Source organism: Natator depressus, chromosome 23 (assembly GCF_965152275.1).
Source record: "Natator depressus isolate rNatDep1 chromosome 23, rNatDep2.hap1, whole genome shotgun sequence".
In the NCBI taxonomy this organism is placed as follows: Eukaryota; Metazoa; Chordata; order Testudines; family Cheloniidae; genus Natator; species Natator depressus.
This window is the reverse complement of record NC_134256.1, coordinates 21,855,154-21,919,921: the sequence shown is the minus strand read 5'-3', so window position 1 is coordinate 21,919,921 and position 64,768 is coordinate 21,855,154. Positions and strand designations below refer to the sequence as shown.

Genomic DNA, 64,768 nt, shown 5'->3' with positions numbered 1-64,768 from the left:
CAGGAAAAAAAATAATAACCAGGCTACGAAAAGCAACAGGGCTCTGGGGTGGCTCTGAGACATGGCTGGGGAAGGGTGGGGGGCACAGCTGTGCTTTGGCTTGGTACTGTGCTGGGGGGCCCGGCAGATGGGTTCCCCCATCTCCACAGCAACCCCACTGGGTGGGGTCCCTTTGCCCCAGACAGCCACCTCCTTCCCACACTGCCCTATGCCCCACCCTGCCCTACTCTGCAAATCGCCCCGCATTGCCTCAAGCTCCCCATATCCTGATCCACAGCCCCCCAAAGCCCCCTACCCCGCCTTCCAGTTCTTCACCCTGTCCTTGTTCCATGCCCCCTCTCTGGTGCCCCCCCAGGTGCCGGCGGGAGCTGGGGCTCCACAGCATGGATAGAATGGATGCCCCTGCAGCCCCTCGCCTGGCACCAAGCCCACCACTAGCCCCCACTCCCCTCCCCCAGCTGTGGAGAGAACCCAGGAGTCCTGACTCCCAGACCCCCCTCCCCGCTGTAACCACTAGCCCCCACTCCCCTCCCCCAGCCGGGGAGAGAACCCAGGAGTGCCAGATCCCAGCCCCTGGCTCTAACCCACTAGACCCCACTCCCCTCCCCCAGCCGGGGAGAGAACCCAGGAGCCCCGGATCCCAGCCCCTGGCTCTAACCCACCAGACCCCACTCCCCTCCCCCAGCTGGGGAGAGAACCCAGGAGTCCTGGCTCCCAGGCCTGTCCCCAGTCACTCAGGCTGGCTTGGGGCGAGCAGGGGAGAGAATATTTCGGGCTCAACCCCACCCCCTGAGCAACTCTTAAAGGGGCAGCTTCTTCTCTACCCCCCCTCCCGCCCCAGTCCTCCACAAACAAGAACTACACGCCTTTCCAAGAGGGGACATGCCCAAGTTTCTTAAAGGGCCAGAGACTGAGAAATTGGGGTGGGAGATTAAGCTAAAAATAGGTGCAGTGAGTTGCTAAATACCGCCCCCCCCACAGTGCAACAGGGGAAAAATACGGGGCAGGCACAACAAAAATACCAGGTAATGTCCCCTTTAAAAGAAGCCACGCCCCCTTGGCTTGATTGGCCCACACAAAGTGGGATGGATCAGTCTGTGTCATAAGCCACGCCTCCCATGTTGCGATTGGTCAGTTAGTGATCGCAGTAACATCTCCGTGGTGCGATTGGTTGGTTACTGTGTGACATCACAAGTCCATGGCATGAGTGGTTGGTTGGTGTCTGAGGCCACACCCCCTGTGGTGTGATTCGTTGGTCAGAGTCTTAGGTCACGCCCCATTTGGGGCAATTGGTCAGTCAGGATCTGATATCACTACTCCATGGTCTGATTGGTTGGTCAGGGTCCAAGGCCACACTCCTAGTGGGCCAATTGGTCAGTTGTCATCTGAGGTCCCGCCTTCTGTCATGTGATCGGCTGCTGGAGGACAGGCTTGGTTGGCGTGTGAGGCCCTGAATCCAGTGCTGGGATTGGTCGGTTGGTGTTAAAGGCGGCAACCTCCCCTGGCGTGATTGACTGGTTGAGGCTGGGATTGGTTGGTCGGTGCCAGAGGCCACGCTTCCCGTGGGAGCACTCCTCCACTGGCATCTGAGGCCACGTCCTCTGGGTGGATCTGGTCGCTCGGCACCCCGGGGCCACGCCCCCAGGGTGGGATCTGGTCGTTCGGCACCCGGGGCCACGCCCCCGGGGTGGGATCTGGTCGCTCGGCACCCGGGGCCACACCCCCTGGGGTGGGATCTGATCGCTCGTCACCCGGGGCCACACCCCCTGGGGTGGGATCTGATCGCTCGTCACCTGGGGCCACGCCCCCCGGGGTGGGATCTGGTCGCCCGGGGCCAGGCCCCCCGGGGCAGGATCCGGTGGGTCGGGGGGGGGTCACAGCACAGTGCTCTTGGTGCAGGTGCCCCCCAGCGAGGAGCGGAAGGCCTGGAGCTGGGAGACCCCGTGGAGGTGGACGCCGGCGCCCGCCACCACCAGCACGTGGAAGATCTGGTGGGAGTGGAACTGCGGGGAGGGGGAGAGAAAGGGGGAGGGGTGAGCCTGGCTCCGCCCACCTCCCCTGGCAGGAGCAAGCCAGGCCCCGCCCCCTCCCTGGGCACCCACCTCCCCCAGGATGGGGGTAAGGATCAGCCCTGCCCCACCCAGGGCACGGGTTAGGGACACACAGAGCCTGGAGCAAGGCTGTGGAGAGAACCCAGGCATCCAGGCTCCCAGCCCCACTCTGCTCTGACCACTAGACCCCCCTCCCCTCCCAGCCCCGGGAGAGAACCCAGGCGTCCGGGCTCCCAGCAGGCCGTGCGGGGAGGACTCACCCAGATGTCGCACTTGCCGGGGAAGAAGCGCTCGGGCACGCGGGCGGCGTACACCACCGCGCCCAGGATGTAGAGCAGCGCCATGAGGAAGAGCCAGCCCATCTGCCCGGCCGTCACCGCCCGCACCGGCCCCTCGGCCAGCATGAAGTGCAGGGTGGGCACCAGCCCGCTGAGCCCCAGACCCAGAAACACGCCTGCCGCCGGGCAGAGAGAGGGGTCAGGGCATGTGCCCGCCTCCAGGTGCCCCCTGTGCCCGGCCCACAGCCCCCACTGCCTGCCTCCCCGGCGGCCCCCTCTGCCCACTGCCAGCCGCCCCCTGTGCCCTGTGACCACTGCCAGCCGCCCCCGTGCCCTGCGCCCACTGCCAGCCTCCCCCTGTGCCCTGCGTCCACTGCCAGCCCATGCCCAGTCCCCTGCCCTCCCAGCCCCCCTCTGTGTCCAGCCGCCCCCTGCCCCCACTGCCAGCCCCTGGCCACCTCCTGTGCCCAGCCCCTTATCCCACTGCCAGCACCCTATGCCCTGCCCCCTGCCCCATGGCCAGCCCCTCCAATCCAGGCACTCACCTGCCCGCACGGCGCGGTACTGGGGCGTGGCGAAATGGTCCCACTGGGACACCGTGATGGCCGTGACCCCCAGCGCGCAGACGATGATGAGGTAGATGAGCTGGGGCTGGGGCGAGCAGTAGAAGGAGTAATACAGCCAGGGCACGAAGCTGCCCACGATCAGCAGCGTGATGCCCGAGTAATCCAGCCTGCGGGGACAGCAGACATGACTCCCCTCCCAGAGCTGGGGAGAGAACCCAGGAGTCCTGGCTCCCAGCCCCGGCCCTGCTCTAACCCACCAGACCCTGCTCCCCTCCCAGAGCCAGAGAGAGAACCAAGGAGTCCTGGCTGCTCCCCGTTCTAACCACTAGGCCCCACTCCCCTCCCAGAGCCAGGGAAAGAACCCAGGAGACCTGGCTGCCGCCCCTCCCCGGCTCTAACCACTAGGCCCCACTCCCCTCCCAGAGCCAGGGAAAGAACCCAGGAGTCCTGGCTGCCCCCCACCTCCCCGCTCTAACCACTAGGCCTCACTCCCCTCCCAGAGCTGGGGAGTGATCTAAAAATTCCTGGCTCCCAGCCCTGACCAGGCCACCCCAGATTCCACTTCCTTTCCTGAATGGTGGCTAGAAGAACCCGGGTGTCTGGCCTGGCAGTGCCCCGCCCCCGGGGCTGGGTGCTCACTTGGAGAAGGTGCGGGACACTCTCTCCGAGTGGCAGTACACCGTGTGGAAGAGGCAGGAGAAGCAGAGGCAGAGGGTGGCCCCCAGGAAAAACGTCCCGAAGACGACCCGCTCCTGGACGGGGGCCCTGTAATTCATGTTGGGGCTGAACATGTAGCCAATGCCCAAGACGAGGAAGAAGAGGGCGCCTGGAATGGGAGGAGAGGAGAGTCCAAATGCAACCACCTCTGGGGCAGGGCAGCTGGGGAACAGCCGCACATAATGCCACATGGGGACGGCTCGCCTGGCGCTGAGATGTTGTCACGGAGTCCCCGGGCGATGCTCTGGAACTGCTCCCCATGAAGCCAGTCAGGACTTTGGGGAAGTCTCCTCTCTGTGAGCAGACTGTCTGCAGGGCACACAGCCCACACGGCTTCCACCTCCCTGGGTCTCACCTCAGAGCATTTAGTATCCTCTGCCCCTCCGTGCCCCTTCCCCCAGCGAGTCCGCCCAGGCGGGGTCCTGGGGGGGCCAGAGGGTCCTGCCCCCCAACTCCGCAGTCAGACGGGACTCTCAGCCAGCCAGTAACACAGAAGTTTATTAGATGACAGGAACATGGTCTAACACAGAGCTTGTAGGTGCAGAGAACAGGACCCCTCAGCTGGGTCCATTTTGGGGGGCAGTGAGCCAGACAACCACGTCTGCCCTTCACTCCATGTCTCCAGCCAGCCCCAAAACTGAAACTCCCTCCAGCCCCCACTCCTCTGGGCTTTGTCCCTTTCCCGGGCCAGGAGGTCACCTGATTCCTTTGTTCTCCAACCCTTTAGCTTTCACCTTGCAGGGGGGAAGGGCCCAGGCCATCAGTTGCCAGGAAACAGGGTGTCGGCCATTCTCTGTGTCCAGACCCCTGCACACACCCTCTAGAGCCCTCTAGGGCTCTGCAACGATCATACACCCTTATCTCACCACCTAGATACTTAAGAACTGCATAGGGGAAACTGAGGCACCCCCACACTATTCAGAGGAAACATTAAGAACAGTCCCACTTCGCCACAGATGTGCCCATCGAAAACACAGCTAGAGCATCCCTGCTGAGCCCTCGCCACCCTCCCCGCCGCCTCCGGACGCCTGGGTCCCACTGACCGATGAGGTGTGTCCAGATGTTGCCGGTCTCCGTGTGCAGGCGGAAGATGCTGCGGAAGCAGGCGCGGAAGGAAGGCATGGGTGGACGGTGCCCGTGGAGAAGGAAGTCGTTGTCCTTCAGCCAGTCGGGCAGCACATCATGGGGGAAGACCCTCCAGCGCCCCTCCCACACCTGCAAAGAGAGCCGGGATAGAACCCAGGAGTCCTGGCTCCCAGCCCCCACCCCCACTTTAACCACTAGACCCTTCCTGCCCCTCCCAGAGCTGGGGACAGAACCCAGGAGTCCTGGCACCCAGCCCTCCCCCCGCCTTGCTCTAACCACTAGACCAATGGTGGGCAAACTATGGCCCGGGGGCTGCATCTGGCCCTCCCAACGTTTTAATTTGGCCCTCGAGCTCCCACCGGGAAGTGGGGGTCTGGGGCTTGCCCCGCTCCGGCGCTCCAGCTGGGAAGCAGAGTTGGGGTCTTGCCCCATTCCGCACTCTCCTGGAAGCAACAGCACATCCCCGCCTCCAGCTCCTATGCGTAGGTGCAGCCAGGGGGCTCCGCACGCTGTCCCCACCCCAAGCGCCACCCCACAGCTCCCATTGGCCTGGAATCACAGCCAATGGGAGCTGCAGGGGCGGAGCCTGCGGACAGGGCAGTGCGCAGAGCCGCCTGGCCATGCATCCACGTAGGAGCCGGAGTTGGGGACATACCACTGTTTCCGGGACCTGATTGAGGTGAACCTGCCCCCCTGGCCCCCTCCCGTGCCCCAGCCCCCTGCCCCAGCCCTGATCCCCCTCTGGCCCTCCGAACCCCTCATCCCCAGCCTCACCCCAGAGCCCACACCCCCAACCGGAGCCCACCCGCCCCCCAACCCTCAATTTCATGAGCATTCATGGCCTGCCATACAATTTCCATACCCAGATGTGGCCCTCAGGCCAAAACGTTTGCCCTCCCCTGCACTAGACCCGCCCCTGCCCCTCCCAGAGTTGGGGAGAGAACCCAGGAGTCCTGGCTCCCAGCCCCGGGCAGCTGCTTGCCTTTCTCCAGACCTCATCCTCCTCAGTGCTAGTGCCGGCGTCTCTGGTTGCTTTCCTGTCCCTGCTCCCCATGGTCCAGTGGGGCCGGCTGGGCCCAAGCGCCGAGCCCGGTGGGGCTGGGGATCGTGCTGCCACCAAAGCCCCAACCCCTTTGCCCCCCTCCGGTCCTGCCGATCAATCCCCTCCCCTGGCTCTGGGGTGGGCCCTGGCATGGCCGGGCAGAGACCCGAGGAGGGTCCTGCCACCAGGGGTAGCTGGGATGCTGTCATGGGCAGGCTCAGGGAGGCCAGGCAGCATGGCTGGGCTGCTGAGGTCACAATGCCCCCTGCCAGCCCACTGTGCCACGTCCTGAGCCCCTGCGGGCAACTGGCCCATGGGCAGGCACAGGGTCCGGCCAGGACACCCCGAGCCTCCAGGCGATCCCTACTGGCCCAGGGGAATGGGACAGGTGGGGACGGAGGGGCTGCAGAGCCGGAGAGAGACTGGAGATGCTGAGAGGTGCGGGGGTAAGAGGAGGGACGGCATCCGCATGGATGGATGGATTTGCAGGCATGCTCAGGGATGGAGAGACGGACGGAGGGATGGACAGAAACGCCGAGTGATGGATGGACAGATGGATAGACAGACGGACGGGAATGCCCAGTGATGGATGGACGGACAAATGGACAGACGGACGGGAACTCCCAGGGGTGGATGGACAGATGTATGGACAGGAACGCCCAGTGGTGGATGGACGGATGGATGGATAGATGGACGGGAGTGTCCAATGATGGATCGATGGATGGACAGATGGACGGGAATGTCCAGTGAGGGATGGACGGATGGATGGATAGACAGATGGACAGGAACGCCCAGTGATGGATGGACGGATGGATGGACAGATGGACAGGAACGCCTAGAGATGGATGGACAGACGTATGGACGGGAACGCCCAGTGGTGGATGGACGGATGGATGGACAGATGGACGGGAACGCCCAGTGGTCAATGGACAGATGGATGGACAGATGGATGGGAACGCCCAGTGATGAATGGATGGACGGATGGACAGGAACACCCAGTAGTGGACAGATGGACGGGAATGCCCAATGACAAAGGGGGAGATGGACAGACAGACGGACATGCTCACAGACGAAGAGCTCAGGCAGTAGGAGGGGCCCTCCCAGAACAGCTCCTCCCCTCCTCTCCCCATCCTCTGCTGCACAATGTCATCCCCACATGGACGGGGAGCAGGGGAGCAGGCCCCACATCGCTACATCTAGGGGCCCCGTGCTGGGCTTTCCCCAAACCACCCCCAAACTCGTGACCCACACCCCTGGCACTGGAACAGAGAGAGCACAAACATGGTACAACTGACTGGGCATAGCTGTGTAGGAGTCCTGGCTCCCAGCCCCCCTGCTCTAACCACTAGACCTCACACCCTTCCCAGAGCTGGGGAGAGAACCCTGGAGTCCTGGCTCCCAGCTCCTCCCCCCAACCACTGCTCCGTGCCACTTACCTTAAAGACAAACTCCTCCACCCTCCCCATGGCTTGCTGGGCCTGGAGCGGCAGTGTGAGGACTCGCATGGGGTCCGCGTCGCCTGGCTCCTCAGCTCCCCACTGCACAGCGGCCCCCCAGCCCGCCGGCTCGGCCCCTACCTCCGCCCCCTGCTGGAGAGAAGGGCCGAGATGCAACCGAGGCAGCGGCTCCCATCCAGCCCGAGGGTGGGGGGCTGGGTGGATCTAGGGGTCACCAACTAGCCCCATGCTCACCTGGCTAGTGTCCTCCCCCAGCAGGGGTCCCATCTCTGCCAGCGCCTCTGGCCCCCCACGTATGGGGCCACCTCCTGTGCGGACGCCACAGGGGAAAGGGGGAGCCAGGGGAGGGTCCCGGCCTTTGCTGCTGCCTCCCCCCCAGGCCCACAGCCCAGTTCAGATGCTCCTGCCTGCCTGCCTCATGGTCCCGTCGGTCTGGGCGGGAGGGGGAAGCAGAGCATGAGCCCCTGGGTCTACCCAGAGCCCCCCATTGAGCCCGCCCCCAGTGCCCTCACCCCCCATGGCCTCCTGCCCCCAGTGCCCCACCCAGAGCCCCCCATGTCCCAGCCCCCCACCAGCCCCCAATCCTCCCACACTGCATCCCAGTCCCACCAGCCCCCCACCCACCTTTCAAGCCCCGATCGCAGCCCCACAACCCCCCACCCACTATCCTCCCGGTAGCCCCCACATATCCCAGCCCCACACTACCCTCAGAGCCCCCCCCCCAGTCTCTCAAAGCTGTTCCAGCGCACCTGCTTCCCAGGTTACTCCCCACATCCCTGTGCTCCACTGCCCCACACCACACCCTATGGCCCTGGGTCCCCAACTCCCACAGTCTACATCCAACCCCCATCAGCCCCAGCCTCTCCTTCCCTTCCAGAACCACCTCCACGCCCCGGTCAGACCCCGTCCTCACCCCCAGCCCCCCCCATCTCAGGACCCCAGTCTGCCCCTGCCTCCAGCCCCCCACTTTCCCCATCCCCCTGCCTCCAGCTCCCATCATCCCACCTACTCAGCCCCCCTCCCTCATCCTCCCACCTACCCCATCGCCCCATCTCAGACCCCCTGCCTCCCCTTGGCACAGCCCCAATAGCTCTTAGGCCCCCACCCCCCCACCAGGGCCCCATCTCAGGCCCCCAGCTTCCCCACCCCCTGCCTCCAGCCCCCCACCAGGCCCCCAGCCTCCCATCCCCCTGCCTCCAATCCCCATCCTCCCACCAGGCCCCCACCCCCTGTCTCAGAACCCCAGCCCCCACCAGGCCCCAACCTCCCATCCCCCTGCCTCCAGCCCCCCGCCAGGCCCCAACTTCCCATCCCCCTGCCTTCAGCCCCCCACCAGGCCCCCAGCCTCCCATCCCCCTGCCTCCCACCAGGCCCCCATCCCCTGTCTCAGAACCCCAGCCCCCACCAGGCCCCAACCTCCCATCCCCTTGCCCCCAGGCCCCCAGCCCTCTGCCCTATATCTGCCCCCCCATCTCTCTGCCCCCCCCCCTCACCCAGCAGCCCTGGAAGCAGCAGCAGCCAGAACCCAATCCCCGCCCCTGTGCCCAACGTCCTCCTCTGATTGGCCCTGGTGCCCGTCCGTCAGGGATAACTTCCCACGGCCGCGTCCCCGCCCACTTCCTTTTCTTTTTGCCATTGCCATGGCAACGCTGAAAGGGCCCGGAGCACAGAAACCGGGGGTTGGGGGGGGTGAAGGGAGAGTGAAGATGGGTCAGTCCCTTTGCACGGGGGTCATGTCCCTTTTCACAGAGGCCAGAGCCCTTTGCACGGGGGTCACGTCCCTTCGCACAGGGGTCATGTCCCTTTTCACAGAGGCCAGGGTCCTTTGCTCGGGGGTCACGTCCCTTCGCACGGGGGTCACGTCCCTTTGCACGGGGGACAGGGCCCTTTGCTCGGGGGTCACGTCCCTTTGCACAGGGGCCAGGGCCCTTTGCTCGGGGGTCACGTCCCTTCGCACGGGGGTCACGTCCCTTTGCACGGGGGACAGGGCCCTTTGCTCGGGGGTCACATCCCTTTGCATGGGGACCAGGGCCTTTTGCACAGAGCTGGGGCCTTTCACATGGGGGCCAGGGCCCTTCGCACGGGGGTGATGTCCCTTTGCACAGAGGCCCCGCTCCCTTAGCACGGGGGCTGGGTTGTGCCCTCTACGCGTGTCACCCTTTTCCATGGGGCCTCCTTGCAATGTGGCTGCTCCAGCCTCAGAGGGAGGATTGAGCCCTGGCTGGAGGCACAGGCTGGAAATCCGGTGTGATGCTGACAGGGGGTGTGTGAATACATCACTTGTGCCTGTGTGCAGGGCTTTCCTCAGCAGCTCCCATATGGTCTAGCGGTCAGGATTCCTGGTTTTCACCCAGGCGGCCCGGGTTCGACTCCCGGTATGGGAACAGCCATTGATTTTTTGTTTTTTTTCCCTCCCCCCCTTGCAGGCAGGAGCTCAGAGGCCGGCTCCACTTCTGCTCTGGATTCACGGGGGGTGGGGGGAGTGATCCTCGGGCCGGCGGGGTGGGGCACGGAGGCCTTGCGGGGGCGAGGGACGGGCGGAGAGGAGCCTTGAGTTGTGGGGCTGCCTCGTGGTGGGGTGGGGGGGTCTCTCCCGAGCTCCCCCGGTAGGTGGTGCTATAGTGCCCCACGGCCGCTCCTCAGGCCAGTTCCAACAGAGGGAGCAGCAGCTCATTCCCACATGGTCTAGCGGTTAGGATTCCTGGTTTTCACCCAGGCGGCCCGGGTTCGACTCCCGGTGTGGGAAGGAGGAAGTTCTTTTGCTCAGAGCGGAGAAAAAAGAACTTCAGACTCCCGCCCTTCCCCTTCCAGAACCCAGGAGTCCTGGCGCCCCCTGCTCTAACCTACGAGACCCCACTCCGCTCCTCAAGTCCAGGGAGAGGACCCAGGAGTCCTGATTCCCCCCCCCCCCGCTCTAACCGCTAGACCCCACTCCCCTCCCACCAAGTTGTCAAGTGCTCATTTGAAAACAAACAAACAAACACATGCATTGATTCAGGAAGCCAAATCAGCTGCAAATCCCGACCCTAGGGCTAGGGGCTGTTGCAGCCTCAGTGATGAAACTGTTGCATACCCCTGCCCTCCCCCTGCCATCCCTGAGCCAGGCAGCGCCCCACCTTGGGGCAGGTGGGAGCTGGCACCCCCTAGAGGGGAAAGGCTCCTTGTTCTGAGCCAGCTGATGCCAAGACACTTTTTGTATCTTCCTTCTAGATTTTTCCTACTGCAAAATGTTTCGATTTATCCCTGTTGGCCAGATATTTAGCAGGAGGGTCAGTAAAGGAACCTTAATGACCCAGCCGGAGCAGCGGATATAAAACCACAGGAGGCCACTGGCATGTCGGACACATTTTAGACCCCCACAGCAGCCTCGGAAAGGGAACCAGGACAACAGTCTTGTCTTCACGGCCTCTTGCAAATTACTGAACAGCTCAGCGTGGGGGCGTTTCCCCGCCCCAGAGCTGGCTGCATCTCACTACCAGGTGACCTGTCCCCATGCGATGTTATGCTCAGCTGTTCCCTAGCTGCCGTGCCCCAGAGCTGGCTGCATCTCAGCACCAGGCGAGCCCTCCTTTTTATCCACAAGCGCAGGGACAACCTGTGTGCTCACGTCTGACCTTGAGCTCCTGGGGAGTGACGGATGGGCTGGTTTGGAAGCCAAGATGCTTCGTCAGGTGCAATTAGATGCAGAGCGTGATGCTATCCCTGCCAGCCTCTGACGGTGCTGACCTACTTAACCTCCTGAAGGCTGACGCAGAGACAGCAAGTCCTGTCCAGATTCCCGACAGGCCCTGAGCCAAGCATGCCTGGAATAACCCCGTCCCCCCACGGCCAACTTTCCACAGCTTGCCAGCCCCGTGTGCTGCCGCAGTGCGGCTGTTCCCCTGCTGCTCCACCCCAGAGCTGGCTGCATCTCAGTGCCACAGGGGGATAGTGCTCCTGGTTCCAAGATACCACCTCCTCTGGAAGGGGCATGGGGTTAGAGCAGGGGGCTGGGAGTCATGACTCATGAGTTCTCCCCCAGCTCTGGGAGGGGAGTGGGTTGGAATGAGGGGGGCTGGGAATCAGGACTCCTGGGTTCTCTCCCGGCTCTGGGAGGAGAGCAGGATCTAGTGGGTTGGAATGGGGCTGGGGATCAGGACATCTGGGTTCTCCCCCTGGCTTGGGGAGTGGGGTCTAGTCGGTTGGAACGGGGGGGGGGGGCTGGGAGCCAGGACTCCTGGGTTCTCTCCTCAAATGCAGCCAGCGCAGCATCGTTACTGAGCGCTGCAGGACAGACAGGCCTGTGCTCGAGTTAACAGCACCTGTTGGGAAGACTCCTCCCCTGACAACATGGGGCAAACGGGAGCTACCAACCCCCGGCCTCCACTCAAACACGCAGCCTGCTCCCGTTCGTTACAGTGTACACCCCAACTCCAGCTACCACAGGCTGACTTGATTCCGAGGCGGGGAACAAATATTTAATAAGGGGCCTGTCAGTTCAGCAGCGGGAGGTCGAAGCTAGGGAAAGTCAGCCTGGGAATAAGGCATCAGCGTTTAACGGGGAGAGCCGTGAACCATCGAGACAATCGACCAAGAGTCGTGATTGATTCTCTGTCACTGGCTGCTGGGCTGTTTTTCTAAACACTCGGCCCTAGGACTGATTGGGGGGCAGTTCTCCAGCCTGTGGGATACAGGGGGGCAGACAGGATGCTCATTATGGTCCCTTCTGGCCTGAGGATCTGTGAATCTCGTAAGAGCTTTGCAAGATTGGAGAGCTTTTTAGTACCAAATTTCTGTCCCCCACGCAGGTACTGGGTTCAAGTCACCCCTTCGCCTTCTCTTTGTTCAGCCAACTAGACTGAGCTGCTGGCGTCTCTCACTCTCAGGCAGGGTTTCTAACCCGTTAATCATCCTTGTAGCTCTTCTCTGACCCCTCCCCGACTGATCAACATCCTTCCTGAATTGCGGGCACCAGAACAGGATGCAGGACCCCAGCAGCCTCCACACCAGGGCCAAAGCCAGAGGGAATATCACCCCTGCTCTGACTCGAGGTTCCCCTCTTTACACATTGGCTTTTCTTTTTTTTTTTTTGCTTCAAAGCAACTTTTCTTTCTGAAACGTCAGTTAATTGACCAGCAAAAACATTTAAAAAAAAAAAAGAAAAAAAGCTCGGAATTGAAAGGAAACATTTCGATGCACCCACCCTGGACTGGCTTTGAGATCTTCGGCTCCCGAAAGTTTGTAGGATTCTCAGCTCTTACTCCTGAGCCAGGATGGGGACCTTGTTAGGTTGTGCTTAGAAAACATTTCACTCTGAGAAGCCCTGCGATGGACACGGTTATACCGGTATGAAGCTATCCTGTGCTGGGAACGCTCCTTTGCAGAGTAATCAACTGTTGGGAATTGGAGCCATGTCTAAAAACAGGGCTCGGGGGCTTTTTTTTCGCAACGTGACCTGAGAGATTTTTCTCCAATTGTTCCCTTTGCCAAGTCTGTAGCTCCCCCATTCGGGGTGGGGAGTGTCCCAAAAGAAGTGCATTGATTGGGTCAGGATTTGCTAGCCCCTCCTCAAAATTTGCTAGCCCCTTCAGAAAATGTACTTCTGGCTTTTGGAAATTGCTAATCCAAGGCCGGACAGGACCATTAGATCAGCCCTGGCTAGTCCCAGCTGGCAAATCTCATCCAGTCTGGAGCCCAGTGACTTAGACCAAAGCATTTGAGGCCTCAGGAGACATCAGAGAATGGGAGAGACGGTGGTACCACCTGTGACTGATGTCCCTGCAATTTATGGGAGAAATTGATTAGTTTAGATCTGCCCTGGCCAGATGAAACCAGCAGAAGATCCGAGCCCCGTGCTGCAGGGTAGGTGTCTGCCCTGGGGGGAAATTCCTTCCTGCCCCCAAACCTGGCGACCCTATGAGTCAGACCCACCAGCCACGCATCTAGACAAAGGGTTCTCTGGAGCGGTTCAGAGAGCACTGTCCCATCTCTAACTGTGGAGAATCTCTGATGCTTCAGAGGAAGGCAACTACACAACCCAGAAGTCATCTGGGCAAGCGGGCATCGGGAGGGAGGAATATCCTTCCTGACCCATGCAGCCCTGAGATTGGATTGGAGTCAATTATCTGAATGCTGAGCAGCGCGGGGGATGGACGCGTTGAGGACAACAGAGGCCAATCCCGTTCCCTCTGTGAAGGTTGGGGATGGACAGGGGTGGCCCAGATTGCCAGACTTTGCTGCCCCATGCCTCAGTTTTCCCATCTGCAAACTGGGGCTAATCCCTCCCCTGGAGGTGTGGGTGGAGTCTTTCCGGTGCCTTTCCGTCAGGAGAAGAGCTGAAAAGAGATGGGGGGGAAGGAAGGAAGGAGTGGGAATGTTAGGGCAAAAGCCCTATGCATCAGTGCAATTGCTGGGCTCTGAAGATCGGACTTGAAGTCAGGCCTGGTGCCACTGGCCACGCAGCCGTGCACAATTCACCTGGCTGCACGGGATCGGCAATCACCCCACAGAGGTCTTTGGGGCCCAGACTAAAGCCGTAGAACATCCGGCATCACGGGCCCTCGCTGGCCGAGCACGCAGTGGTTGTTGAATGTAAGGGAATCTGGAAATCAGAGGCAGACGCTTGGAATTGGGAGGAAAAGGGCGGTGTGGCTGGACACAGGGAAATCGACAGCGGGCAATGGGGAATGGAAATGAACACAATTTTGTGGAAGGGCTGCCCCTGGGAGATGTAGCTTATAGATGCACAGGACACACACATTCCCAGGCAGACAGACCCGCGCTAACCCAGACGTCTCTCTCTCTGTCCGGCTGAATACCTTCTTGGAACCCTGCTCAGCTTTTTCCTGTAGCAGGGAGTTCCCCAGGCCAGGTTAAAAACAGGTTTGCTCCAGTTGTCTTTGAAAGTGTGGCCTATTCGTGGAAGGGATGGGTGAGAGGAATCAAGAAAGGATCAGGAGTAACGGACGGTGACTGACGGCATTAGCCCTGTAGCCACTGTCACACCAAGCAGCCAAAAATCCTGGCCTGACACATGCACGAGTGACTCAGGATTTGGGGTGAACAACATGAAATGTCTATAAAGGGGAATGGTTTTCAGAGAGAGATGGAAATCAGGGCACTGGAAGTCATAAGACACTTTGACATATGTAGTAGCCACTTTGGGAAAACGGACTAGTCTCTTAAAAAATGAACTAGCCACTTGAAAAAAATTGACTAGCCCCTTCGGCAAATGCACTAGTCACCTTTGGAAAACTGACCAGCCATTTTCAAAACCTGACAAGCGCCACTGTTTGAAAATGTACTGGTCATTGAAAAAGTTAACTAGCCACTTTTGAAAATGTATTAGCCATTTAAAATTGAAAATGTACTCAACTCTTGAAAAATATGGTAGGCACTTTTGAAAGTGCATTAGTCACTTTTGAGAATTGACAAGTCATTTAAAAAAAAGAGTACTAGCCACTTTTGAAAACTCTCTTGTCATTTAAAATATCTACTAAGTCATTTTTGAAAATGTACTAGCCACCTTTGAAAACCTGACCAGCCATTTTCAAAACCTGACTAGCACCACATTTCAAAATTTACTATTCCTTTAAAAAAAATACTATCCACTCTTGAAAATGTGCTAGACATGTTAAAATAGCCACTAATCATTTTTGAATATATAATATTCTATTAAAAAATATGCTAGCCGCTTTTGAAAATGCACTAATAATTTCTACGACATTTGCTAGCAACTTCTGGGAAAAAATACTAGCTACTTCTGAAATATTTGCTAGTCAATTTTGTAGATGTACTAACCACTTTTGAAACTTTAGGCTGTGGTGGCTATAGACTCTCCAGGGCAGGAGACTGGGCTTGTTTGGCTTCAAGATTTACAAAAGCATCTAGCGATTTTTGAGGGCCTGGATCATTGTCGTTGCCCACTGTGTAATGCCTTAAAGAGGGCCTGGTTTTCAGAAAGCCCCTAAAATCAGGACCATAGAAGGTGCTTGACGTCACTAGCCACTTTTGAAAAAAATTACTAGCCACTTTTGGAAACTTACTTGCCATTTTTGAAAACTGGTGCCCTCTCACAGCCTGGTATCCCCTCCTCCCCCACCACCCTGGATCAGAGCCATAAGCTCATCTAGCCTGGTATCCCATCTCCAAGCTCTGCAGCGAGGGGATCACAGCCCTCCCCAAAGCCCTGGGTGTTTCCCCGCCCTGGTTATCTATTGTGATGCGGGATGTGTATAAAGGTGGAACCAGGGGCGCCAACCTGATGCCAGCTACAGCAACGGGACAGCAATGAACAGATGCCCGCTCTGGCCAGCCTGCAGTGCACGGCCATATGGCCCGGGGGCCGTGGCATCGCTGGCTCTGGGACTCAGCTAGGAAGGGAAAGATCTCTAGAGACTGATGAGAAGGGCCAGGAGAGCAGGTTCTGGGAGACAGCCCAGGACTCCTGGGTTCATTCCCTGCTCTGTTACGGACTCTATAGGGTGAGTCATTGCATTGCAATAGCACCTATAGGCCACGTCTGAGATCAGTGCCCCATCGTGCAAGGCGTTGCCCAGACCGACTGAGATCAGGGACCCACATCGTGCCAGGCGCTTCCCAGATCCCGACCGAGATCAGGGCCTCATCGTGCCAGGCACTGCCCAGATCTCAACCGAGATTGGGACCCCGTTGTGCCAGACGCTTCCCAGACCCTGACCGAGATCAGGGTACCCCATCGTGCCAGACGCTTCCCAGACCCTGACCGAGATCAGGGTCCCCTGTCGTTCCAGACGCTTCCCAGACCCTGACCGAGATCAGGGTCCCCCGTCGTGCCAGACGCTTCCCAGACCCTGACCTAGATCAGGGTCCCCCGTCGTGCCAGACGCTTCCCAGACCCTGACCGAGATCAGGGTCCCCCGTCGTGCCAGACGCTTCCCAGACCCTGACCGAGATCAGGGTCCCCCGTCGTGCCAGACGCTTCCCAGACCCTGACCTAGATCAGGGTCCCCCGTCGTGCCAGACGCTTCCCAGACCCTGACCGAGATCAGGGTCCCCCGTCGTGCCAGACGCTTCCCAGACCCTGACCGAGATCAGGGCCCCCCGTCGTGCCAGACGCTTCCCAGACCCTGACCGAGATCAGGGCCCCCCGTCGTGCCAGACGCTTCCCAGACCCTGGCCGAGATCAGGGCCCCCCGTCGTGCCAGACGCTTCCCAGACCTTGACCGAGATCAGGGTCCCCCGTCGTGCCAGACGCTTCCCAGACCCTGACCGAGATCAGGGTCCCCCGTCGTGCCAGACGCTTCCCAGACCCTGACCGAGATCAGGGTCCCCCGTCGTGCCAGACGCTTCCCAGACCCTGACCGAGATCAGGGTCCCCCGTCGTGCCAGACGCTTCCCAGACCTTGACCGAGATCAGGGTCCCCCGTCGTGTCAGACGCTTCCCAGACCCTGACCGAGATCAGGGTCCCCCGTCGTGCCAGACGCTTCCCAGACCCTGACCGAGATCAGGGTCCCCCGTCGTGCCAGACGCTTCCCAGACCCTGACCGAGATCAGGGTCCCCCATCGTGTCAGATGCTTCCCAGACCCTGATCGAGATCGGGGCCCTGTCGCGCCAGGTGCTGCCCAGACCCCGACCAATATCAGGGTCCCATCGTGCTGGGCGCTGCCCAGACCCCTACCGAGATTGGGGCCCCGTCGCGCCGGGCGCTGTACAGACAGATGGATGTGTGTGGAGACAGCTGGAAGGAGGAAGGGGTGTGTTTGGGGATGGGGGGTTGGATGGATGGAGGATGTTTGGGGATAGACGAGTGAGTCAGTGTGGGGGTGGATGGATGGAAGGAGGAAGGGGTGTATGATAGAGGGATGGAAGGAGGGAAGGTGGGTGTCTGGGGATGGAGAGGTGTAGGATGGAGGGATGGCTGGAGAGGTGTGTGGGGATGGATGGGTGGGTGGGGGGGTGGATGGGTGGATGGATGGGGATGGAGAGGTGGACAGATGTTTGGTGATGGGTGTATGATGGATGAATCGAGAGATGGGTGGATGGATGGAGGGGTGTGCAGGGATAATGGGGGGCTGGTGCGACGGGGATGGAGGGGTGTTTGGGGATAATGGTTGGGGAGCCCTGTACAATGGGGGTATGGGGAGGGTGTCTGGGGATAATGGGGGTATGGGTGGGGGAGGGGCGTGCTGTATGATAGGGTGGGGGAAGGGTGATGGGTGTTTGGGGGTGATGTGGGTATGGGTGGGGGAGGGGTGTCCTGTATGATGGTGATGGGGGAAGGGGTGTTTGGGGATAATGGGGGATGGGTGGGGGTGGGGTGGAGGGGTGGTTAGGGACAATGGGGGGATAGTCCATCTCTCTAACCCCCCCTTTTCCCCGTTTTTATGGAACCCCGCCATTGCGTTTAATGGTAGGGTCCAACGGTCGCGGGCTACACCATTATTAACCCCCAAGGGGTTCGCCTCCCCCTCTTCTCACCCCGCTTCTCGGTGTCAAATGGGCACCTGAAAATTGACATAAATCCCGTCTGAGCCACTCTTACTCTGTTTATTTTGGTAGAAGCCTATTTTGTAATCTGCTCCCCTCGTTTTTATTTATGGTAGCGGCCAACGGTCGCGCAGTACTGTCTGCGGATTAAACCATTATCAACCTCTATGTGTGACAATGTATTACGCCCCCTCTCACCCAAACCCATTTGTTCACGTGCTAATATTTAAATAGGGTTCTGAAAAAGTTATACATTTGTTTCTTTTATCGTTTATAAATGTTGGAGTCCAGATATATAAATATCCCCCTCCCGCTTTGCTCTGTGGTAGGGCCCAACCGTTCCGGCCTCTCTCAATGGGTCAAACCATTATCTTCCCTGTGTAGGAGGGGAGAATGGAGACTCGCCGCTCCTCCTTAGCCCTTTTAATTCCCCATCTCTCAGACCTGTAATTACATCTTGTGGTTAATTGAGTTACACATCCTGGTTTAAATTCCCTTTGTTTCTATGGCCCAGTCCCATTATACATGTGGACACCCTTATTTTGAATGGTATCGCCCATCCTCTCAGCTACGAGAGAAGAGGTCGGGCGAGCTCTCTCTGGATTGTGGGGAGGAATAGAGCTGGCCAGTACATGGCTTATCCCGCTTTCCATATTCCTCTTTGTGCTTCAGTAGGCTAGAGATGAACGTAGAGAATGAAACTGTGGCTCTGTTTGGCTGCCAGGTAGAAAAAGCCTGTCATTGCCTCCCCCCGTTGCTGGTTATAATGGTACAGCCCCCATAGGAGGAGAAGGCGGTTGGGGACCTTTCCATTGAGGAAACAGAAGACAGTTGAGAAAGTACCATTCTAAAAACGGGGGGGGGTTAGTATCGATTGGCTACTGGGCTCCCTTCACCAGACTGCTTATTTAATTAATGCGTCATAATATCCCTTCATATATTATTGATCTGTCCCCGTGGGTCCCGTAAAGCAGGGGGATTAGAGCTCCGCTTTCAGGGCGCTCCTCCCTCTCAATAATGGTAGCGTCCTATCGGGCCGTTCCAGTTGAGACTGTACCAAATAAAAAGGGGGGGGGTGATTGCCTTCTTCCACCTTTTTTGCCCTCTTAGTTTAACACCAGCCCCTAGGGGTATGGGGGTTGCGAATCCCTAATTCCCCCACCGTCGGGGATGGGCTCGGCTTGTCCCTGACTGCTTCCTGCTTGTGGCCCTCCCCTGGTGCGCGGCGTGGTACGTCCCGCAGGGAGGGGGGAAGGCCGGGCCGGGGGCCGGCACGAGCCAGTCGCAGGGTGGGAGGTGGCCTGGGCGGGGGGAGGCGCCGCTCGCTGGGAGGAGACTTGTGCGCACCCCCCCCCCCGGATCCCCTTTCTCGCCGGGCTCTGGGGGACCATGGGCGGCTGAGGGGAGCCGAGCCCCGGGCGGCCGAGCCGGCGGCCATGGCTGAGGATTACTGGGACCCGCAGCAGCAGCGCTGAGCCCCCTGCAGCGGCAGCCAGGGTAAGAGACACCCCGTGGGGCGGGGCCTGGCGATCCACTGGGACCGGGACTCACTGGGACCCGGGGATCCACCCGCCGCAGCCCGATGGGGTCGGCACCCGCTGGATCCCACGGATCTTCTGTCCCATCGGGCTGGGATCCACTGGGTGCCCGGGGATCCACCCACTTGGTCCCATGGGATCAGCACCCGCTGGATCCCACGGATCTTCTGTCCCATCGGGCTGGGATCCACTGGGTGCCTGGGATCCACCCACTCGGTCCCATGGGATCAGCACCTGCTGGATCCCACGGATCTTCTATCCCATCGGGCTGGGATCCACTGGGTGCCTGGGATCCACCCACTCGGTCCCATGGGATCAGCACCTGCTGGATCCCACGGATCTTCTATCCCATCGGGCTGGGGGTCCACTGGGACCCGGGGATCCACCCGCCGCAGCCCGATGGGGTCGGCACCCGCTGGATCCCACGGATCTTCTGTCCCATCGGGCTGGGATCCACTGGGTGCCCGGGGATCCACCCACTTGGTCCCATGGGATCAGCACCCGCTGGATCCCACGGATCTTCTGTCCCATCGGGCTGGGATCCACTGGGTGCCTGGGATCCACCCACTCGGTCCCATGGGATCAGCACCTGCTGGATCCCACGGATCTTCTATCCCATCGGGCTGGGGGTCCACTGGGACCCGGGGATCCACCCGCCGCAGCCCGATGGGGTCGGCACCCGCTGGATCCCACGGATCTTCTGTCCCATCGGGCTGGGATCCACTGGGTGCCCGGGGATCCACCCACTTGGTCCCATGGGATCAGCACCCGCTGGATCCCATGGATCTTCTGTCCCATCGGGCTGGGATCCACTGGGTGCCTGGGATCCACCCACTCGGTCCCATGGGATCAGCACCCGCTGGATCCCACGGATCTTCTGTCCCATCGGGCTGGGATCCACTGGGTGCCTGGGATCCACCCACTCGGTCCCATGGGATCAGCACCTGCTGGATCCCACGGATCTTCTATCCCATCGGGCTGGGGGTCCACTGGGACCCGGGGATCCACCCGCCGCAGCCCGATGGGGTCGGCACCCGCTGGATCCCACGGATCTTCTGTCCCATCGGGCTGGGATCCACTGGGTGCCTGGGATCCACCCACTTGGTCCCATGGGATCGGCACCCGCTGGATCCCATGGATCTTCTGTCCCATCGGGCTGGGACCCACTGGGTGCCCGGGGATCCACCCACTTGGTCCCATGGGATCGGCACCCGCTGGATCCCACGGATCTTCTGTCCCATCGGGCTGGGACCCACTGGGTGCCTGGGATCCACCCACTTGGTCCAATGGGATCAGCACCCGCTGGATCCCACGGATCTTCTGTCCCATCGGGCTGGGATCCACTGGGTGCCTGGGGATCCACCCACTTGGTCCTATGGGATCAGCACCCGCTGGATCCCACGGATCTTCTATCCCATCGGGCTGGGGGTCCACTGGGACCCGGGGATCCACCCGCCGCAGCCCGATGGGGTCGGCACCCGCTGGATCCCACAGATCTTCTGTCCCATCGGGCTGGGATCCACTGGGTGCCTGGGATCCACCCACTTGGTCCCATGGGATCGGCACCCGCTGGATCCCACGGATCTTCTGTCCCATCAGGCTGGGGTCCACTGGGTGCCTGGGGATCCACCCACTTGGTCCCATGGGGTCAACTCACACTGAATTTCTCTCCCCCCTCTGGGACTGGGGGGATCAACTGTGACCTATGGGATCTACCCACCTGAGCTACATCAGATCTGCATGCACTGGATCCCTCTCTGCACCTTCCCCATTCATTAGGGGTCTGTAATGATTTCTGACCTTTTGGGATCCACTCACATGGGATTCTCTACCAGACTTGGTAGCCCCTGTGATCTCTGACCCTAGGATCTACCCACTTTTGCTGTCCTATGTGATCCACTTCATGAAGTGCACCTAAAGGCAATTAATCTTCTGCTTTCCCATTGGCTGGGGGATCTGTTGCAACATCTGGGATCTACCTGTTGTTATTCTCATGGGATACACTCATACTGTATCACTCAGATCCCAGCCCTTAATGGACTGGGAGGATCCATGGTGACTTTTGCCATTCCGGAATCTATGTTCTGGTGTTGGGATCTACCCACACTGGATTCCTCTGTTCTTCTATGCCTTGGCCTAGGGATCCTTCTGTGACCCCCAGGGATCTACCCTGACCTCCCTGCAAGGATCTACCCCTCATGCTAACTCTTGCAGGGATCCTCACACTCTTAAATCCCCTGTCACCTTGTGGAGATCTATGCACTTCTTTTGGGCTGGGAATCCACTCGGACCCCCAGGGATCCCATCACACCCAGATCCCATGTGACATTCCCTGGGAATCGGCCCTCATTAGATCACTCTATTAGGCTGGCAATCTATTTTGCCCTGATCGCCTGGGACTGTTGCTACACCTACTGTATCCCTCTCCCCATTGTTCAGTGTTTGGGCATCTACTCTCACTTCTGGGATCTGCGCGTCCTGTTTTGTTGGTGTCGGGGGGGATCTAGTCTGGATTAGCACTCTGGGTATCTTTTGCTCTGCTCCCCTCTCACTGGTTCTGTCCCAGAAGGGATCTACCGAGGCTCTTTGCCTCGGAGATCTAGCTCTGGTCTCTGCAGAAGGAGAATAATCTGGGGTGAGCCCCCACCATGTTCTCTAGCTGGTCTGGGGAGCTCCCCCAGTTGTGATCCACTATGACCTCTCACTACAGATCTAGCCACATCAATGGATCCCTCTGCACTCGCTTCTGGCTCATTGGGGGAATTCACACCAGTCATCTACCCAGGGGATACAGTGGGAAGGGGATCAGGTGTCTGGAATGGATCCAGGACATGGGGGGAGTGGCGTGTTGTGTCTTCCCCCAGCGTGGCGGGGGCGGAGTGAGAGACGGGTTGCTGGAATCCATTTTGGGAGATCCCTGGGATCTCTCCACTCACCAGATCCTTGTGCAGTCAGGCTAAATCTGGGGAAAGGGGGGGGAATTGCTCCCACTCCCGCATGTGTTGGGACAGGCGGAGGGGTCGCTCCCCCTATGTGGGGGGGGGCAGGGAGGGATGTGCAGGGTTGGTCGCTGCAGTGAGGGGGTGTGTGGGTGGGTGGACATTCCCACCCCCATGTCTGGGGTGGATCTTGGCAGTGGGGAGGGGGATTCCTGGCTTTTCCCTTCAGTGAGTGAATGCAGGAATCCTGGGGGGATAGCAAGGGGGGCGTCTTTACCCCCCTCTCCCATGTGCTGGGGGGAGATGGACAAGGCTGGATTTGTGTACGCCTGACCCCTGGGAATAAGTGGGGGTTTGGCATCTGGTGTCCCCCCCAGATGGGATGAGTTCACTGCAAAGGCCCCAGCCTGAGTTAAATCTAAGTCATGCGGTTATTTTGAGTGTGGGGGCTGAGCTGGAGGGGGGCGGGGGGGCCTGGATTGGGCTGTGTGTGTGGGGGAGGGAGCTGATTGTGGGGCTGGATCAGGCTGTGTGTGTGTGGTGGGGGGGGAGGGGGGCTGATCAAGGGGTCTGTATCAAGCTGTGGGGGGCTGGCTCTGGCTGGGGTGGGGCATGACCCAGGCTGGCTTGTGGGCCTGTGGTAGCTGATGCTCCTTGGATAGGGTCCCACCATGTGGGACTCGGTGCTTTGGGGGGCAGTGGGAGGGGCACAGTTGGGGGCTGCAGTGCGGGGCTGTTGTCCCATGGTTCATGCTCACTGCACAGGCTGGGAGTGTCTGAGAGGGGGCTAGATCCGGGGCCCCCTCGCCCTACCCCAGGGTCCCCTGGGTGGGCGGGCAGGCAGATCCGGGTCCTCCTGCTTGGCTGGTGTCTTGGGGGTGGGGGACAGCGGCCTGGCAGATTGACCCTTCCAAGCAGATCAGTCTGGGAGTTGGGGGGCTCCTATCTCACCCGTCCTTGCCCCTTGGAAGGGCTGGCTGTGGCATGGCTGACTCGGGGAGTTGGGAGCCTGTCCAGGCTGCTTACCGCCCCCCAATCAGACCCGGTTGGCTGGTGCTGGTAGCCCCCCCCCCCCCCCCCCGTCTGCCCTGTCTGACCCTTGGCGCTCGCCTCAGACGGACTGGATGCCTGGTGTCCTGGCCTCTGTCCCTGAGGTGGCCTCTCTCCGGCAGAGAGCTCGGGGGGAGTGTGACCTGGTGCCAGCTGCTGGGAACGGAGCCCCAGAGTCCTGGCTCTTCCCCCTTCCCCCCAACCACTTGACCCCACTCCCCCTCCCCCCCAGAGCTGGGGAGAGAACCCAGGAGTCTTGGCTCCCTGCCCCCCAATGCTGCGGGGAGTGGGGCACTCTACCCTGGCTCCAGTGCCCCATGTGGTGCTGGGGAGGGGAAGGGGCTCTGTGGCTGGAGAGGGGGTAGGATGGGGGGGAGGGTTTATGGCTGGGGACTGGGTGAGGTCTGGGGGCAGGGGATCTTAGTGCTGGGTGTTTTTTTGCGGGGGGGGGGGGGGGGGGCTGTCAGGCTGGGTCCATGGGCTGAAGGAAGCGGGTGTGAGGGAGTGGGGGAAGATCTTTGTGGGGAGGCTGGCTCAGGAGTTGGGGCTCTCGGGATGGAGGTCAGGTCCAAGGGTATCCTGGGGGGGCGGTGTCTAGGGGATGGATTTGGTATCTTTTGGGGGATGGGGCTGAGGGGTCAGATGGATGGGGGCTGGGGGTCTTGGAGGGTTCAGAGGTCTGGGGCCCTGGATGGGTGTGGATGGGGGGCTTGGGGTGGTGGGAATGGGGGGGTTGGAGGCATGGGGCTCCCGGGAGCTGGTCCAGGGCATGGTGCTGGGTTGTCTGGGGGGCAGCTCTCTCCCTGCATGGCCCCTCCCTCTTCTGAAAGGGCAGGTCTACCTCCCCCCAGTCTCTGGGCTGCTGCCCCGGGCTCCGCCCCCCACAGTAGGTCAGTTGGTCCCAGGAGGTATTAATAGCTCAGTGAGTCGCTCCCCAGGCAGCCCCCCAGCTTCACCCCCCCACGGTGTCTGTAGCTGCGGCTTCGAGACCATGGGCCTCCTCCCTCTGGCCGACCGGTAGGATCCATGCGCACCGCATCTCTAGCCTTTTACTGCTGGGGGGGTGCTCCTGGCCACTGGGGCGGGGGGGGGGGGTAATTGTGGAGATAGACGCTCCTTGGATTGGACCATTGACCCATTGGATGTGCCCCCCAGGACAGCTGGGAGGGGGAGCCCAGGGCTGGGCTAGCAGGGTGTGTGTGGAGGGGCACTGCAGGGGTGGGAGTGAGGGGAGCCCAGGGGTGGGCTAGCAGGGGGTGCGGGGCGGGAGTGAGGGGCACTGGGTGTCTGTGTGTGGAGGGAGCCAGGGGTGGGCTAGCAGGGGGTGCGGTGCGGGAGTGAGGGGCACTGGGTGTGTGTGTGTGGAGGGAGCCAGGGGTGGGCTAGCAGGGGGTGCGGGGCGGGAGTGAGGGGCACCAGCAGGGCTGCGGGGGAAGCCAGCTCAGTCAAACTCCCCTCCCCCGGCCTTGCCGCCCCCTCGAGTCCTTTCTGGGTGATGGAGGTAGCCTGTTGCTGGTGCCCCCCTGCTGCGCGGGGGACCCATGGGGGAGGCTGGTGCCCGGCTCCTGGGAGTCCCAGAGCTGGGGCTTGGTGGCCAAGGTGGGTCTGGGATAAGAATAAGGTCGGGGGGACCTGAGCCGGGCTCTGGCATTTCCCCTGCCCGTATCCGGGGCTGAGCCTGCACCCGGCTCTGCCCACAGGACCCCTGTGGGCATCCAGAGCCATGGAGGGCGGGTGTATGTAGAGCTATCTCCTCACCTGTGCCAGCTGGGAGCACCTAGAGGGGACAGGGAGTGAGGGGAAGGGGCTGCTGCTTGCTCAGGTCCCCCTCAAAGTCCCCCGCAAAAGGGCAGTGATGGGTAGATGGTGCAAAGCCACTGGAGCCTACTCCCCTCCCAGAGCCAGGGAGAGAACCCAGGAGTCCTGGCTCCCAGCCCCCACCTGCTCTAACCACTAGCCCCCACTCCCCTGCCAGAGCCAGGGAGAGAACCCAGCCCCCTCTCTAACCAAAGACCCCACTCCCTGCCAGGACAGGTGAGCTGCCAGGTGCTTCAGTAGCCCTGGGCTGGGGTTGGCCTGGCACAAGCCTGTGCGGTAGGTGCCCTGTGTGCTGGGGGGCAAGGCTGCATAGGGCTGGATTTGTGCCCTGGCCCCAGCAGGTGGCTCAAGCCAAAAGGATTCTGCAGATACCTCCATATGGTGAAGGAAGGGGAAGCAGGCGGCCTGAGTCGCCCCCCAGTGGGGCCAGCGCTGACAGCTGGGGGAGAATGCCCCCTGCTGAATCCCGGCCCAGCTCCCTGCAGCACGGCCCCGCCTTCCGGGAGAGCGCCCCTTGCCGAGCCCCCTGCCCACAGCATGGCGCCCCTAGTGCCCGGCCCTACCCCCTGGGGACAGCACCTCCTCCTGAGCCCCCTGCCCCACAGCACGGTGCCCCCCAGAGTCCAGCCATGACTGCCAGGGGAGAGTGCCTCCTGCCCTGCTTGCTGCAGCACCCCCCAGCGCCCGGTCTTGCCTGCCAGGGGAGAGTGCCCCTGCCCAGTCCCCCACCCCGCAGCCCCCTGCCAAGCCCCATGCTTGGCTATTGCTATCCTGTGCTTCTCTGTGCTTCCACCCACTGTTGCCCTCAACCGTGGCTGATCCTTCCCCCATGTACTGACAGTGGAGCAGCAATTGGAGTCTGTGGGTATTTCTCCAGCCCCCAACCAATTGGAGGGATGTGAACTGCCCCCGGTGTCACAGCTGGGTGTTACTCCTGGAGCCTACTGATGGCAGCAGGTACACTTTGCTAATTCACCATCACCGTGGGACCATCCAACTGCTGGGATCATCCTGGGACCCCTTCTGTGCTGTCAGTAACCCTCCTGGAGCTGACCCCCTGCCAGAGGCTCCTTCCAGAATCCCAAGCCTCTCACTAACCTTGGCTCCTCCCACATGCCCCAAGCTCCTCCCAGAGTCAGCTGTTCAGGCATCGCCATAGTAACATCAAATGCCCATGAGCCATCGCTAGTCTTCAGAGTTAATGGGGCAGCATTTCAGTCCTTCCACCCATCAGCTACTGTGCCCCTTTCCTGGTGAGGGCCCCAACCCGAATTCCCCTGCAGCTGACCCTTTGCAGGAGACATATGGGTCCAACCCCACCCCCAGGTGTTCCCTGTGGTCCATGAGTCTGATACCGGGGGGGGGGGCAGGGGGCACCATGCTGGCTGGCCTGTAGGGCTGATTCGGGGGGCACTGGCTGGTTGACCTGTGGGGTCTGATCTGGGGGGTCACTGGCTGTCCCAGGGGTCTGATGTGAGGGGGCACCAGGCCAGCTGACCCCTGGGTTTGATGTGGGGAGCACTGGCTGGCTAGCCATGCTGCGGGGTGACTAATCCATCCGGGTTGTCCATTCCCGGGGTGTAACGTGAGACACATGCTGGGGTGGGAGCATCGACTCCGTGCATAGTCCCAGCCCCGACCCCGACCTACTTCTGCTTGGCATGGCCCTTAGCCGGGGAGCAGGGTAGGGGGCTCATGGTTAGTAAATTTCCTTAGACTCTTTCCTCTAGACTTTTTCCCCAGCTGCCCTGCCCCAGAGGTGACTGCATCCCAGCACCAGGGCAGCCCTCCCTGTGTACCTGATCTGGTGTTTCAGGCTGTGGTGTCCTCTCCCCTCTGTGCAGCGGCCCCACCATGGATCGGATGAAGAAGATCAAGAGGCAGCTCTCAATGACCTTGCGGGGGAGCCGGACGGCTGAGAAGAACCTCAATGAGCAGATCAACATCGAGGAGAACAACAGCAGTGACACCGGTGAGCCCCTCCCCCAGCTGGGCCCGACGCGGACCCTGGTGCCCGGGGCAGCTCCGCCCACTCTGGTGCCTTCCCTTGAGACCTTTCTGTGCTGGGTGTGGACGGGATCTGGACTGAGACCTTCCCTTTAAGCTGGCTCTTGCTGTGAGAGCACCTTTAAGACATTTGAGGGGCCTGGAGGCATTAACTGCCCCTTTAAGGTGTTCCACTTACAAGACAGTGCCTTAAAAGGGTCTGTGCACAAGGCCACCCCTTTAAGGCTTTCTGCAGGCATAACCGCCCCTTTAAGGTGTTACTTGAGCATGGCTGTCTTTTTAACATTCCCAGTGGGTGTTATGGCCTCTTTAAGACGTCCCTTGGTGTGATGGACCCCTAAAGGGTCCGGGGATGTGGCTGCCCCTTTAAGACCTCCCTGGCTGTGCCTATGTGGTGGTCTCTGGGCATGGCCGTCCCTTTAAAGGCTGCCTCCTCTTCCCTCCTCACCCCACCCTCTCCATTGCTGGTGGCCCAATTGGGAACCAGCCTAGGCAGCGATTAGGTGGGCTCCATAGAGGTGGCCAATGGCCAGGTGGAACATACCATCCCACTTCTGCTGTAGGGGTGTGACAGTCGGGTCTCACATCCATTGGACCTGACCAAAGCCCCAAATGGGGGTGTTTGAGCCAGGTTGGGCAGGGCTGTGGGCCCGGACTCCTCGGTTCTCTCCCTGGCTCTGGGGGGGGAGTGGGGTCTGTTGGTTAGAGCAGGGTGGGCTGGGAGCCAGGATGCTGGGGGCATTACTGATGCTGTCAAGGGTTAATTGGGAGGTCGGGATTAGGATGGGGGCTGAGTTCAGGAATGGGGACGGTTGGACCCCAGTGCTCTGGTTTGATGTGTGGGGGTGTCCATGGCCCCCCCACTGGTACGTCCCCCCCCGGCTGGTCTCTCCCGGATTTTGTTTCTGTTCTGTTGTATTTTTGTTTCTTCATTTTCTTTTTCTTTTCTTTTTTTTGTCTGTGTTTAATTTCTGCCCCCCCCATCTGCCCTGTCCTCCTCCCTTCCGGCTGTGTGACCTCTGTGACCTGGACCCCCCATGCACCCCCTTCCCTCTGGCTCTGTAACCCCCCGCATCTGCCCCTCCCCCTGGGCTGCATGATTCCCCCACATCTACCCCCCAACCCGCTCTGGCTGTTTGATCCCCTCCCCCTATCCTCCCAACCCCCCGAGCTGTGCCGCCCCCCCATCTATTCCCCTCTCTATATGGTCCCCCAACCCAACCCCCACATCTTCTCCCCTGGCTGTGTGACTGCCCCCCTCCCCCAATCTTTCTCTTCTTGTGGGCTGGGCTCCCCTGCGCCCCATGTCTCGTGCCCCCCAGGCCTGGCGGGGAAGAGCGGGCGTCCCTGGGGCGCCTCGCGCAGCGTCTATTCCTTCCTGCAGCGCCGGCCGCGCCCGGGCGTGACCCGCAGCCTGAGCGCCCACCTCGCCCGTGCCAGCCGACTAGGTGACTATGGAGGGGCGGCGCAGACCCCAGGGACCCCCCCGAGCCAGCCAGCTCCCCTTCTGTGGAGCCGATCACCGCTCGGAAAGAGGAATGGGGGCTAGTGGGTTAGAGTGTGGAGGAGGCTGTGAGCCAGGACTCTTGGGTTCTCTCCCTGTCTCTGGGTGGGCAGTGGGGTCTAGTGGTCAGAGCGGGGGGAACTCATGAGCTGTAGTGCTGGCGGAGTGGGGGGGTAACCAGCCCCTCCCCCTTTCAGTGGCTGTGGTTTGTTTTATTATGTGGGCAGCTGAGCAGGGCTGGCAGGATGCGGGGGCAGCGGGTGAGTGGCGGGGGAGCCCTGGGGGGTCGCTCTCAGAGTTCCAGACGCTTTCAGGGTGTGCTGGCCACTGCACGCTGAGCCCGCCTGGGTTTGCTGCCTCTGGCTGCCTGGCAGTGTTGGGGGGGTCGGGGCCTCCAGCAGGGGGCGCTGTGGTGAGGGCTGGCGGGGGGGGCGTGCTGTGTGTGTTGATGCTGGCTGGGGTGCTGGCAGTGCAGTGTCTCCAGCAGGGGGCGCTGTGGGGTCTCTGGCAGGGGGTTCTGTGGGGGGGGCAGTTGGGGGGTCTCTGGCAGGGGGAGCTGTGGGGGGGCCGGCTGGGGGTCTCCGTCGTCCCGGTAACGCCCCCTCTGCTCTCCCTCCCGCCCGCCCCCAGAGATGGTGCAGGAGGACGTGAAGATGGGCTCCGACGGGGAGAGCGACCAGGCGTCCGGCACCTCATCCGACGAGGTCCAGTCCCCCGTGCGGGTCCGCATGCGCCACAGCTCGGCCCGCAAGATCTCCTCCGAGGTGGGGGGGGGCGGCCGGGCTCCGAGGGGACTGGGGCGAGATCCTGGGGGAGGGTGGCAGGAGGGTTGGGGGGATGGTGGGGAGAGGGGGTCAGGGACCCAGGGGTGGGTGGAGGTGATATGCAGGGGGAGGATGAGGGCTGTGGGGGGAAGAGGTCGCAGGGGGTCACCGACCGGAGGGGGGTGGTCGCTGATTGTGCCCGTGACCCCCATCCCTGCACCCCCCAGGACATCAACAAGCGGCTCTCGCTGCCGGCCGACATCCGCCTGCCCGAGGGCTGCCTGGAGAAGCTGGCACTGAATAGCCCCTTGTTCGACCAGCCCCTCAGCCGGCGGCTGCGCCGCGTCTCGCTGGTGAGAGCCTGTCCCCCGGTGCCCCCCGCGTGTCCCCTGGCCAGCCCCATGGTGCCCCCATCCTGCCCCCCAGACCCCCACCCCCAGTGTTCCCTCACCGGTGCCTGCCCTACGGTGTCCCCTGGCTGCCCCCCAGCTGACCCCCTGCCCCACGGCCCCCCCATTCCCCCCCCGCTGGGAGCCAGCGCCCCCCGGCAGGCGTCTCACGGCTGGTCTCTCGCCCGCAGTCGGAGATCGGCTTCGGGAAGCTGGAGACCTACGTGAAGCTGGACAAGCTGGGAGAGGTGGGAGCTGGGCCCCGGGGGGGGGGGGGTGGGTGGGTGGGGTTCTGTCTCAGGAATCCTGACCCTAATGCCGCCCCCACCTCAGATCCAAGCCAGGGGATGAGATGGGGAGGGGGAAAGTGACTGGGGGCGGGAGGGGCCAGGAGCTGGGCCATGGGGCTGGGGAGAGGATGGGGGATGGGACTGTGGGGTGAGGGGGAAGGGCTGGGGGGTGATGGGGCAGAGATCAGGGGGCTGGACTGGAGGCCACGGGCCAGGGAAGGAGGGCAAGTGGCTGGTTAGGGGTTGGGGCAGGAGGGGCCACCCAGCTGTGACCTCCAGTTCTGCCCCCCCCCCCCCTTCACTGCCCCACAGGGGACGTACGCCACTGTCTACAAGGGCAAGAGCAAACTGACCGATAACCTGGTGGCGCTGAAGGAAATCCGCCTGGAGCACGAGGAGGGGGCGCCCTGCACGGCCATCCGCGAAGGTACCTGCTCGGGGGGCGGGCTGGGGGACAAGCCGGAGGGCAGGCAGGGGGACAGGCTGTGGGGGTGCTGTCATGGAGTCCTCGGGGCGATGCACTGGAACTGCTCCCTACGAAGCCAGGCGGGACTCGGGGGGACCCTTCTCTCTTGGAGCTACTGTCCCCAGGGCACGAAGCTTACGCAGCTTCCACCTTCCTGGGGCTGACTCCGGGGCATTCAGCCTCCCCTGCCCCACCGTGCGCTTCCCGCAGCAAGTCCACATGGGGCGGGGTCCTGGGGGAGCCAGAGGGTCCTGCCCCCCAACTCCACAGTCGGACGGGACTCTCAGCCAGTGGGGAAAACAGAAGGTTTATTAGCTGACAGGAACATGGTCTAAACCAGAGTTTGTAGGTACAGAGACCAGGACCCCTCAGTCAGGTCCGTCTTGGGGCCAGGGCGGTCAAACCCCGGGTCTGGGCCTCCCTCTCTTCCCCCCACAGCCAGCTCCAAAACTGAAACCCTCCAGCCCTTCCTCTGGCCTTTGCCTCTTTCCCCAGGCCAGGAGGCCACCTGATCTTTGTTCTCCGACCCCCTCAGTTGGCACCTTGCAGGGGGGGCCCAGGCCATCAAGAGACAGGGTGTCGGCCATTCTCTGTGCAGACCCCATCACACTGGCCCTCTAGGGCTCTGCAACAGTCGCACCCACTTATCCCCCCACCCAGATACTTAAGAACTGCCTAGGGGAACCTGAGGGACCCCCACCATATTCAGAGAGAACATTAAGAACAGTCCCACTTCGTCACAGGTGTCGGGGGAGTAGGCTGTGGGGGTGCCAGGGGGGCAGGCTGGGAGGTGGGCCGGAGGTGCTGGGGGACGCCGGGGGGAGCAGGCTGGGGGGTGTTATAGGGGGCAGGCTGGGAAGACTGGGGGACAGGTTGTTAGGCGGGCTGGAGGGACCAGAGGCCAGGAGGTGGGCCGGGGAGTGGGCTGGAGATACTGGGTGGCAGGCTGGGGGGCGGGCTGGAGGTGCTGGGGGATGCCGGGGGGAGCAGGCTAGGGGGCTGTGGGGCTGAGATTCACTCGACCTGCCCCTCCCCCCCCCACCTCCCAGTGTCCCTGCTGAAGGACCTGAAACACGCCAACATTGTCACCCTGCACGACATCATCCACACGGAGAAGTCGCTGACCCTGGTCTTCGAGTACCTGGTGAGTGGGGGGCTGGGGGCGGCTCAGGGGGACCCCGGCGTCCGAGTGGCACTAACCCTGCCCTGCTCCCGCAGGACAAGGACCTGAAGCAGTACCTGGACGACTGCGGCAACCTCATCAACATGCACAATGTCAAGGTGAGTGTGGGGAGGACGGGGGGGCTCCTGGGGCCCCCCAGGGCCAGGCTGATGGCGTCTCTCCGTCCCCCCGCAGCTCTTCCTCTTCCAGCTGCTGCGGGGCCTGGCGTACTGCCACCGCCAGAAGGTGCTGCACCGCGACCTCAAACCCCAGAACCTGCTCATCAACGAGCGGGGCGAGCTCAAGCTGGCCGACTTCGGTGAGCCCCAGAGCCCCCCTGAACCCCCAACCACCCCCAAACCCCCACCCTGCCCCCCAGAACCCGCTCATCAACGAGCGGGGCGAGCTCAAGCTGGCCGACTTCGGTGAGCCCCCCTGAACCCCCAACCACCCCCAAACCCCCACCCCGCCCCCCAGAACCTGCTCATCAACGAGCGGGGCGAGCTCAAGCTGGCCGACTTTGGTGAGCTCCGGAACCCACCAGCCCCCCGGAACCTCCCAACCACCCCTGAACCCTACAACCACCCCCCAGACCCCGCTCAGCAATGAGCGGGGAGAGTTCAAGCTGGCCGACGTCGGTGAGCCCCCCAGCCCCCCCCCCCAGAACCTGCTCAGCAACGAGTGTGGTGAGTTTAAGCTGGCCAACTTCCGCGAGCCCCTGAACCCCCAGCCCCCCCTGACTGGCCCCCAGCCCCCCAGTGCCAGCCCACTCTCTCTGTGCCAGGTCTGGCGCGGGCCAAGTCCATCCCCACCAAGACGTACTCCAACGAGGTGGTGACGCTCTGGTACCGGCCCCCTGACATCCTGCTGGGCTCCACCGAGTACTCCACGCAGATCGACATGTGGTGAGCCAGGGAGTGCCACGGTGGCTGGTGCCATGCTTGCCTGGCCTGGGACCCTCCTCCTGCCCCACCTGCTGCTCCCCTCCCGCCCCTGCTCCTCCTGCCCACCCACCCTAACCCCGCTTCTCCTCCCACCCCATACCAGTCCCCAGCCCCCTTCTGCTCCCCCTCCGCCCTTTCAGGACGCCCTTCCTCTCCTCCTGCTCCCAGTCCAGCTCCCCTATCCGGGCCTGGCCTCTCCTCCCCCCCCCCCCCCACTCTCTAACCCTGTGGGGACCCCTTGGATGCCACACCCGAACTGCTGCCCCCTCCCCCAGGAGCTCCCCATCCCCCACGCAGTCCCCAGCTCCCCACCCCACTCTGCCCAGTGGGGCCTGCTCCGTGACACTGACCCCCCCGCACCCCGCCATTCTGGTGCTTTAGACCAGCCCGGGCGGGGGGGCAGGTCCCCTCCTGCAGCCCAGGTGGTTTTGCTGTCAGTAGCGCTGGGGTGGGGGTGCCGTGCCCCTGAGCGCCCACGGGAACTGGGTGGGGGCTGTGCCAGGGAGACCCCCCCCCCAAATTCTGGGTGCCCTGACCCCAGCGCCTCTTCCCCCAGGGGCGTGGGCTGCATATTCTACGAGATGTCCACAGGCCGCCCGCTCTTCCCCGGCTCCACCGTGGAGGAGCAACTGCACTTCATCTTCCGCATCCTTGGTGAGAGGGGGCTCTCGGTGGGGCTCAGCGGGGGCTATTGGGGCGCTCGGCGGGGCTCAGCGGGGGGTGCTGTGCTGCGGGGAGCATGGTCGGAGGGTGCCATGCTGCAGGGGGTGTTGTGCTGCGGGTGGGGGGGCGCGTGTGTTGCAGTCATGGGGGGCTGTGCTCTGGAACAGGACTTTGGGGGACCCTCCCGTCTCGGAGCAGACTGTCGTCCGGGCAAGACGCTGCCCCAGCTTCCTCCTTCCTGGGGCTGACCCCGGAGCATTCAGCGTCCCCGTGCGCTTCCCGCAGCGATTCCCCCCCGGGTCGGGCTCCTGCCCCCCGACTCTGCAGCCAGCTGTGACTGTCAGCCAGCCAGGAACACAGAAGGTTTATTAGACAACAGGAACACGGCGTAGAACGGAGCTTGTTAACTTAGAAATCAGGGACTTTCAGCCAAGTCCATCTTGGGGAGTCCTGGGCCAGACGCCCTGGACTCCCCGCCTCTTCCAGTCCCCCCAAGCAGACTGCCCAGCTTCCAGGCACCCCACCTCAGACAGCCCCATTGCTTCTCCTTGTCTTTGTCTCGCTTCCCGGCAAAGAGTCACCTGGTTGCATCCCCCTCCTGGGTCTCCGGTTATGAAGGTAGGCCATCGCCTACCTGCAGGCAGCTGGAGCCACCTCACCTGCCCCCCCGAGGGTCTCAGCTAAAGTCTCACACCCCTATTCCCACCACTTAGGCATTGGAGCAACACACAGGGAAACCGAGGCACACACAATATTCATACAAAACAATAAAACTCAGAGGCTCACACACAACATAACAAGGGAAAATCCCCACATCATCCTCACTTCAGGAGGTGGGTGGGGGCTCAGCAGGGATCACCGTGCTGCAAGGGGAGGGTGGGGGGGGCTCAGCAGGGGGTGCTGTGCTGCAGAGGGTGGGCGGGGGGCTCCACGGGGCCCTGTCGTATTCTCACCCTATCCCCTCTGCCCTCCACCCAGGGACCCCCAACGAGGAGACGTGGCCGGGAATCCTGTCCAACGAGGAGTTCCGATCCTACAACTACCCCAAGTACCGGCCCGAGGCCCTGCTCAATCATGCGCCCAGGTCAGCCCTGGGGCTGCTGCATGCGGGGGGTCCCAGGGGCTGCGAGGGGAGGGCCGGGGGGCTGGATCCTCCCGGGGGGGCTGGATGCTCCTGGGGGCTGTGGGGGGAGGACCAGGGGGGTAGGATCTCCCTGGGGGCTGCGGGGGTGTGTGTGTAAATCCTCCTGTGGGTTTATGGGGTCTCCTTTTGGGCTGACATTTCCCATGTGCCCTGTGTAGGCTGGACAGTGATGGAGCCGACCTGCTGGGCAAACTGCTGCAGGTGAGAGACGGTGGGTCGGGAGGGGCTGGGGTACCTTGGCTTGTAGCGTGGGATCGGGGGTGGGGGATTTGGGGGTTATGGGGGTGCTGGTGTGTCTGCCCCCTGGGGCGTGTCCAGCCCTCTGACCACCCTCTCCCGGGGGCGTGTCTCGGCAGTTCGAGGGGCGGAAGCGGATGTCAGCGGCCGAGGCCATGGGGCATCTCTTCTTCCACTGCCTGGGCGAGCGCGTCACCAAGCTCCCGGACAGTGAGTGACCCACGGGGGGGGCTTGGCGCAGGTTGTGCTGAGTTGGGGGGGGCTCGGGGCAGGTTGGGGTGCCGGAGGTGGCGGGGGGGCTGAGTTGGGCGGGGCCGGGGGGCTTGGGGCAGGTTGGGGTGATGGAGGTGGCGGGGGGGCTGAGTCGGGTGGCACTAAGATGGGCAAAGAGGAACATTATGAGTTGGGTGGGGACTGGTTTGGGGGTGTACAGACTCGGGCGGAGCTGAGGGAATTCAGAGTGGGGTCAGGGCTGTGGGGAGCTGTAACTGCCCTCCGTGATCCCTCTGCCACCGCCCCCCCTCCGTGTCTCCACAGCCACGTCCATATTTGCACTAAAGGAGATTCAGCTACAGAAGGAGACAGGGCTGCGCTCGGCTTCCCTGCCTGACTCAGGTGAGACATGGCCCCCCAGCCCCCCCAATCGCCCCCTCAACACTGCCCTGATCCAACCGCAGCTCCTCCCTGCCCCATTCAGGTGAGACATGGCCCCCTGCGGCCCCCAGCCCCCCACTGACCCACTCACAGCCCCTCCCTGCCCAACACAGGTGAGACATGGCCCCCCAGCCTCCCCTGCAGCCCCTGACCCCCCCCGACCTACCTACAGCCCCTCCTTGCCTGACTAAGGTGAGACATGGCTCCCCACATCCCCCCTGCAGCCTCCCCAACACTCCCCTGACCCACCCACAGCCCCTTCCTGCCTGACTCAGGGGAGACCCCGCCCACAACTCCCCCTGCTGACCCCTCTGCCCACACAGATGTGCTCCCCAAGCCCTCTTTTCCCCCCCCGCCCCGACTTAACGTGCCCTCCAGCGCCTGACTGCTGACACTGGTCTGTTCTGGGGGGCGGCTAATTCACCTCTGACCTACCCCTAGCTGGGGCCCCCCATCAGGGGGAAGAGGGGACCACCTGCTGCAGCCCTGCTAGGGCCCTTCCCGCTCAGGATGGGGGTGAAGCTTCCCCCTTGAAGACTTCCCCCCCGGGCCCTGCTCCCCCCGCCCTGGCTGCGCGGTGAACGCTCTCTCCTCTCCCGCAGGGGGCGCCGCCTTCCGGGTAGTGGACACTGAATTTTAGCCTTCGGGTCAGGTACTCCCCCCCCCCCCCCCACATCCCTCCTCCCATGGCCCCCCCCCCAGCTCTCAGCATGGCCCCCCATCACCGCCACCCCCCTCAAGTTTCCTCATCCGGACCTCCTCCCCCAGCTGGGAGCACATGGGGCACCCTGCTCCTTATCACCCCCAATACACACCCGCCCCACGGGCACTGTATTGGCTGTAGCAGGATGGGCGGCATGGGGGGCATAGGCTGGGGGTGGGTGGGGGGCAGTGTGGGGGGAATCCCAGCAGCGGTGGGGAGGCCGCTGTCTCTCTAATCCTTTTGCTCCCCCCCACAGTGAACGGGCAGAACCGACGGCCCAGCTTACTGTTGTGACCCTGCCGAGCCACAGTGACGTGGGAGGGGCAGGGGCTGGACTGACATAAACCTGCCCCCCCCGCCCCGCCCCCCGCCGGGACTCTGCCCCTTTGGGTTGGACGCCGCCTTCGGGGATGGGACTCGGGCCGTGCCCTGGGGCTGGAGGGGCCCGATCCCCTTCCGGGGGGGGTGGCGCCGGCTGGACGGCAGATGCCCCCCCCATGTTGTTTAAGTTTTATTTTTTCAAGGCAATATTATAAATATAGAGAAATAATCTATAGCCCCCCCCTCGCCGGGAGGGATGGGCATGGGGGGGGCAGCCCCCCGGAGTTATGTTTCCATGGAGATGTGTTTGATTCTGCCCCCTCTGTGGGGGAGGGGGCCACAACCCCTCCTGTATCCCCCAGGTTGCAAGGTGGGGGGGTTGATCCAGGGGGTTATATTCTGTCACTCGCCCCCACCCCAAATCCTCCTCTCCTGCCACCCAGCACCCGCTGAGCTGTGGGGACAGAAGTCTTCCAGATATGGTGGGACCGGGGGGGGGGCTGCTGTTACAGACATGTGAATGGGGGGGGTGTACCCCAGATGCGGTAGGTCCCTTTGCAGCAGTGTGTGTGTGGGGTGCCCGACAGTCTGCAACCCCTCCGCATTCGAGTGATGTGTCCCTGGGGAGTCCCCTTCCCTTCCCTCCCCGAACCCCAGCATGTCCCCTTCCTGCAGGGCTTAGCTCCGCCCCCACGTCCTGCTGGGTCGGCATGTGGGGTGAACACTGGCTGACGCCAGTGAGTTCAGTGGGGCGGCTGCCAGCTCCCCTTCCCCACTTAGTACTCAGGGCTCACGTGGGGCCAGCTGCACCTTTCTCCCCACCTTACTTTTGGTACTTGGCCCTTACTCTGTTCCTACTCCCCTGTTACTCAGCTACTACTCCCATGTTACTCAGTCCTTAGTCTAGCCCTGTTTCTGTGTTACTCAGCCCTTACTCCTACAGTACTTGGCCCTTACTCTGTCTCTATTTCCATGTTACTCAGCCCTTACTCTGACCCTACTTCCATCTTACTCAGCTCCTACTCTCAAGTTACTCAGCTCTTACTCTGCCCCACTCATGTTACTCTACCCCTATTCTCATGACACTCTCCTCCAACTCCCATGTAACTCTTCCCCACTCCCATGTTACTCAGTCCCTTAGTCAGGTCCTACTCACACAATACTGTCTATACTCCCATATTACTCAGCCCTTACTTGACCCCTACTCAGATGATACTTAGCTGCATTCAGTCCTTACACAAATGTTACTTGGCCCCTACTCACATCTTGTTCAGCTCTTACTTGGCCCCTAGTCAAATCTTACACCGTCCCTTGTCAACCCCTAGTCAAATCTTACACAGTCCCTTGGTGCCTTATTTGGCTCCTATTCAAATGTTACTCGGCTCTCACTCAACCCCTCCTGAGATCTTACTCGGTCCCTCCTCAGCTGTTACACAACTGTTAGCCTGTAGTCAGCCCCTAGGATGCTCCTGGCTCAGCCCCTCCTCAGTCACTTCCCAGACTCTTTGCTCAGTCCTTGCTCCCGTCCCTAGTCAATACTTAATCCTTATTCAGATGTTACTCCACATCCTCTCACTCCTAACTCAGCCCCTAATCGACTGTTACTCTCTACTCAGTGCTTAGTCCATGCTCAGGTGTTACTTGGCCTGGTCTGCCTTCCCTCGAACATTATTCTGTGGTTACTGAGGTCCTACTCACCTGTTACTCCAGTCCCTGCTCAAACCTGACAGTCTTTATTCAGACATTACTCCATCCTTACTTGAGCTTTACTCTGTCCTGAGCTGGTTGCTCACACATTACTTGGTCCTTACTCCATAAATCCAGAAGGGGGTCCGAGTATCATGGGGTGATCTGAAGTAACAGAAATGAAATTCACTAGGCCACAGCGAGGGGGAGTAGGAAGAATTTTGACCTGGGCATGCGGGACGCTCCCAGGGTGACGCTGAACCCCCAGGGTGCCACAGCCGTGAAAATGGCTGGTGCAAGGCTAGGACGGTGTGGGCGAGGAATTTCCATCGCAGACAGAGCCTGCGCCCAGCGCTGGCCACCTGTGTTGTAGACCACGCAGACTGAGGTGGGCTCCCCGGTCTCTCCGTAAATCCTTGGGGAGGACAAGGAGGGGCTGGAGCAGCAGTGAGGGGCAGACACCCTGGCTAGTGGGATGCTCTTGCTGACTCAGGACAGGATGGGCCTGAGCTCCCGGGGTAGCAACACTAGCTGCGACTGGAACTACTGGCCCGGGCAGCCCATCCAGTCCTGGGCGTTTACTCGTATGATACTCGGCCAGCCCCTAATTGATCTGGTTTTAGTTTTTACCCAGTCTTCAGTCCAATGTTACTCTGGCCAGACATGTTACTCAGTCACTGCTCTGGATTTACTCCATCCCTACTCCTGTTACCCTGCCTGTACTCAGCTGTGAGTCCCTACCCAGCCCTTCTCAGTCTTAGCCTAGATATTGCTCTGTCTTTACTCAAATGCTGCTCCACCCCTGCTAAGTCTTATCTTAGATGTTACCAGCCCTAATGCAAATGTTACTTGGTCCTTCCCCAAACAGTACTCCATCCTTACAGTCCCAATTTAGTTGTTGTTTAGTCCTTACTCAGAGTAATCTGACCGTACTAAAATGTTACTACCACCTTACTCAAACACTACTCCATTGTTTCTCAAATGTTACTCAGTCCCTAGACAGTCTTACCCTTAGATATTACTTATTTTTACTCAAAAGTTATTAAATCCTTACTCAGTCCTGAATCAAATGTTACTTGGTCCACACCTAGCCCTTATTTTGGCTTAGTTGATTTGCTACTCCTTCCTTACTCAAATGTTACTCGGTCCCTTTCCAGCACCTGCTCAGTTGTGGGTACTCAGTCCTTAATCAAACACTACTCAGCTACTACTCTGTCCTTACTCGTTACTCAGGCAAATCCCTCCTTGTCCCTGCTCTAGTCCAGCACTGCTCAGGATTGGATCCTGCATCCCCTTCCAGCTCCATCCTGCATCCTCCTGCCCTGCACTCCTTGATGGACCCCGGCCAGGCTGTCCCGCCCAGAGGGCTCTGTGTGCTCCTGGCTCCCCCTAGTGGCTAGGAAGGATCAACTGCAGTTGGAAGGGCCAAGCCTTTAACTCAGGGGTAAAGGCCGGGGGTTGGAACCCTGCTGTGGGAGTGTCAGTTTAAAGGCGGACCCTATATCCCCCAGGCAGTGCGCCCCCTCCATCTCTCTCTCTATATATTGTGTGTGTGTGTGTGTGCGTGTATATATGTACATATCTAGCTTTTTTTATATGCAGCATGTAGTGCTTGTGGGATGGAATGTCTTTCCCTGGAAGAGCCATACCCATAGTAATAAAAATGACGATACCCCCCCCCCCAGCTGAGCTGCAGCCACCTCTGGGGCGGGGCAGGGGGGAACGGCCTCCTGTAATGCTGCATGAGGAAAGCTCGGCCGCCGCTGAGATGTAGCCAGCTCTCCTCATGGATCAGAATGGTCCCCCCCCCCCATTCCCCTGTTCCCCCCTCTGCCCCCCCTGCTCTGACCCATAAGACTAAAGGAGTCGAAGTGAGAGTCCCTGGGCGGGGTGGTGGCTGTTTTCTCTTTCTCTGCTGGGCACCTGGCAAGGCTGGGGCCTGGGGAGTGTCATCGAGATGCTGTGGTGGGGGCGGTGCCAGTGGGGTGGGTCAGTGGGTAGGTTTGGTCTGGGATCCATTCCTGGCAGGTGGTGGGTTTTACTGTGGGGAACTGGATCCCTGTGCACAGAAGAGGGAGGGATCCCAGCTGTGAACCCTGCATGGAGGGGGAATCCCACATCAGATCCCTTCATGAGTAGGAGGGTGGGATCCTGGACAGGAGAGGAGGGGGCAGGGCTAAGAGCAGATCCCTGGTGGGGAGGAGGGAGGGATCCTAGAGTTGGATCCCTGCATGCAGAAGAAGGTGATCCCATAATGGATCCATACAGGTGGAGGAAAGAGGGATCTTGGAGAGTAGGGGATCTCAGAGGATCCCTGGGCAGTGAGGAGGAGGTTGCCAGAGTAGATCTGTGCATGAAAAGGGGGACCCTGGACTGGATTTCCATGCCTGGGGGGCCCTGCAGTGGTCCAGAGTGGATTCAGTAGGGATAGAGTCCCCTCCCCTGCCAGCTGTGTCCTCCGCAGCCCTGTAGATGGAGGTGGAGTCTCTGTGACAGGGGGGCTTTGGCTCAGCAGGAAAAGGGTTAATCTGCCTATACATATCAATGTTTGAGGGGGGAGGGCTGTATCTGAGCTGCGTGGGAGACGGAGCCTCCCTCGTTTTTTGTCTGGGGTGAGACTGTTCTGCACTCAATGTATGGAAATTATTAAAGTCTCCATGGAACCCAGGCATCCTGCGTCTTCATTCACCTTGCAGATGGGGGGAGTGGATGGTGGATCCTAACTATGGACCCACCTCCACTTGCTGAATCCAAGCTATGGGTCGCCTGCCCTGGGATCAGACCCACGGGCCCATGCAGCTCAGTAGCTCCTCAGGCCCCCCATCAGAGCCACAGGCCCATCGAGCTTGATATCCTGTGGCCCAGGCCCACACCTGTGAGCCCATGGGTTACGTGCTTTGCTGGAAGTTCTTAAAAACCCAGGTGGCAGAATAGAACCCAGGTGTCCGGGTCCTAGTCCCCCGCTCTAACCACCAGACCCCACGCCCCTCTGCCAGAGCCAGGGAAAGAACCCAGGAGTGCTGGCTCCCAGCCCCCCTGCTCTAACCACTAGACTCCACTCCCCTCCCAGAGCTGGGGAGAGAACCCAGGTGTCTGGGCTCCCAGCCCCCCGACCCCGCTTTAACCCGCCAGACCTGTGAGCATGTGGTCTGTTTTATTTTATGCCACACCAAACATGGTGTCTCTGCCGGCGACCTTTGCCACCACCAAGATGGCGGTGAAGGGGACCCCGGCTTTCTGGGGAAGGCGTGCTCTGCTCCCGCCTGTCACTCTCGACGTGGCGGTGCACCACACTCAGTATGGCCGACCGGGGCTTAACATGGAGTGCCACACTCAAAATGGCGGATTAAAAGCCACGAGGGACGCTTACCCTTTAGCCGCTTCCAACATGGCGGATCCCGGGCCCTTGCCCGTGCGCCTCACCCAAGATGGCGCCGGCCGGAAGCAGGTGAGCGAGGCCTCGGGGCGGTGACGGCGCAGGGAAGGGGGAGGGGCCCCAGCGTCGCCGCTTCCTGTTTCCGGTCGGGCCGGCGGGTGGGGGCGGGGCGCGGGCCATGGCGGCGGCAGGGGGGGTCCCGGGGCTCGAGGCCCAGCGGCGCGAGGTGGAGGCGGCGGAGCAGCGCGGCCTGCGGGCGGGGGAGCGATGGTGAGGGGCGGGGGCTGTGGGGAGGGGGGGCTAGTGCGGGGGAAGGGGCTGGGGGAGGGGGGCTAGTGACAGGGGGAGGAGCCTGGGAGGGGGTGGCTGTGGGGAGGGGGAAAGAGAAGGGGGCGGGGGAGGAGCCTGGGAGGGGGGCTAGTGGCGGGGGAGGGGCCTGTGGGGGTGGGGAGGGGGGCTAGTGGCGGGGGAGGGGCCTGGGGGAGGGGGAAAGAGAAGGGGGCGGGGGAGGACCTGGAGCGGGCGGGAAGGGGGTGATGGTGGGGGGCGGTTGGAGGAGGCCCTGGGGGGACCCGGTTGTGGGAGGGAGGAGTTAGGGTGGGGAGGAGGCTGGTGAGTCCTGGATCCCGTCTGTTGGTGCAGGCAGGCAGGCAGGCAGGCAGGCGGGCGGGGGCGGGGTGGGAGAAGGGGCTGCCATGGGGGGGGGGTTGGGTTTGGGGACTCGCCCCCGTGGCCGCCATAATGGTCCTTCCACCCTTGGGAAGGATCAGAGATGGGGGGAGGGGGAAGATGCCGGCTTACCTGAGATGCTTGTGGGTTCCCTGACCCCTATATCCCCCCGAGAATCCCCCAAGCCTACTATCACTGGGGTCCCCTATCCCGGGTTGCCTTATGCCCCGAGGAAGCTGGCTGCCCCCTGCCTCCCGCCTTGACCCCACCGGTTACCCCAGCCAGTGGCTGACCAGCCTCCTGGCCCCTTTTCGGCCCTGGGACTCGTCCCACAGGGTCAGGTGTGGACCCCAGCGTCGTGGGCAAACCCCAGCTCCGCTCGCACCGTCCCTCCCCCAGAAGGTTACAGTTGAGGCCAGTTAATTGTCCAGCTCACTGCTCAGAGCGGTCCCACAGTCTTGCTGGGCGGTGTTCTCCAGTTGCCCCGCCCTTGAGGTAGCTGCATCTCAGCATGGGTGACCCGTCCCCATGTGGCGTTTCCCCAGTGTAGGAGCCCTGCTAGGAAGTAGGTTGCAGCCAGGCAGAGCTGTCCTGGGACAGTCCCAGCAAGGGAGGGAGTGAAATTGGGGACAGGCCCCTTCAGCAGAAGTAGCTGATGTCACCACAGAACTGGGAAGTCCCGTCCCTGAATCCTGGACTCCCCAGGAAGCAAAGTTAGGACTTTCCCGGGCAGCAAGAGTTCACTGACTCATCTGCAAATGATTGTTCCCCCTGGGCTGAGATGCAGCCACCTCTGGGGTGGGGCAGCTGGGGAACAGCTGTACATAAGGGTGCACACAGATGGCTCACCCGGTGCTGAGATGCAGCCACCTCTGGGGGGGGGGGGTGGGGTGACAACAGCTGCACATAATGAGGGACAGCAATTTAATAAAGGAAAAGAGAGAATCCTGAACCCAGCTGGGACGGAGAAGACTTTCTCTGGTTAGGGATTGGCCAGGATGCCTGGGTTCATTCTTTCCTGGTGGGAGCGATGTGAAGAGCCCCCCTCCCCCGCTTGCTCCCTTGGCTCTGGCAGGAGGATCGGGGGGGGACAATCATGGTGGGGGGGGCAGGGCCGAGCAGGGCAGATTAAGTGGCAAAAAGGGAACAAGGGCAGGGGGGTCAGTGGGTGCGTTGCCATAAGATTAAACAGTGGTCTAGGTGTAGCCCCAGGGGAGCGGGGGGGCTGCAGGCATCTGGGGCGGGGCTGAGCTGCAGCTGGGTCCATTCCCCCCCCCGCAGGTACCTGCTGGAGAATCATTGGTACCAGCAGTGGAAGGAGTACGTGGAATCGGGCGACCAGAACTCCAGCTCCTTCCCTGGGCACATCAACAACTCGGAGCTCTTTGAAGGTACCCGACCACCAGGCTGGGAGCCAGGACACCTGGGTTCTCTCCCAGGCTCTGGGAGTGGAGGGGCGTGGAGTCTAGTGGTTTAGAGCACAGAGTATGCAGGGCTAGGATGCCTGGGTCCTTTCCTGGCTCTGGGAGGGGAGTGGGGTCTAGTGATTAGAGCAGGAGGTGGCTGGGAGCCAGGATGCCTGGGTTCTCACCGTGCACTGGCAGGGGAGCGAGGTTTGCTGTCCTGTAGCAGTGAGTTCCAGAGGTGAATTCCCTGGGGTATTTAGAGAACGTCGTCATTCTGGTAGCCTGCAATAGCAAGTTGGCTGTTGGTGCTGCCCCGGCTGGCTAACCTTTCCCTTGCCCCCCAAGACCTGGAGTCGTTCCGGCTGAAGGAGCGGCTGGTGGAGTCCGAGGAGTATGTGCTGGTGCCCGAGGACGTGTGGAACAAGCTGGTGAGCTGGTACGGGCTGGAGCATGACCAGCCGCCCATTGAACGCAAGGTGAGGGCCGGGTGCCTGCCTTGGAGGGGGCATCCTCGGGCGCTAGGGAATGGGGGCCAGGCGCGGGGGGTGGGGTCGCATGCCAGCCCCCGGAAGCGCGTGTGATCCTGGTCAGGCTGCTTGGGCGCTGGCGACAGGACATGGAGAAGCTCATGAGCCCCCCAAACTCTCAGGCTCAGTGTCCATAGGGTACCATGATCCTCTCTGCCTAGGCCCCCTGCCTCTGGCAGCCAGGGTGTGGAAGGTGCCAGGGCAGGATGGCGCCCCCTTGGCTGGCTCACAGCCCCCATCTCTCGCCGGCAGGTGGTGGAGCTGCCCAGCACGCAGAAGGTGGAGGTGTACCCGGTGGAGCTGTATCTCTGCCCGCACAACGACCTGGACAGCCCTGTCACCGCCCAGTTCAGCCGCATGGACACCATCGGTAACCCAGGCGTCCGGGGGTGGGGGGGCTGAGCTGCTGTGGCTGTTGCGACCCCCCCCCCATCATCAGAGCCCTGCAGTGGGGGGTCCTGCGGGTTAACATTCCCCTCCCCACAGACGCGGTGCTCCAGGAAGCCCGGGGCCAGTTTGAGGTGCCCCCTGAAGACGAGACCAGGCTCTGGGTGAAGAACTCGGATGGATCCTGCGAGCGGCTCCGGAACATCCACATGACAGTGCTGGATGCCTGCCTCAGCATGGGGCAGGTAGGAGCTGGGGGTGCTGTGGGGCGGGGAGCAGGGTGGGGGGTTGGGCAGAGGGTGCTCTCCCCTGGCAGTCAGGGCTGGGCACTGGAGGGGGGGTGCTGTGCTGCGGGGAGCAGGCAGGTGGGTTTAAAGAACTCAGCGGCCCCTCGTCTACCGCAGGTGGTGATAATGGAGACGCGAAACAAGGACGGAACCTGGCCCAGTTCTCGACCCCACATCATGTGAGTGCCCCTTTCTCATGGGGAGGGGCGGAATGGTACCAGTATAACCCTGGTGCCCCGCCCCAGAGGTGGCTGCATCTCAGGCCTGGCTGAGCCATCCTCGTGTGGCGTTCTGTGTGGCTGTTTCCTAGCTGCCCCACACCAGAGGTGGTTGCATCTCTGAGCTGTCTCTCTACAGTGTTGTGTGTGGCTGTTCCCCAGCTGCCCCTCCTCACTGCCCGCGCCTTCTGCTCCCCAGGAGGAACTCTGTGGAGGACGAGGAGCTGTACAGGGGGCAGCCGGGGGTCTGCGGCTTGACAAACCTGGGCAACACCTGTTTCATGAACTCGGCCTTCCAGGTAGCTTCTGCACCCAGGCTCAGGAAATCACACTTGGGGTCGGACCCCGTGGGGCTCATGACATTTTCACCCAGGAGAGGGCGGCTGCCCCATGTGTGTGCTGCAGCGCCCTCTGCTGGATCGAGCTGATCGAGCGGCTCCTTCTAGGAAGGGGTGGGGCGTGGGCATGCCTGTGCTGAAAGGTACTGCTCAATTCTGGCTCTGGAGGGGAGTGGGGTCCAGTGGTTAGAGTAGGCGGGGCTGGGAGCCAGGACTCCTGCGTCCCCTCCTGACTCTGGGAGGGGAGTGGGTGGTTAGCAGGGTGGCGCTGGATTCTGTGTGGGGCTGCAGAATTTCAGGGTCCACCCCTTGCTGATCCCATGTGCTCCCCCCCTTGCAGTGTCTCAGCAACGTGCCCCCCCTCACGGAGTATTTCCTCAACAACCAGTACTTGGGGGAACTGAACTTCAGCAACCCGCTGGGCATGAAGGGCGAGATCGCCGAGGCCTACGCCGACCTGGTGAAACAGGCCTGGTCCGGCCACCACCGCGCCATTGTGCCGCGCATGTTCAAGGTACCGCCCGCCCCATCCCGGCCCCTCGGATCTGGACAGCGCTGCCCCATCATGCTGTGCTTCCTCAAGGCACCTGGCCCCTGCTCCAATCCCCCTTTTCCCCCCTCTGCCAGCATCCCCGCACTTACCCGTGTCCTGGGGAGGGGCTGACCCCAGGGAGCAGGGTGCACTCCCCCAGGCCTGACCCCCACTCTCCCCCAGACCAAGGTGGGGCACTTTGCCTCGCAGTTCCTGGGCTACCAGCAGCATGATGCGCAGGAGCTGCTGTCCTTCCTGCTGGACGGGCTGCACGAGGACCTCAACCGCGTCAAGCGCAAGGAGTACGTGGAGCTGCGGGACGCGGCTGGCCGGCCCGATGAGGTGAGGGGCCGGGGGGGCTCCCAGCAAGCAGCTGGGTGCTGTGGGGCAGGGAGCAGGGCTGTGGACTCAGCCAAGGGCAGGCGGGCGGCGTTCCAGTCGGCTGCCCCTCCCCAGAGGTGGCTGCCCCGTGCCCCAGCCTGCTGTCCCTTCGTCCTGCAGGAGGTGGCGGAGGAGGCCTGGCGGAACCACAAGCGCCGGAACGACTCCATCATCGTGGATATCTTCCACGGGCTCTTCAAATCCACGCTGGTGTGCCCGGCCTGCGGCAAGGTCTCCGTCACCTTCGACCCCTTCTGCTACCTCAGTGCGCCCCTGCCCGTCAGCCAGGAGCGCACCATGGAGCTCTTCTTCGTCTACATGGACCCCCGCCGCAAGCCCCAGCAGGTCTGAGCGTGGGGGCGGGGACCAGGACTCCTGGGTTCTGTCCTTGGCACTGGGAGGGGAGTGGGGTCTAGTGGTTAGAGCAGAGGGGCTGGGGGCCAGGACGCCTGGGTTCTCACCCCCCAGGTCTGGGACAGGAGTGGGGTCTAGTGGTTAGAGCCGGGGGGGAGGGGGGCTGGAGGCCAGGACATCTGGGTTCTCTCCTTGGCACTGGGAGCGGAGTGGGGTCTAGTGGTTACAGTGTGGGGCTGGGGGCCGGGACTCCATCTCTCTGGGGGTCCCTGTGGGGGTGCTGGGGGTGTCTCTGATGCTGGCTGTCTCCCCCCACAGCACAGAGTGATCGTGCCCAAGGCTGGCAAAGTGCTGGATCTGTGCGTCGCTCTGGCCAAGCACACGGGGGTCCCAGCTGAGCAGGTCAGCGCCCGCCCTGCCCCTCAGTGGTGCTGGGTGGCTTGCGGGAGGGGGAATGGGACTTGGGGCCCCTCCCCGTAGGGGCTGTGGCGGACTGACAGGATGGGTGCTGCCATCCCCCCAGGGAGCCCCCTTGCCTCACTGGTTCTTAGGGTCTATGCTGGGTCTTTTTGGGGTGCTGAATGGCCATGGAGCGAGGGTGCTCTCCTCCCCCCACACACACCCTGTCCCCACCAGCAGACCCAAGACTTGGAACAAAGGGAAACCGAGGCACACACCGGGGTCATGCGAATATCCCACCAAATTGTCATTTTGTTCCGGGGCGGTGGCTCCGATCTGGCCCCAGGCCCCAGGGCGGGAACTGGCTGGCTCAGGGGGGCGGGGAATGTGGCCAGTCCCCACTGAGGGTCACCGGCCCGGTCCAGGCGGTGCTCAGGGCTGGTCGTCTTCCCCCCCTCCCCCCCCGCCCACAGATGATGGTGGCCGACGTGTTCAGCCATCGCTTCTACAAGCTGTACCAGGCGGACGAGGCTCTGAGCTGCATTCTGGACAGAGACGACATCTTCGTGTAAGTGCCGGGGGAGGTTCTGGGGGCGCTGTGTGTGGGGCTCCCCTGCGGGTATGAAGTGGGGGTGGGAGGGGCAGAATGGTGGGGGGGGGGATGTGTCTCAGCACCACCACCCCAGGCACAAGGGGGCGGGGCTGGTGGACATGGGGGGGCTCTGTGTGGGGGGCCTTGTCTCAGCGCCGTCTCCTCCCGGGTACGAGGAGGTGGGGGCGCGGGGCTCTGTGGTGGGCCATGTCTCAGTGCTGTCTCCCCCCAGGTATGAGGTGGTGGGGCACTGGGGAGGGCAGTTGGGGGGCGGGGGCACCATGTGGTGGGCCGTGTCTCAGCGCTGTCTCCCCCCAGGTATGAAGTAGCAGGGGGGCTGGCGGAGCCAGGGGGGGCGCTGGTGCTGCCCGTGTACCTGCGGGAGCGGGCGCCCCCCCGCGACGGCGACCCGGGCTACGGGGTGGTTCTGTTCGGGCACCCGCTGCTGGTCTCGGTGCCGCAGGCACAGCTGTCCTGGGACGCCCTCTACGGCCTGCTGCTGGAGCGGCTCTCGTGAGTGTCCCCCGGGACCCCCTCACCCCTGGGACCCCACGCCCTGCTGATCCCTGACCCCCAGCCCTCTACGGCCTGCTGCTGGAGCTACTGTCGGGACACCCCGCTCCCCGGGACCTCCCGTCCCTGGGACCCCCCTACTCTGGGGACCCCCTCTACAGCCTGCTGCTGGAGCGGCTCCTGTAAGTGCCTTCCCAAGACTCTGCCCCGCCCCCCTGCTGATCTCTGACCCCCCCCCCCCGAATCCCCCGCATTGTGTGGCTGCATCAGCTCTGAGTGCTGCGCTTCAACCCCCTGAAATGGGGACCCCTCCCTCCCACAGCTGGGGTGCCCTGCCCACCCCGTGCCACGGGGCTCCCTCTCTCCCCTGTCCCAGGGCTCCTCGTCCCCGGCCTGCCCCGGCTCAGGCACCGGCTCTGGTTGCAGGCGCTATGTGCGGCGGCCGGAGTCGGGCTCCGAGGAGGAGGAGGAGGAGGAGAGTGAGGAGGAAGATCTGTACGGCCCCCAGGCCAACGGGCTGAGTGAGTGTAAGGTCGGGGGGGCTCATTGGGGGCTGGGGAGGGCGGGACCCATGGCACTGGGGACTTGGCTGGGGGGGCTGCCTGACCTGCGGCATTGTGGGCCAGGGGAGCTGGGAGAGGCTGGCAGGGGTTCCCCAGTTGGGGCCGGAGCTATGGGGCCAGCCCATCGTTCCATGGCGGGGGGGTGATCCAGACTGACTGCTCCCCCCGCCCCTCCCCCCATCCTAGATGAATAATGGCCTCTGCCTGGCTGCCCCCTCCCCTCGAACGCTGGGGTCTGCCCCATGACTCTGATGTGAGGCGTCTGTCGAGCTGGGGGGGCACTGGGGATGGGCTTAGGGGGCGTTGCTGGGGGACACCGGCTTGTGGCCATGGTGTGACTCTGGGGGTGGTGGGGGGCTGGTCTGGGGCGGGGAGAGGGTGGGTCTCTGGCCACGCTGGCTCATGGCTCTGCCCCTCAGGTGAGGAAGAGGAGGAGGCGCCGGGCGAAGGCCCTGCCAGCCAGGCCAAGGAGGGAAGCAGCGGGGGCTCACGGGGGCCCCCCACCCCGTCCCCGACCCAGGCGACCCTGCCCCCTACCGCCAACCGGCCCAAACGCAAGTGCCGGCGCCGGCGGCTGCTCTTCACCGTGCACCCGGTGAACGCCAACGGGACCAGCGAGCGCCCGGCCCTGCCAGGCGAGGGCTTTGCACTACATGGTGAGTAGGGTGCCCCACGGCCGGTGGGACGGGGACTGTTCCCTCTGGGGGGCGCCGGTCCCAATCCTGCACCAGGGCAGAGACTGGCTGGCTCAGAGGGGCAGGGATGGGGGCCTGGGGATGCTGTGTGGCAGGGTGGGGACTGGCTGGCACGGGGGGGGCAGGGATGGGGCTCCCCCGGAGGGGGCTCTGTGCAGCAGTGCGGGTAACATGGTGTCTCCCTTTGCCCAGCCCAGCCCTACATCGCCATCGACTGGGACTCGGATATGAAGAAGCGATACTATGATGAGGAGGAGGCAGAGGTGATGATGCTAACCCATGAGACTCCCCGCTGCAGGGTGTGATGGGCGAGGGCTAGCTCAGCCAGGGCATTAACCCGTGGGACTCCCTGCTGCAGGGTCTGATGGGGGTGGGGGTAGCTCAGCTAGGGCAGTAACATGTGGGACTCCCTGCTGCAGGGTCTGATGGTGGGAGGTGGGGAATGGCTCAGCCAGAGTGTGAACCCGTGGGACTCCCTGCTGTGAGGTGGGGCTCTGGACCCCCCCTGACAGCCCCGTCCCTCGGCAGGGGTACGTGAAACACGAGTGCATGGGCCATGTGCAGCGGCGGCAGCCGGTGAAGCTGCGGGAGTGCGTCGAGCTGTTCACCACGGTAGAGACGCTGGAGGAGGAGAACCCCTGGTGAGAGCCAAGCCCATAGGGCCGGGGGGCAGCAGTGCTGGGGGCTTATGTGCGCCAGGGCCTGGGCTCACCCTGCCCCTGCCTCCCCAGGTACTGCCCCACCTGCAAGCGGCACCAGCTGGCCACCAAGAAGCTGGACCTGTGGGCGCTGCCCGAGGTGCTCATCATCCACCTCAAGCGCTTCTCCTACACCCGGCTCGCCCGTGAGAAGCTTGACACGCTTGTGGAGTTCCCCATCCGGTGAGGACTGCAGCTGGCTCTGGGGCGGGGCAGCTGGGGAAAGGCTGCATATAACGCCGCACAGGGACTGTTTGCTAGTGCTGAGATGCAGCCACCTCTGGGGGAAGGGCAGCTGGGGAACAGTCACACACAACAGTTGACAGGAAGTGTAAAAAAGAGTGCCACCCCTTGGGCTGCATGGAGGCCAGATAGAATCCCCTGTGCTGCGGATGGGCCAGGACACCAGGGTTCCCGCCCCCCGCTGCGCCCCCCATAAATCCTCTCCTCTCCTTGCAGTGACCTCGACTTCTCTGACTTCATTATCAAGCCCCAGGCGGACGTGGCGTCTGCGCCCCACAAATACGACCTGATCGCCGTCTCCAACCACTACGGGAGCCTGCGCGACGGGCACTGTATGCACCGGGCAGGGGCTGCGGGTCGGGAGTGAGGGGCGCCGGCCGAGCTGGGGGGGATCCGGGGGGCTGTGGGTCGGGAGTGAGGGGCACCGGCCGAGCTGGGGGGGATCCCGGGGGCTGCGGGTCGGGAGTGAGGGGTGCCAGCCGAGCTGTGGGGGATCCCGGGGGCTGCGGGTCGGGAGTGAGGGGCGCTGGCCGAGCCGGGGGGGAGGATCCGGGGGGCTGCGGGTCGGGAGTGAGGGGCGCCGGCCGAGCTGGGGGGCATCCCGGGGGCTGCGGGTCGGGAGTGAGGGGCGCCGGCCGAGCCGGGGGGGGAGGATCCGGGGGGCTGCGGGTCGGGAGTGAGGGGCGCCGGCCGAGCCGGGGGGGGGGGAGGATCCGGGGGGCTGCGGGTCGGGAGTGAGGGGCGCCGGCCGAGCCGGGGGGGGGAGGATCCGGGGGGCTGCGGGTCGGGAGTGAGGGGCGCCGGCCGATCCGGGGGGCTGCGGGTCGGGAGTGAGGGGCGCCGGCCGAGCGGGGGGGGGGGGGCGAGGGGTGCTGCGGGCGCAGGGTCTCAACCCCCGCCCGTCTCTCAGATACGACGTTCGCCCGGAACAAGGACTCCGGCCAGTGGTTTTACTTTGACGACAGCAGCGTCTCGCCTGTGGCCGAGGCTCAGATCGAGGTGAGTCCGGCCCCGGGGGGCAGCAAGGTGTCGGCCTCCTGCCCCCTTCCCAGTAGGCCCTGCTGCCCCACTCAGGACCCATCTAGTCCTGTTTGCTCCTGCTCCCTCCATCCCTGTGGGGCGCGGTTCTCCCAGCATGCCCTGCTGTGTCTGACGCTCTTTCCCTCTCTCCTGCAGTCGAAAGCCGCCTACGTCCTGTTCTACCAGCGCCAGGACCGGATCCGCCCCCCCCGCACTGCCCCCTGCCCCAGGCCCCCCGACGCTGGGGGGGGCTGCTGCAGCGACTCCATGGAGGTGGATTGACCCCTGAGGTGTGGGGGAGGGAGGAGCTGGGGTCCCTCCCACCCTTGACCTCAGAGACTTGCCCTGTGAAGACATCTCAGGCCTGTGAACTTGGGGGGCAGCTCCCCCCACCAGCTCAGGGGACCCCCTTCTACCGATGGAGGGGCTGGGCCCCTCCAGCAGCTTCCAAGGGAGGGGGACGGTGGCTGGTGCCAGCATTTCAGAGCCAGCCGGCACCCTGCTACCCCGCCCGTCCTGCCTGGTGGCAGGAGCATGTCTCAGCCTGGTGCACCAGTGGGGGGGCACATCTGAGGAATAGGGCTGTCTGACCCTCCTCCCCCTACCTGTTATCCCTGGTGGGGGCAGGGCTGGACGCACCCCCTCGGGGCACACTGCATCTGTGGGGTGAGTCCTGCTCCCCTTTTTCACCCCCTTTTGGCACTTTCAGGCCCCCCTAGCTCCTGTATCCAGGTGGCTCCTGCTGGCCTCAGTATTGAGCAATAACACCCCTCCTCCTCCCGCTCTCCTCCCGCGGCTGTGGGGTTTTTAACTTATCTCGATGTTCATATGCACAGGGGGGGCCCCCTTTCTGCTGAGAGCCTGGGGGGTGAGGAAGCACCAGCACTAGAGGGGTTAACCCCCCCCACCCCCGGTGCTTTCAGGGCTGTACATAGGTGCCCACGGGGCAGGGGCACATGGGGTGTTTTCTTAGGCAGAGACACGTGGGGGGCAAAGTGTCGCTCCTCCCCTGCGGTTTTGTGCAGATTATTTTTGTTTTCGGGGAAAGAAAAATATTTTTGGGGAATGTGGCAAAACTTGTATATAAAAGAACTTCCTTTTCACACTCAGCCCAGCTGCTTGTGACCGGCTCGCGGCCCAGCCCCCCCGCCTGGGGTCCAGGCCCTGCTCCACCAGGGGTCAGTCATGAAAGAAACAGCAGCATGTTAGAATTACCGGTTCAACACAGGACGGCTCATCCGGGGCTGCGAGGCGGCCACCTCTGGGTGGGGCAGCTGGGACCCACGGCACATGGTGGCGAGTGGGGAGGGTTTGCCCGGCCCGGAGATGCAGCCACCTCTGGGGCGGAGCAGCTGGGACCAGCGGCACATGGCGGCGAGCGGGGAGGGTTTGCCTGGCCTGGAGATGCAGTCACCTCGGGGGCGGAGCAGCTGGGACGCGTGGCACGTGGTGGCGAGCGGGGGGGGGGGTTTGCCCGGCCCGGAGATGCAGCCACCTCTGGGGCGGAGCAGCTGGGACCAGCGGCACATGGCGGCGAGCGGGGAGGGTTTGCCTCGCCCGGAGATGCAGCCACCTCTGGGGCGGAGCAGCTGGGACCCGCAGCACATGGCGGTGAGCGGGGAGGGTTTGCCCGGCCCGGAGATGCAGTCACCTCTGGGTGGGGCAGCTGGGACCCGCGGCACATGGCGGCGAGCGGGGAGGGTTTGCCCGGCCTGGAGATGCAGTCACCCCGGGGGCGGAGCAGCTGGGACCCGCGGCACGTGGCGGCGAGCGGGGAGGGTTTGCCCAGCACGGAGATGCAGCCACCTCTGGGGCGGAGCAACTGGGACCTGCGGCACGTGGCGGCGAGCGGGGAGGGTTTGCCTGGCCTGGAGATGCAGTCACCTCTGGGGCGGAGCAGCTGGGACCAGCGGCACGTGGTGGCGAGCGGGGGGGGGGGGGGGTTGCCCGGCACGGAGATGCAGCCACCTCTGGGGCGGAGCAGCTGGGACCCGCGGCACATGGCGGCGAGCGGGGAGGGTTTGCCTGACCCGGAGATGCAGCCACCTCTGGGGCGGAGCAGCTGGGACCCGCGGCACGTGGTGGCGAGCGGGGAGGGTTTGGCCGGCACGGAGATGCAGCCACCTCTGGGGCGGAGCAGCTGGGACCAGCCACCAGAGGCACCAGACCTCGGGGCGGGAACCCGCGGGGCTGAGTGGGGCCTGGCCCGGCTCTGGGAGACGTTGTGAGGGGGCAGAGCGTGGGGCGGGGCGAGACCCCCTGGGCCAGGCGCTGCAACCGCCTCGCGGGCGGGGCACGAGCCCCCGGAGCCCGGCCCGGCCCGCAGGTGGGAGACTACCCGGGGGCGGGGCGGGGCTTGGGGGAGGGGGCGGGGCTGGAAGAGGGCGGGGTCGGTGCCCTGAAGCCGATCCCGGGGGGTGACGCGGCGCCCGGGGCCGGGGCTCTGGGGACCCCGGACTTCGGGGGCGGGGTCAGGGCTCGGGGGCTCGGCCCGCCGAGCGGCGCTGCTGAGACCCGCTTCCGGCCTTGTTGGCGTCACTCCCATGCGCCAAACACGCCCCTTCCGGCTCCCGAGCCTCGTTGCCGAGGCTACCGCGTGTGCGTCCGGCGCGCTCTTTATTCTCCAGTGCGGCGGGAAGCGCTTCCGGGGTCAAAGTGACGGAGGGGAGCGGTGTCAACTTCCGTTTCCAGAGCGGAACTTCCCCGGGCGCGCTCCTAGCTGACTTCCGTTGAGGGCCGGCACCCGGAAGTGGCCGCGCACGCGTCTATTTCCGGCGGCTCTGTCGCGGTGGGGTGTGGGGGGGCTCGGTGACCTTTGACCTCCGAGGGGCGGGTCCCGCAGCGCCCGCCATGGGGCCGGCGGAGAAGGCGCCGCGTTACGAGGCCTTCGTCAGCGACGTGCTGCAGCGAGACCTGTGGTGAGTCCTGGCCCCGCCCCCGCCTGGCCCCGCCCTCAGTGAGAGCTCGGCCCCGCCCCCACTGAACGCTCCGTCGTGGCCCCGCCCTCACCGACGGCTTCGCTCGAGCCCCGCCCCCACCGAACGCTCAGCCCCGCCTCCTCTGAGCCCCGCCCCCGCCTCCTGGTCCCCTCGTGGCCCCGCCCTCATCGACTGCTCGCCCCCACCCTTTGGCCCCACCTTGCTCCCCCACACAGACCGCTCAGCCCCGCCCCCTGGCCCGCCTGGCCCCGCCCCACCAGCTACTCAGCCCCGCCCCCACTCCCCGCCTGGCCCCGCCCCACCAACTACTAAGCCCCGCCCCCTGCCCCGCCTGGCCCCGCCCCACCAGCTACTCAGCCCCGCCCCCAGTCCCCGCCTGGCCCCGCCCGTACCATGGACCCCCGTCATTCACACCCCTCACCTCTTGCTTCAGCACATCTGCCCCCCCACGGCCTCGCCCCCCCCCCGCACTGGCACCGAGCCCGCCGGGACCCCCCCGCAGTGCCGCGGATCCCGGGACATACGCCCCCTGAGCCAAGCGACCCCAAGAGTCAGGAAGTGTCTCCCGTCGTCCGGCTCCAGCCCCTCACCGGCTCGGCCGGCCTGATGCAGGGCCCGGCCCCTCGCGGATCTGTCAGCCGGTCTTGGGGCTCCCTGCGTCCCTTTTCCTCCCGTTTGTCCCCACCTGGGCTAAAGCATGGGGTGCCCAGCGCCGGACACATCCCCCCAGCGCCGAGCAGAGCGGGGCGCCCCCCCAGTCCCCATTCACACCCCCTACCCGGACAGTCGCCTTTTCCGCCGTGGCCCCCACCCCCGACTCGGACCCTGTTTGTCACCCCCTGATCCCCGGCCCCGGCGGTGAGTCCCCCAGGCTGCAGCTGCCCCTTGCGCTCGGGGCTGCTCGGATCCCTCCTGCTCGACCTCAGAGCCCTTCGCCGGGGTCCTTTACAGCCTAACCCGGCCTCTGAATCGCCGGCTGCCCCCCTTCGCGCGGGGGTCACCGGTGGGGTTCGGAGCCTGCTCTCCGCTCCCCGAACATACGGAACAGACCTGATCCCTGTGGAGCCTGACCCCTCACTCCCGACCCGCAGCCCCCCGCCAGCCCGGCAGGTGCCCCTCACTCCCGACCCGCAGCCCCCCCCAGCCCTGCTTGTGCCCCTCATTCCTGACCCGCAGCCCCCCACCAGCCCGGCCCTGCCGGTGCCCCTCACTCCCGACCCACAGCCCCTCGCTAGCCCGGCCCTGCCGGTGCCCCTCACTCCCGACCCGCAGCCCCCCGCCAGCCCGGCAGGTGCCCCTCACTCCCGACCCGCAGCCCCCCCCCCAGCCCTGCTTGTGCCCCTCATTCCTGACCCGCAGCCCCCCACCAGCCCGGCCCTGCCAGTGCCCCTCACTCCCGACCCACAGCCCCTCGCTAGCCCGGCCCTGCCGGTGCCCCTCACTCCCGACCCGCAGCCCCCCGCCAGCCCGGCCCTGCCAGTGCCCCTCGCTCCCGACCCGCAGCCCCCTGCCAGCCCAGCCCTGGGCCCCTCCAGCCCTGCCGGTGCCCCTCACTCCCGACCCGCAGCCCCCCGCCAGCCCGACCCTGCCAGTGCCCCTCGCTCCCGACCCGCAGCCCCCTGCCAGCCCAGCCCTGGGCCCCCCCAGCCCTGCCAGTGCCCCTCACTCCCGACCCGCAGCCCCCTGCCAGCCCAGCCCTGGGCCCCCCCAGCCCTGCCGGTGCCCCTCACTCCCGACCCGCAGCCCCCCGCCAGCCCGACCCTGCCAGTGCCCCTCACTCCCGACCCGCAGCCCCCTGCCAGCCCAGCCCTGGGCCCCCCCAGCCCTGCCGGTGCCCCTCGCTCCCGACCCGCAGCCCCCTGCCAGCCCAGCCCTGGGCCCCCCCAGCCCTGCCGGTGCCCCTCACTCCCAATCCGCAGCCCCCTGCCAGCCCAGCCCTGGGCTCCCCCCCAGCCCTGCCGGTGCCCCTCACTCCCGTGTTGTTTGCTGCAGGCGGGTGCAGCAGCAGCGGGAGGAGGTTTACGAGAAGATCACTCAGCACATGTGGCTCAAGACCGTTATTGAGCGTTTGCAGGTAATGACCCACCCCCGCCTCCAGCTGCCTGCCCCGCCCCACTGCTGAACCTCCCCCCAGCTGGAGTGTTCTTGTAGGGTCTCTGGGCAAGGCCGGGGGGGGGGGTCTCAGCAGGGGGGCTGGGGGGTCTCTGGCCAGTGGGTCGCTGCAGTGTTTTGGGGCACGGGGCTGCGGGGTCTCAGGCCGGGCGTGGGGGGGAGGGCTGCGGAGTCTCTGGCTCGGGCGGGCTCCTGTGTCTTGGGGCAGGGGGCTGCCGGGTCTCAGGCCAGGGGAGCAGAGGCTGCGGGATCTCTGGCTGGGGCGGGGGCTGCGGGGTCTTGGGGCGGGGGGGGCTGCAGTGTTTTGGGCTGGAAGGGGCTGTGGGGTCTCTGGCCAGGGGGGCTGCGGTGTTTTGGGCTGGAGGGGGCTGTGGGGTCTCTGGCCGGGGGGCTGCGGTGTTTTGGGCTGGAGGGGGCTGTGGGGTCTCTGGCCGGGGGGCTGCGGTGTTTTGGGCCGGAGGGGGCTGTGGGGTCTCTGGCCAGGGGGGCTGCGGTGTTTTGGGCTGGAGGGGGCTGTGGGGTCTCTGGCCAGGGGGGCTGCGGTGTTTTGGGCCGGAGGGGGCTGTGGGGTCTCTGGCCAGGGGGGCTGCGGTGTTTTGGGCTGGAGGGGGCTGTGGGATCTCTGGCCAGGGGGGGCTGTGGGGTTTCTGACGTGCCCTCTCTGCCTGGCAGGAGGGAGATGGCCGAGCGGTGCAGACGCAGGTGGATCTGGGCTATAACTTCTTTGTCAATGCGGATGTGTGAGTGCCTGGGCCGGCGGGATCCCCTTCATCCCCCCAACTTGATCCTGGCCCCCCTACCCCTCGCCCCCAGGAACCCCCCCATGCTTCTCCTGTCCCCACTGGGTCCCTCTTTCACTCCCTACCCCAATTCTGGCCCCTCCTTGGATCCCTCTACAGCCTCTGGGCCCCTCCCCCATATCCCCCACCTCCTGGGACCACCCTTCACCCCCCCACCTTGATTCTGTCCCCCTTGGAACTCCCTATATTCCTGCCCCCCAGGACCCCACATATATCCTCTCACCCCCTCCCTTCCCCCGGGCCTCCCTTGCACCCCCCATCTTCCAATTCCCACCCCCAGAGCTGCACCTCTACACCCCAGCATCTGATCCTGCTCCCCCCACCCCATCAGAACCCTCCTCTGCCCCCCTCAGATCCCCTAAACTCCCCCCCACACCGCCCTGCCAGGTGCTCCGTTCAGCTCCTTGCAGTTCCCCAGGTCTGCCCCCGCAGGTACCCAGTGTGGCTGGGGGCCCCCACCCCCTCTACCACGTGACCCCCCCCAAATCTCCTCATGTCACAGGCCTGACACCTCCAGGATCTTCGTGGCGCTCGGCTACGGGTTCTTCGCGGAGCTGACGCTGACGGAGGCGCTGCGCTTTGTGGAGAGGAAAACCAAGTTACTGATTGAGTGAGTGGGGGAGACGATCCCCCCCCACCCCCCATGCGGCTGGTCCCCAGCCGCCCCTCCCCAGAGCCAGGCGAGCCATCCCCCTGTGGCGTTATATGCAGCTGCTCCCCAGCTTGTCCCCACCCCAGAGGCCGCTGCACTCTGGCACTGAGCGCTAACCAGGGCACAGACCGGAATTCCTTGGGTCTGTGCAGGACCCAGCAAGATCGTGGCCCCACCTCAGTCGCGGTCCATGCGGGGCGAAAGGGGACCCCAGAATGTGCAGGGCCCCCCCGCTCCCAACTCCCAACACTGCCCCGCCGGGCATCTCTCTTTTGCAGGCTCAGCGAATCCCTCACCAAGGACTCTGCCAAAATCAAGGCCAATATCCGGATGGTCTTGGAGGTAACGCGGGACGGGGTCGCAGGGATTGAGAGGCCAGAAGGGGGCGCTTGCCCTCGGTAGTCAGGGTGGGCACTGTGCCATGGGGTGGGGGACTCAGCAGGGGGCCTCTCCCTGGCAGTTAGTCCTGGGGAGCAGGGGGGAAGCTGTTTAGATCCAGAGGGGAGCTGGGGGGGGGTCTGATGTTTCCTACCCCCCATGACTCCCCATTTCTCTCTCCTCCCCCCAGGGCCTACGGGAACTTCAAGGGTTCCAGGACCTGCCTGAGGACCCCAGAAGAGACCTCGCCCTCTAGGACCCCCCTCCCGGGGGACTCTACCCCTCCCTCGGGCCCCGGCCTGGGTTCATTTCCCCCCCCCGCCCCAGCTCACAGCAGAGCTGCGGAGGCAGCTACCCACTGGCGGGGGAGCAGGGGATCCCCATCCCTTTCCTGCTGTGTTTACCTGTCCCATGGGGACCAGGATTCCTGGGTTCTCCCCCAGTTCTGTTTCCCCCCAGCCAGTTGCCCTACTGCTGCCTCAGTTTCCCCTGCTGTCCTTGGCTGCAGTGTCCTGTCATCTCATTTGAACTGTGAGAATAAAGACTCTGACTAGGGTCTGTGTTTCTGTTTTTGTGTCTCTGTTGGCCTGGCCTGGGGGTGGGGGGAGCCCCCCCATGTGCCCCCAGCCCCTCCTCTCTGCTTCAAGGTGGGACCCCCAGCCAGCCCCCAGAGCGAGGGCAGAATTCGTGGAAGCTCAGCATGGGGCTGGGAGCCAGGAAGCCTGGGTTCTCTCCCCAGCTCCGGGAGGGGAGTGGGGTCTAGTGGGGAGAGGGGACTGGGAGCCAGGACGCCTGGGTTCTTTTCCCAGCTCTGGGGTGGGGGGAAGGGGTTGGGCTCCCACAGCCCGGGAGAGAACCCAGGCGTCCTGGCCCAGCCCCCCGCTCTGTCTCCTCCCCCTTTCCTGGTGCATGTGACGGGCCCCGTCAGCAGCCGCCGCATCCCCCTTCTCGCTGGATCCGAGCCACGGCGCCCCCCCGCCCCCGGCTCGGACCTGCCGCCCGCACCGGGAGCCCGGGGCCGGGGCCCCCCACCCGGCCGGCGCCGCGGGACCAGGGACTTTCCCGGCCGGCGCATGCGGCGGAGCTCGGCCAGCTCGGGGGGGCCGCTCGGAGCGGAGCTGAAAACCCGCTGGGGACCAGTAACCAGCCACTGGGACCAGTAACCGGCCGGGGATCGGCCGCTGGGGACCAGTAACCGGCCACTGGGACCAGTAACCGGCCAAGGATCGGCCACTGGGGACCAGTAACCAGCCACTGGGACCAGTAACCGGCCGGGGATCGGCCGCTGGGGACCAGTAACCGGCCAGGGATTGGCCACTGGGACCAGTAACCGGCCAGGGATCGGCCACTGGGGACCAGTAACCAGCCACTGGGACCAGTAACCGGCCAGGGATCGGCCACTGGGGACCAGTAACCAGCCACTGGGACCAGTAACCGGCCAGGGATCGGCCACTGGGGACCAGTAACCAGCCACTGGGACCAGTAACCGGCCGGGGATCGGCCGCTGGGGACCAGTAACCGGCCAGGGATTGGCCACTGGGACCAGTAACCGGCCAGGGATCGGCCACTGGGGACCAGTAACCAGCCACTGGGACCAGTAACCGGCCAGGGATCGGCCACTGGGACCAGTAACCGGCCAGGGATCGGCCACTGGGGACCAGTACCTGGCCAGGGATCGGCCACTGGGGACCAGTAACCAGCCACTGGGGACCAGCAACCGGCCGGGGATCGGCCACTGGGGACCAGCAACCGGCCGGGGATCGGCCGCTGGGGACCAGCAACCGGCCGGGGATCGGCTGCTGGGGACCAGCAACCGGCCAGGGATCGGCCACTGGGGACCAGTAACCGGCCAGGGATCGGCCACTGGGGACCAGTAACCGGCCAGGGATCGGCCACTGGGGACCAGTAACCGGCCAGGGATCGGCCACTGGGGACCAGTACCTGGCCAGGGATCGGCCACTGGGGACCAGTAACCAGCCACTGGGGACCAGCAACCGGCCGGGGATCGGCTGCTGGGGACCAGTAACCGGCCAGGGATCGGCCACTGGGGACCAGTAACCGGCCAGGGATCGGCCACTGGGGACCAGTACCTGGCCAGGGATCGGCCACTGGGGACCAGTAACCAGCCACTGGGGACCAGCAACCGGCCGGGGATCGGCCACTGGGGACCAGCAACCGGCCGGGGATCGGCCGCTGGGGACCAGCAACCGGCTGCTGGGGACCAGTAACCGGCCAGGAACCAGTAACTGGGCAGGGACCAGCCACCAGGGACCAGAAACCAGCCACCGGGGACCAGTAACTGGCCAGCACGGACCTGGGGGGCTCGGGGGTCCCATGGAGCCGGCTGCTCCGTCTCCGGGCCCCGCGGCCGCGCTGACAGGTGAGTGGGTGGCCCTGGGATGTAGCCACCTCGGGCAGATAAAAACCGCACAGAACGTCCAATGGATAGGGGCTGGCCCTGCCTGCCAGGGGAGAGTGCCCCCCACCCAGCCCCCTGCCCCCCAGAGCACCCTGCACAGCCCCCTGCCCGACGACACCCCACAGTGCCCCCTGCCCAGCCCCTGCTCCACAGTGCCCCCCAGAACCCCACAGCGCCGGGCCCTGCCTGCTAGGGAAGAGTGTCCCCCACCCAGCCCCCTGCCCCACAACACCCCACAGTGCCCCCTGGCCAGCCCCATAGTGCCCCCCAGAACCCCCTTCCCAGCCCACTGCCCCACGGCACCCCACAGCGCCTGGCCCTGCCTGTCAGGGGAGAGCACCCCTGCCCTGCCTCCTGCCCCCAGAGCCCCCTGCCCAGCCCCCTGCCCCACAGCGCCCCCCACAGCACCCCCTGCTCAGCCCCCACCCCTCTCCCTGCCCTACGGCACCCCCCAGTGCCCCCTGCCCAGTGCCTGCCCCCTCTCCTCCCCATCCCACAGCACCCCACAGTGCCTGTCTCTGACTCCCAGGGGAGAGTGCCCCCTGCCTAGCTTCCCACCCCGCTCCCTGCAGTACAGCGCCCCCTAGTGCTGCCCTTGGGGTCAGCACCAACTACGAGGAAATAACCCCCCCCACTCTGCTGGTGCTCCTCACTCCTGACCCGCAGCCCCCTGCCAGCGCAGCCCTGCCCCACACATGGCGTGTTCAAGGTTTGGTCCAATGGCAGAAAATCTTATTTTAGGCCAAATCCTGAAATTTCCTTGCAGGTAGAAGAAGAAAGAGGAACCCGAGTGTAGAAATGTAGAGTCCTGCTCCCTTCAGCAGCCCCCCAGGGCAGGGACCCAGGGCCGGGCTGGCGGGGGGCTGGGGGCCGGTGGGGGGGGCTGGGGGCCGGGAGCGAGGGGCGCCGGCGGGGCGGGGCGGGGTGGGGGGCTGGGGGCCGGGAGCGAGGGGCACTGGCCGGGCGGGGCGGGGTGGGGGGCTGGGGGCCGGGAGCGAGGGGCGCCGGCGGGGCGGGGTGGGGGGGGGCTGGGGGCCGGGAGCGAGGGGCGCCGGCGGGGCCGGTGGGGGGGGCTGGGGGCCGGGAGCGAGGGGCGCCGGCCGGGCTGGCGGGGGGCTGGGGGCCGGGAGCGAGGGGCGCCGGCGGGGTGGGGCGGGGTGGGGGGCCGGGAGCGAGGGGCGCCGGCGGGGCGGGGCGGGGCGGGGTGGGGGGCAGGCCCCGTCCCACGCTCTGCCCGTCCCCGCAGCCATGGACCCCTCGGTGACGCTCTGGCAGTTCCTGCTGCAGCTGCTGGAGCAGCAGAGCAACGGGCACCTGATCGCCTGGACGTCGGCCGACGGCGAGTTCAAGCTGGTGGACGCCGAGGAGGTGGCCCGGCTCTGGGGGCTGCGCAAGAACAAAACCAACATGAACTACGACAAGCTCAGCCGCGCCCTGCGCTACTACTACGACAAGGTGAGCCCCCGCCGGGCCCAGGCCTCCGGCCCCACCCCCTCCGGGGAGAGAACCCAGGAGTCCGGGCTCCCAGCCCCCTGCTCTAACCACTAGACCCCGCTCCCCTCCCAGAGCAGAGGGGAGAACCCAGGAGTCCTGGCTCCCAGCCCCCTGCTCTAACCACTAGCCCCCACTCCCCTCCCAGAGCCAGGGAGAGAACCCAGGAGTCCGGGCTCCCAGCCCCCTGCTCTAACCACTAGCCCCCGCTCCCCTCCCAGTGCCGGGGAGAGAACCCAGGAGTCCGGGCTCCCAGCCCCCTGCTCTAACCACTAGACCCCGCTCCCCTCCCAGAGCCAGGGAGAGAACCCAGGAGTCCTGGCTCCCAGCCCCCTGCTCTAACCACTAGACCCCGCTCCCCTCCCAGAGCCAGGGAGAGAACCCAGGAGTCCTGGCTCCCAGCCCCCAACTCACTGGACCCCCTCCCCTCCTAGAGCCAGGGAGAGAACCCAGGGGTCCTGGCTCCCAGCCCCCGCCCTGCTCTATCCTCTCTGTTTCCAGAACATCATCCGGAAGGTCAATGGGCAGAAGTTTGTCTATAAATTCGTCTCGTACCCGGAGCCGTCCGGCGTGGAGGGGGCCCGGGAGGAAGGGACGCTCCGGCGGGTGGAGCCAGCCCTGGCTGACTCCCGGCTGGGGGATGGGAGCTCCGGGCCCCCCAAGTCCCTGCGTGGGGGGGGTGTCCCCCGGAGTAGCCGTAACGAGTACATGCGCTCGGGTCTGTACTCCACCTTCACTATCCAGTCGCTGCAGGCGGCCCCCCCTGGGCGAGCGCCCCGCCAGGACCCCGCAGCTCTGTGCAGCGAGCCCTCAGGGCCCCACGACCTGCCCCCCGGGGAGATGGAGGAGATTCCCCAGCTGGAGATCAGCATCGAAGGAGCAGATGAGAGCGAACCCCTGCAGGTGAGATGGCCCTGTCACCCCACCCCAGAGGTGGCTGCATCTCAGTGCTGGGTGAGCCATCCCCATGTGATGTTGTGTACGGCTGTTCCCCAGCTGCCCCGCCCCAGCACTGTCTGCATTTCTCCATCTTGCCCCCAGGTCTTTGTGGCACCGGAGACCCTGGATGCAGATCACCCCCACCAAGGGGACGCACCTCGGCGGGACCCCGGGCTGCGGCCGGTGGTGGTGAAAGTGGAAGCGCAGGGGGATGCCGAGGGGTCCCCGCTCCTGGTTCTGATCGACTCGGGGGTGAAGCAGGAAGCCCTGCCCGCCGAGGAGGCTCCCAGGGGGACGGAGGTGGAGCCTCCAGCGGGGGCAGGGCCTCAGGAGGAGAAGGGGGAGAGGGTGCCTGGGGGGGCCCCCAGCGAGGGGCACGGCCCGAAGGGGCGGAAGCCCAAGGACCTGGCGCTGCCCTCCCTGCCCGGGCAGGAGAAGATCAGCGCGGCCAGCGGCTGCCTGCTGGCGCCCGGTGGGGGAGCGGGCAGCGGGCTGACGCCCACCACCGTGATCTCCACGCACGCACTAGTGAGTGTGGCTATGGGACAGAGGGGGAAGGGCCTGGGGCATAGGGGGAGGGATCTGTGGGTGAGAGAGGGGACTAGGGGGAAGGATCTGTGGGTGGGAGCGGGACTTGTGATGGGGGTGGGGCAGGGCCAGGGGACTGGAGGTGGGGAAGGGGTCCTTGGGGGGCAGAGGTTGTGGGGAGGGAGCTGGGGTTGGACGGGGGATGGGGGTCTCTCTCTCTCTCTCTCACTTTCCGCCCCCCTCTCCTATGCAGACCCCCGTCCTGCTGACCCCCAGCTCCCTGCCACCCACCATCCACTTTTGGAGCACCCTGAGCCCCATCGCCCCGCACAGCCCCGCCAAGCTCTCCTTCCAGGTATGCAGCGGGCTGCAGGTCGGGCGTGAGGGGCACCGGCAGGGCTGGGGTGGGGGGAGCCCACGGCTGGGCGAATGGGGGGCTGCGGGTCAGGAGTGAGGGGCACTGGCAGGGCTGGGGGTAGCCCAGGGCTGGGCTAGCAGGGGGCTGCGGGTTGGGAGTGAGGGGCACTGGCAGGGTTGGGGCGGGGAGCCCACGGCTGGGCTAGTGGGGGGCTGCGGGTCAGGAGTGAGGGGTATGGTCAGTGGGTCACTCCCCCACCTCTCCCCACAGTTTCCCTCTAACTCTGGCGGGCAAGTCCACATCCCCTCGCTGAGCATGGATGGACTCTCCACTCCGGTCGTGTTGTCCCCGGGGCCCCAGAAGCCGTGAGTCCATCCGTCCGTCCGTCCATCCATCCGTCTCTCTCTGCTGCTCGCGGAGCTGGCGGGGGGGGGGGGCCATTCCGCACCTGGATTCTTGTCCCAGCCTTGTGGGACTGTTTACCAGGGTGGCTGGATACGTCCGTGTCCTGCTTCGGGCAGAGAGCCCTGCTTGGTGTCAGCGGTGGGATGCGCCTGCTGTCTCGTTTAAAATGGGAGCCGTAGCAGGCCCCCATTACGCCCCTAGGGGGCGCAATGTGGGACATTCCCCTTGGTGCTTGCTCGGCCTTGAGCTGCACCCCCCGACACACACACAGTTCCTGGGGCCTTGCAGCTCTGACCCCATTTTTCTGGGGTCGTTGTGTTTATTCCCCGCCCTGATGGCTCAGGGTGTATTTTCGATGTGGAAGGATATGTCCCCCGGGGACTTGGGGTGTGGTTCGGCTGCTAGTTGTGAGACTGATTTTATTTATTACCCAGGGCCTCCTGGCCCTGGTTTGAAACCCTCTGTGGGTAGCCTTTGTTGGCCCTCCCCATGCCATGGCCTCCTCGGAGCTCCTCTTTGTGTGGGCTCTACGTCGGCCATCTTTGTTTTGAAAGGGTAGCAGTGTTGGCCATGTTTGTTATGGCTGGAGGGGGGTGTGTGTGTGTGTGTCGGCCATCTTTGTTTG

General features: G+C 63.9%; 6 protein-coding genes and 2 non-coding genes across 14 annotated transcripts in view; 6 read left to right on the top strand and 2 right to left on the bottom strand.

Moving 5' to 3' along the window:
* LOC141976220 (rho guanine nucleotide exchange factor 3-like) overlaps window positions 1-1,157 on the bottom strand; it is a 9,547-nt gene extending 8,390 nt beyond the window's left edge. The window contains 1 exon segment of the mRNA XM_074937055.1: window positions 1,023-1,157. The gene's annotated coding sequence lies outside the window, so the exon portion shown is untranslated.
* A 53-nt stretch (window positions 1,158-1,210) lies between these two features.
* On the bottom strand, window positions 1,211-8,743 carry LOC141976221 (adiponectin receptor protein 1-like). Of its 2 annotated transcripts, none has more exons than XM_074937056.1 (8): window positions 8,691-8,743; window positions 7,432-7,629; window positions 7,177-7,329; window positions 4,656-4,827; window positions 3,535-3,721; window positions 2,875-3,062; window positions 2,312-2,505; window positions 1,211-2,003 (listed from the first exon to the last, which is right to left on the bottom strand). In XM_074937056.1, the coding sequence occupies exons 2-8, from the start codon at window positions 7,462-7,464 to the stop codon at window positions 1,875-1,877; spliced, it is 1,056 nt and encodes a 351-aa protein (XP_074793157.1). In that variant the 5' UTR covers window positions 7,465-7,629; window positions 8,691-8,743; the 3' UTR covers window positions 1,211-1,874. The 2 variants fall into 2 exon arrangements, with proteins under 2 accessions (XP_074793157.1, XP_074793158.1); XM_074937057.1 differs by lacking the exon at window positions 8,691-8,743 and adding an exon at window positions 7,947-8,050.
* Window positions 8,744-9,509: 766 nt separating this feature from the next.
* TRNAE-UUC (transfer RNA glutamic acid (anticodon UUC)) lies at window positions 9,510-9,581 on the top strand. The gene has a single exon. It is a non-coding gene; the product is annotated as a tRNA-Glu (tRNA).
* Window positions 9,582-9,871: 290 nt separating this feature from the next.
* On the top strand, window positions 9,872-9,943 carry TRNAE-UUC (transfer RNA glutamic acid (anticodon UUC)). The gene has a single exon. It is a non-coding gene; the product is annotated as a tRNA-Glu (tRNA).
* Window positions 9,944-18,982: 9,039 nt separating this feature from the next.
* On the top strand, window positions 18,983-36,277 carry CDK16 (cyclin dependent kinase 16). Of its 4 annotated transcripts, XM_074937575.1 has the most exons (18): window positions 18,983-19,142; window positions 26,835-26,962; window positions 28,320-28,445; window positions 29,132-29,265; window positions 29,493-29,618; window positions 29,846-29,902; window positions 30,257-30,371; window positions 31,460-31,554; window positions 31,629-31,691; window positions 31,768-31,891; window positions 32,357-32,477; window positions 33,073-33,170; window positions 34,158-34,263; window positions 34,482-34,524; window positions 34,680-34,770; window positions 35,098-35,175; window positions 35,817-35,866; window positions 36,174-36,236. In XM_074937575.1, exons 2-17 carry the CDS (start codon window positions 26,845-26,847, stop codon window positions 35,852-35,854), a joined length of 1,533 nt encoding a protein of 510 aa, XP_074793676.1. In that variant the 5' UTR covers window positions 18,983-19,142; window positions 26,835-26,844; the 3' UTR covers window positions 35,855-35,866; window positions 36,174-36,236. The 4 variants fall into 4 exon arrangements, with proteins under 4 accessions (XP_074793676.1, XP_074793677.1, XP_074793678.1 ...); XM_074937576.1 differs by lacking the exon at window positions 35,817-35,866 and having other exon boundaries at window positions 36,174-36,277; XM_074937577.1 differs by lacking the exon at window positions 28,320-28,445 and having other exon boundaries at window positions 18,984-19,142.
* Window positions 36,278-42,445: 6,168 nt separating this feature from the next.
* USP11 (ubiquitin specific peptidase 11) lies at window positions 42,446-52,206 on the top strand. Of its 2 annotated transcripts, XM_074937573.1 has the most exons (21): window positions 42,446-42,464; window positions 43,251-43,360; window positions 43,721-43,851; window positions 44,155-44,272; window positions 44,389-44,534; window positions 44,694-44,755; window positions 44,994-45,093; window positions 45,473-45,646; window positions 45,848-46,006; window positions 46,166-46,390; window positions 46,718-46,801; window positions 47,272-47,366; window positions 47,709-47,903; window positions 48,330-48,430; window positions 48,886-49,122; window positions 49,354-49,424; window positions 49,690-49,802; window positions 49,893-50,042; window positions 50,319-50,434; window positions 51,013-51,101; window positions 51,279-52,206. In XM_074937573.1, the coding sequence occupies exons 4-21, from the start codon at window positions 44,260-44,262 to the stop codon at window positions 51,402-51,404; spliced, it is 2,256 nt and encodes a 751-aa protein (XP_074793674.1). In that variant the 5' UTR covers window positions 42,446-42,464; window positions 43,251-43,360; window positions 43,721-43,851; window positions 44,155-44,259; the 3' UTR covers window positions 51,405-52,206. The 2 variants fall into 2 exon arrangements, with proteins under 2 accessions (XP_074793674.1, XP_074793673.1); XM_074937572.1 differs by lacking the exons at window positions 42,446-42,464; window positions 43,251-43,360 and having other exon boundaries at window positions 43,727-43,851; window positions 48,330-48,424.
* Window positions 52,207-53,789: 1,583 nt separating this feature from the next.
* On the top strand, window positions 53,790-58,503 carry UXT (ubiquitously expressed prefoldin like chaperone). Its single transcript, XM_074937221.1, has 6 exons — window positions 53,790-54,040; window positions 56,054-56,135; window positions 56,846-56,913; window positions 57,476-57,583; window positions 57,904-57,967; window positions 58,194-58,503. Exons 1-6 carry the CDS (start codon window positions 53,973-53,975, stop codon window positions 58,257-58,259), a joined length of 456 nt encoding a protein of 151 aa, XP_074793322.1. The 5' UTR covers window positions 53,790-53,972; the 3' UTR covers window positions 58,260-58,503.
* A 560-nt stretch (window positions 58,504-59,063) lies between these two features.
* ELK1 (ETS transcription factor ELK1) lies at window positions 59,064-64,171 on the top strand. Of its 2 annotated transcripts, none has more exons than XM_074937039.1 (6): window positions 59,064-60,383; window positions 61,710-61,877; window positions 62,415-62,816; window positions 62,955-63,380; window positions 63,634-63,735; window positions 64,009-64,171. In XM_074937039.1, the coding sequence occupies exons 2-6, from the start codon at window positions 61,830-61,832 to the stop codon at window positions 64,105-64,107; spliced, it is 1,077 nt and encodes a 358-aa protein (XP_074793140.1). In that variant the 5' UTR covers window positions 59,064-60,383; window positions 61,710-61,829; the 3' UTR covers window positions 64,108-64,171. The 2 variants fall into 2 exon arrangements, with proteins under 2 accessions (XP_074793140.1, XP_074793139.1); XM_074937038.1 differs by having other exon boundaries at window positions 61,669-61,877; window positions 64,009-64,167.
* The last annotated feature ends 597 nt before the right edge of the window (window positions 64,172-64,768 follow it).

Excerpts from the sequence above, each read along its gene's own strand:
- LOC141976221 (XM_074937056.1), bottom strand. The coding sequence starts at position 7,464 with ATGGGACCCCTGCTGGGGGAGGACACTAGCCAG. Across the intron at positions 4,828-7,176 it reads TGGAGGAGTTTGTCTTTAAG|GTGTGGGAGGGGCGCTGGAG; the intron begins GTAAGTGGCACG and ends CTCTCTTTGCAG. Across the intron at positions 3,063-3,534 it reads GTGTCCCGCACCTTCTCCAA|GCTGGATTACTCGGGCATCA; the intron begins GTGAGCACCCAG and ends CTGTCCCCGCAG.
- CDK16 (XM_074937576.1), top strand. The coding sequence starts at position 26,845 with ATGGATCGGATGAAGAAGATCAAGAGGCAGCTCTCAATGACCTTGCGG. Across the intron at positions 26,963-28,319 it reads GAACAACAGCAGTGACACCG|GCCTGGCGGGGAAGAGCGGG; the intron begins GTGAGCCCCTCC and ends CGTGCCCCCCAG. Across the intron at positions 31,555-31,628 it reads CCCTGGTCTTCGAGTACCTG|GACAAGGACCTGAAGCAGTA; the intron begins GTGAGTGGGGGG and ends CTGCTCCCGCAG.
- UXT (XM_074937221.1), top strand. The coding sequence starts at position 53,973 with ATGGGGCCGGCGGAGAAGGCGCCGCGTTACGAGGCCTTCGTCAGCGAC. Across the intron at positions 54,041-56,053 it reads GTGCTGCAGCGAGACCTGTG|GCGGGTGCAGCAGCAGCGGG; the intron begins GTGAGTCCTGGC and ends TGTTTGCTGCAG. Across the intron at positions 56,136-56,845 it reads CCGTTATTGAGCGTTTGCAG|GAGGGAGATGGCCGAGCGGT; the intron begins GTAATGACCCAC and ends TCTGCCTGGCAG.
- ELK1 (XM_074937038.1), top strand. The coding sequence starts at position 60,338 with ATGGAGCCGGCTGCTCCGTCTCCGGGCCCCGCGGCCGCGCTGACAG. Across the intron at positions 63,381-63,633 it reads TGATCTCCACGCACGCACTA|ACCCCCGTCCTGCTGACCCC; the intron begins GTGAGTGTGGCT and ends TCTCCTATGCAG. Across the intron at positions 63,736-64,008 it reads CCGCCAAGCTCTCCTTCCAG|TTTCCCTCTAACTCTGGCGG; the intron begins GTATGCAGCGGG and ends CTCTCCCCACAG.
- USP11 (XM_074937573.1), top strand. Across the intron at positions 46,007-46,165 it reads CGGCTGGCCGGCCCGATGAG|GAGGTGGCGGAGGAGGCCTG; the intron begins GTGAGGGGCCGG and ends TTCGTCCTGCAG. Across the intron at positions 50,435-51,012 it reads GAGCCTGCGCGACGGGCACT|ATACGACGTTCGCCCGGAAC; the intron begins GTATGCACCGGG and ends CCCGTCTCTCAG.